The 72,089-nt window shown below is 38.7% G+C and overlaps 1 long non-coding RNA gene across 1 annotated transcript; it reads right to left on the minus strand.

Annotated features, from left to right (window-relative positions):
- Positions 1 to 13,792: 13,792 nt before the first annotated feature.
- Positions 13,793 to 29,929, minus strand: LOC105493818 (uncharacterized). The gene is made up of 3 exons (XR_011608517.1): positions 28,909 to 29,929; positions 27,908 to 28,051; positions 13,793 to 13,878 (listed from the first exon to the last, which is right to left on the minus strand). It is a non-coding gene; the product is annotated as an uncharacterized lncRNA (long non-coding RNA).
- Between the last annotated feature and the right edge of the window lie 42,160 nt (positions 29,930 to 72,089).

Genomic DNA, 72,089 nt, shown 5'->3' on the forward strand with positions numbered 1-72,089 from the left:
TCAGTGTTCCCTGTGATTCACCTTATCTGAGGGTTGGAAGAAGGAGAAGAGGAAATGGCTTCTTTTCCCACTTGCTTTCCAGCACAATATACCTCTCCTGCCCCTTCTCCCTACCCCAACTCAATCTGACCACCTTCCTCTGGAGGGGTCTCTTTCATACATTATTTTTTGGGCAGCAACACTGGGCAAGGCACTTTACCACCTGGGAGGGAATTTCAGGGTCTTAGCTTTCCAGAATTGGAGTGGAAGGCCATGCTGCTGGTGAACTCAGCTCAAGTTCAATGCTTCCTACTGCACACACTCACTTATTCTATAAAATAATACTTGTAAAGTGTGAGACAATCCCTTCCTGCCATGGCCTGTCACTGCAAGCCCCATCATTATGTTAGACTTTCTGCCAGGCCTTCTCTGGCAGTCTCCTGGTTTGGGGACTCTGAGGTTCTCTCTCTTTTCAGACAGTTTGTTTCATTTCCACCTTCTAGCCTCAAGTTAAACTATTGTTTTATGAGAAGTGTTAAAGCAGAGAAAGGAAGGGGGGAAGTCAGGGCTGGTCTTGCTCTTTGGGTCCAAAGAGAAGCCTGGTTCTTTCCTGTTATCTATCTTCTCCCTCCAGCCATAACCTAGGTCTTTTTAGAGGATGTCCTTTTTCCTGTCTCTGGATTAAACAAACTGGGATTGTCTCTGACTTTTGGTCCTGAGGGCTTTATCTGTAGCTCTGCCTTTATTCTCTTTGATCTCATCCCTCTTCCTGACTCAGTTTTTCTCCCTTTCACATCCCATCCCCAGTCCCCAAACTTGATTTTCCTGACTCTACCTTTTCATGTTCCCTGATCGCTCAGGTTATCGTCCCAGGAACTAAACCATCACCATCTTTTCTACAAATAACTTTGGCACTACCTGCTCACATCTGACACAGCTATAGGTCCTGGCCTCTTCCTTCATTTTAGACAATGCTATTTTCCTTGAACAGTCTTGTTCACAGCTTCACAACGTACAGCTGCATTTCAAAGCAATAGTTATTGGTTCCCACTAAGCCAGCAAAATACTTAAGACTACACTTTTCTTCTATTTTAACAAAACATTTTTAACCAATCATAACTACTTTTTTCGGGTCTTAGTGCATTCTTTCCCAGAGAGAACACTGAAAAATATACACAGCAAATCAGAAATATTCCTGCAAATATGTGTATATGAAATAATTTGGTGTAATATTACAGTTGATATGTTTCTAAGAACAAGTTTTTCTCCTTTCCTCTCTTCAGTGTCATAAAACCTTAAAACACCATCAAAAACCTCCATAATCTATTGGGAAATTGCTCCTCACATATTCCTGGTTTTATTTACCATACACATGGGCAAGTCCATTAAAAGGAAAATTTATGTTGTTCAGTGTCAAAAGCCAAAAGGAAAAAATGTATTTCAGAATGAAAAAGAAGCAAGCAACTACAAAATCAAAAAATTCTGGAAAAACTTCAAGGAATGATGTAGTAGGACAGGCAAGAGATAGTTGAGGCAGAAAAAACTGATTTTTTGTAGATGGATTTCTTAAGCCAGAGAAACTCTGCTAACATCAGTTCCCACATGCACCATAAAACCCAAACTACAATTTAAAGCTACTCTGAGGAAATTTAGGTACCAAAAAGTGAAGTATTTCATTGACTCATAGAGTTTCAGAGCTGTAAGGGACTTGAAAGATCAGTTATCCAAACCATTAGACTGCAAAAAGATAGACTGTATAAAGTTAGTGCTGGTACTGGATAATGGAATGATAGCTAACATTAATCACAGAAAATTTAAAAACTTATATGTGCTTTCCATACATTATCTTATTTCACCTTACAATAGCTCTAGGAGGTCAGTATTACTACTATACCTATTTTTCAGATGAGGAAATTGAGACCTAGATGGATCAAGTAATGCATTCAAGTTTTCACAGGTAGAAAGCAGCAGGGCTGATGTACCTATGGTGACAGCCTGACTGCAGAGACCTCTTAGTTACCAAACTATATAATCATCACAAGAATTTGGTCAATTCAAACCTCTGGTTAAACCTCTCAGGTAATGAAAACAGATACATTTAGGAAGGACTTTTTTGGCTTTCTGGCTGGATGGTTCCTGTATAAGTTAGAATAATCTAGTTTGTGCTATATTAACAAACAATCCCCAAATCTCTGTGACTTATAACAGAGGTTTATTTATTTCTCACTCATGGTACTTTGGGTTGGTAGTGAGTTTGGCTTCATGTTATCCTCACTTAGGACTCACACTTGCAGACCTGCACCCTCTGGAATGTTGGTCACCATGGCTGGAGGAAAGGAAGATGATGTCTCCTCTACTGACCCTAAAGGCTTCTACCTGAATTGACATACATCAATTCTGCTCACATTTCATTGGCCAAAGCAAGTTACATGGCCACACCTAATTTCAAGGATTTGGGGAATTGTGGTCTAATATGAGGATCACTTGCTAATACATTATATGGCTTGAGAATACTGCAGGAAGAGAAAGTCTGGAAATATTGATAAATAGTTCTAATGACTGCTTTAGTACCAAATTCACAAAATTGTCCTGTGAGCTCACTTGACTCTAGTGGTGCTGACTAGCCCTGATATAGTTTGGATATTGTCCCCACCCAAATCTCATATTCAAATGTAATCCCCAATGTTGGAGGTGGGGCTTGTTGGGAGGTGATTGGCTCATAGGGGTGAATTTCTCATGAATGGTTTAGTAACATCCCCTTGGTATTGTCCTCGCAATAGTGGGTGGGTTCTCATGAGATCTGGGTCATTTAAAAGTGTGTAGCACCTTTCCTCTCTTTCTCTTGTTCCTGCTTTCACCGTGTGCCATGATTGGAAGCTTCTTGAAGCCTCCTAAGAAGCAGATGCCACTATGCAGCCTGCAGTTCCTGTACAGCCTGCAGAACTGTGAGCCAATCAAACTTATTGTTTTGTAAATTACCCTGTCTCATTATTTCTTTATAGCAATGTAAGAATGGTATAATACAAGCTCTAACTCTGTAATGTGAATTTGTTTGTGTACTTTGGATTTGTTTACTTAATGAACAAGCCTAATTCCAAATTATTTGCTACCTCTGTGTTTCTTTTTAACCACTGAATAAACTTTCCTTCAAGTACAAAATTACATAGGCAACATTTCAGACAAAATTAATAAAAGGAAGACTTACATAAAAATCCCATATTCCAACTCATAAGCAGAAAAATTGAGATTCTTTGACATGAGATAGCATATGCAGAAATTCCTAGCATATTGCCTGGCACAGAACAAGCACTCAATAATTGTTAGCTTCCTTAAACATTTCAGACTCCAATTAATCTTTCTCCAAGAGACACATCTATCTCAATAACTGCCAACGATTGTTGAAGTCTAGCAACACTTCTGGCTCTAATACTGATTACCAGACACATGACATACTATGAAATTATAAAGACAAAAATGAATGACCTTGGAGGGGGTTGTCCCAAACCTCTTCCCCAAAGAGAATATGTTGAAGAGAAGTTAGTTCTCCGAGCCAGTTATTTTCACATGAGTTGAACTTTCTAGACCATGGCTCTTTCTAATTAACTAGAACAGTTTTCAAACACTTTTGACACATGCTGGTCCTCATTGCCACTCTCTTTGTCATGCAATGACACATTTGTACAGAATACTGGAGGTAAAGGCAGGTGAAGGGCAATAAAGTTTCTTTTCTTAAGAAGAAAAAGCAAAACCACAATTGGCATAATGGAATTTTCCTGTTAATTGCAGGAAAGATAGACTTGGGTGTCCAAAGGCAAAATGCAGGAAACCCCACACAAAAGTGAACCTTGGTAATCAGAATTGTAGATCTTGGGGGAAACCCATGGTATGAGAGCAATTCCCTTTGAGAATTTAGAAAACAAACAAGGGCAGTGCCAATCGCATAATTCTGCTCATTCCTTTTCTGATTAAAACCAGGATCAAAGGAATGCCAGTCTGCTAGAAAAAAAGAGTGGATATTTTTTACTGGCCTCACCCATGATGAAGACACTTTGATGATGGAAGATCTCCCTGACTTTATTCTACCTTACTTGACCCCAGATATGAATACCTACAAGTGAAACCTTGCTTCTTCATTTTGCAATATGAAGAAATGCTTGCTGGGGGAACTTTCTAGCCGGATACCCTTGAATGCACTTCCTGATGAAGTGGGAGATGCGCCAGCTGCCACTACAGATGCTGAAAGAACTAGGAACAAGTGAAGCTGATTGTAATAATATGTTGCACAAGACTGAAGGAGCTATGGTGATGGAGAGCCCCAGTACAGTGTGGAGGTACCATCCAGTTAAACAAAGGCCAAAGCAAAATTTGGCCCATTCCTCTAACACAACTATGAGGATTACTTGCTAATATATTACATGACATGAGAGCGCTGCTAAGTATCTCTTAAAAAGAAAAAGAAATAGTAGCATCAGGGAGAAACTGAAAGGTTTTTGTTCCTAGGAATTATAATTGACAATTTAAGTAGATTGTATAGGCTGTGATTTCAGAGACACGGAGAAGGCTCTCAGCCAGGAAATACATCATTTTACTACTTGCAAATGCTATCATTTCCATCAGTAGAGATATATTTCTTTAAGTCCTGTCCTGTTGTTAAAATAAAAGTTTAGAGCTTAGTAAATCAGCGTCAAATCATTTATACCTGAATATGAATTAATTCGTATGTTACCATCCTAACCCAGAGATTTGTTGACATATCCCAATAGCAAAATGGGGGAGAAAGAAAAATAAAAGTGTTTCATGTTTGAGGGAGATGTTACAGCATACAGGAACAGATTACTTTAGACTTCAAAAGCAGAGGGATGGGAGTGAGGTTTCTGGGGATATAATACAAAGAAGAAGACAGATAGTGAAGGCAAAGGTAAAGTTAAATTTTATTCCTTCATTTTAATGTTTTTGTTTGTTCAATAAATTGATTGATTGATTGAGCCATTTGCAAAACACTGGATTTGTTAAGGCTAAGAGATACTAACATTTTAGGCCAAATATGAAGACTTAAAAATTAGTATTTTTTTTTCACTACTTGTAACTGTCTTTTCACTGCCTAGAATACCACCGGGCACATGTCAGATAATAAATCTTTTTTTCATGACTGAATAAATGAATGAATGAATACAACTAAAGCTTTAAAAGCAAATAAACAGTGTTTCCTTCAAAGTTATCACCTGGGAGATTGTGTACTTTTTCCAGTCATCTCTTTATTGCTCAAAACATATCCAGACACTCTTCTATGAATGACCAAGGCAAGTGACAAAGTCAATTTAAAATAATCAGTGGTACTGACATGGTTTGACTGTATCCCCACCCAAAACTCATCTTGAATTGTAGTTCTCATAATCTCCACATGTCATGGGAGGAATCCAGTGGGAGGTATTGAATCATGGGGGCAGTTTCCCCCATGGTATTCTCACGATGGTGATTAAGTTCTCATGATATCTGATGGTTTTATAAGGAGTTTCCCCTTTTCTGTCACTCTCATTCTTCTCCTTCCTGCTCCATGTGAAGAAGGACATGTTTGCTTCCCCTTCCGCCATGATTATAAGTTTCCTGAGGCCTTCCCACCCCTATGGAACTGTGAGTCAATTAAATCTCTTCATTATAAATTATCCTGTCCTGGGTATGTCCTTATAGCTGCAGGAGAACAGCCTAACATAGCAAATTGGTACTACAGAGAGTGGGGCACTGCTGTAAAGATATCCCAAAATGTGGAAGTGATTTTGGAACTGGGTAACAGGAAGAAATTGGAATCAGTTAGAGGGCTCAGAAAAAGACAGGAAAATGTGGGAAAGTTTGGAACTTCGTGGAGACTTGAAGGGCTCAGAAGACAGAAAGATGATGTGGAAAAGTTTGGAACTTCCTAGAGACTTGTTAAATGGCTTTGACCAAAATGCTGATAGTGATAAGGACAATGAAGTCCAGGATGAAGTTGTCTCAGATAGAGACGAGAAATTTCTTGGGTGCTGGAACAAAGGTGACTCTTGCTATGCTTTAGCAAAGAGACTGCTCTAGAGATATGTGGAAATTTGAACTTGAAAGCAATGGCTTAGGGTATCAAGTGGAAGAAAGTTCTAAGTGGCAAAGCATTCGAGAGGAAGCAGAGCATAAAAGTCTGAAAAATTTGCAGGTTGACAATGCTATAGAAAAGAAAACCCCATTTTCTAGGGAGAAATTCAAGTCTGCTTCAGAAATTTGCCTAAGTAACAAGTAGCAGAATGTTAACCACCAAGACAATGGGGAAAATGTCTCCAGGACATGTCAGAGACCTTCATGGCAGCCTCTTCCATCACAGGCCTGGAGACCTAGGAGGGAAAAATGCTTTAGTGAACCAGGCCTAGGGCACTCCTGTTCTGTGCACCCTCAGGACATGGTGCCCTGCATCCCCGCTGCTTCAGCTCCAGCCATGGCTAAAAGGGGTCAATGTACAGCTCGAGTCACTACTTCAGAGGGTGTAAGCCCCAAGCCCTGGCAGCTTCTACATGGTCTTGGCCCTGTGGATGGGCAGAAGATAAGAATGGAGTTTTGGGAACCTACGCCCACATTTCAGAGGGTGTATGGAAATGCCTGAATGTCCAGGCAGAAGTTTGCTACAGGGGTGCAGCCCTCATGGAGGACCTCTGCTAGGGCAGTGTGGAAGGGAAATGTAGGGCTGGAGCCCTCACACAGAGTCCCCACTGGGGCACTGCCTAGTGGAGCTGTGAAAAGAGGGCCACTGTTCTCTAGACCCCAGAATGGTAGATCCACTGACAGCTTGCACTGTGCACCTGGAAAAGCCAAAGGCACTCAATGCCAACCCATGAAATCATCCAGGAAGGGGGCTGTACCCTGCAAAGCCACAGGGGAAGAGCTCTTCAAGGCCATGGGAGTTCATCTCTTGCATCAGCATGACCTGGATGTGAGATGTGGAGTCAAAGGAAATCATTTTGGAACTTTAAGTCTTAATGGCTGCCCTATTGGATTTCAGAATTGCATGGGGCCTGTGGCCCCTTTGTTTTGGTCAATTTCTCCCATTTGGAATGGGTATATTTGCCAATACCTGTAGCCCTATGGTATCTAGGAAGTAACTAACTTGCTTTTGATTTTGCAGCCTCATAGGTAGAAGGGACTTGCCTTGTCCCAGATGAGCCTTTGGACTTGGACTTTTGAGTTAATGCTGGAATGAGGTAAGACTTTGGGGGACTGTTGGAAGGGCATTGAATTGTAGTTCCCATAATTCCCACATGCCATGGGAGGGACCCCGTGGGAGGAAACTGAATCATGGGGGAGGTTTCCCCCATGCTATTCTCATTATAGTGAGTGAGTTCTTATAAGTATGAGATTTAATGGTTTTATAAAGTGTTTCCCACTTTGCATGGCTCTCATTCTTCTCTTTCCTGCTGCCATGTGAAGAAGGACATGTTTGCTTCCCCTTCTGCCATGACTGTACGTTTCCTGAGGCCTCCCTAACCCTGCAACTGTGAGTCAATTAAACGTTTGTCCTTTATGAATTACCCAGTCTCAAGTATATCCTTGTAGCAGCAGGAGAATGGACTAATATGGGTACCAAGTCATATTCTTCTGGTGACATATTTTTTTTAATTTTTCTAGTCATCACAAGTCCAATAACAGGTGAACTTTCAAGCAAGTCCTATTTTTTAATAAAAAATGAGATATAATTTTATGAAAAAGAAGGCTAACTTTCTTGTGTGGCATGACCAAATCTAAAAGAGAATTCCAATCACTCTAAGAAAGCTCTAAGAAATTGTTGGGCCAATTGGCTAGCTCTCCCAAGAGGCTACCTTGAAAGATAATTCTTATTTAAATATCTAAATTTTGGGTTATTTGCTATTAAATAACAAATGAACAAAAACATACTGTATTCAAATCCTACTCTACGTTTCCTTCTATTATTCATTAAGTACATCATTTTAAAAAGATAAGATTTTACAAGTATATACTCCAGTAGGGCAGGGCAATGATGTGTACTTTGTTTGCATCACCTCATCTCCTCACTCAGCCAAGATGTAGCTTAGGTAATAAATACTACATGTATACAGTAAGGACTCCTACACATAGATCTCCAACTCTGACCTAGTCCCTGAACTCTAGATTTATATTTTCAACTGTCTACTAAACTCCCACTTGGATGTGTAATACTTATCTCAAACTCAACAAATCTAAACAAAATTTTGCATGCTGTAGTCTTCCCCATCTCAGTTAATGGTTCCACCATTCCCCAGTTGCTTAAGCCAGAAATCTAGGAATCAGTTTTGATTCCATTCATTCCTTTAATCCCCAGACCCAATCTATTAGAAACTCTTGTGGGTTCTAGCTCCAAAATATTTCTAACCTCTCTACCACTCCCATCCTAATCCAAGCCGAGGATAACTGGGCCAGTACCATAGCTTCCTAAATGACCCTTTCTACTTTCATTCTTGCCTATAAATCTTATCTCCTCAACCAAAATGATCTTTCAAAAATATCAGCCTTAGGCAATGTAAACCCTCTAAGACATTCCATTACATAAAAATCTAACCTTATTGCCATGTGGGCACAGCCCTCTGACCTGGCCTCAGCCTCCTCCTCTTCCAACAACCCTACTGCTTACTTGCTCTGCTCCAGTCCCTCTGCACTGTTCACTGTTCGCAGAACCACTGAGCTTACCATGGACTCAGCCCCTTACACTTTGCCTCCCTTTTGCCTAAAATTCCCTTCCCCCAAACCTTCACAAGTCTGATTCCTTCTCATCACCAGGACTCTGTTCAAATGCTATCTTCTATCTAAAATTTCCACACTCTAGCCACTCTCTATTCCCCAACCCTGCTTTATGTTACTCATAGAACCAATCATATCTGAAATTGTTATTTTGTTGTTTGTTTACTGTCTGTCTCCCCTACTTCTCAAACATCAGTGCCACAAAGTAGGAATTTTGCTTAGCTTGTTCACTGCTAGAGTTTGGAACATCACTTGGCACACAGCAGGCACAAGATAAATATTTGTTGAATGAATGATTAAATCAGTATTCAATAAACCATATAAATTGCATGATAGTTTTATTAGCCAGAGTTCTCCAGAGAAATAGAACCAATAGAAGATAGATAGATGACAGATAGATAGATAGATAGATAGATAGATAGATAGATAGATAGATAGACAGATAGATAGGTGATAGATAGATAGATAGATAGATAGATAGATACATACATACATACATACATACATACATACATACATACATAGACAGATAGATAGGATATTTATTGCAGGCATTGGCTTATGAAATTACAGAGGCTAAGAAGTCCCATGATATGCCATCTACAAGTGGGAGACCCCGGAAAGCCAGTGGCAGAAGTCAATCCAAGCATGAAGGCCTGAGATCAGAAGAACTGATGGTATAACTCCAAGTCCAAGGCCATAAACCTGAGAACCTTGTGGTGAGTGGGGGCATTGTTGTAAGTCTTGAAGTCCAAAAGCCCAAAAAACAAGAACTCTAAGGCCCAAGGGCAGGAGGAGATGGACATCCCAGCTCAAGAAAAGAGAGTAAATTCAACCTTGCCCCACCTTTTTGTTCTCTTTGGCTCTCAATGGATTAGATGATGCTCACCCACACTGGCGAGAGTGCATCTTCTTTTCTCAGTCTGCTGATTCAAATGCTAGTATCTTCCAGAAATACCCTCACAGGCACACCCAGGACAAATGTTCTACCAGCTATCTGGGCATTGCTTAGGCCAGTCAAGTTGACACATAAAATTAACCAACAAAGTAGCTCTAACAAAGATTTATAACCAGATTACACTCTTCTGAAGCTAAAGAACTGCTAATGAAGATAGCAGTCATCAGTTACTGTGATGGTTAATATTGAGTGTCAACTTGATTGGATTGAAAAATGTGAAGTATTGTTTCTGGGTGTGTCTGTGAGGGTGTTGCCAAAAGAGATTAACATTTGAGTCAGTGGACTAAGAAAGGCAGACCCACCCTCAATCTGGGTGGACACCATCTAATCAGCTGCCAGCATGGCTAGGATAAAAGCAGAGAGAGGAATGTGGAAGGACTAGACTGGCTGAGTCTTCTGGCCTCCATCTTTCCCCTGTGCTGGATGCTTCCTGCCCTCGAACATCAGACTCCCAAGTTCTTCAGCTTTTGGACTCTTGGACTTATATCAGTGATTTGCCAGGGGCTCTTGGGCCTTTGGCCACAGACTGAAGGCTGCACTCTCAGCTTCCCTACTTCTAAAGTTTTGGGACTTGGAATGGCTTCCTGGCTCTTCAGCTTGCAGACAGCCTATTGTGGGACCTCACCTTATGCTCATGTGAGTCAATACTCCTTAATAAACTCCCTTTCATATATTAACCTATCCTATTAGTTCTGTCCCTTTAGAAAACCCTGGCTAATACAGTTACAAGACAAACCATTGGATTTAAAACAAATGTGTCCACACAGGCCTGGCTAGGTTACTAGTTGTGAACCTATATTAAGTGTTAGCCAGTAAAGTGATATTAACAGGATATCACACTAGCCTCAGGATCTTTGAGTACTGGATAAAATGCCTCCTTGGGCAGGTGGAAGATGACCAAAATAAAAGAATGTACATATATTATCCTGGTCAGTCCTCACAAGGTGCAGAAAATGACCAATGCTGGCATTGATTGGCTGTCCTTCTTTGCTCTCTCTCCTTTTAAGAGTGTGGAGTCTATTGGAAAAGAAGCATTAAATGAATTCACAGCATTATCTTATCAAATCCCCATAATTATTTTAAGTATGTGGCATAATCTGTGCACAGCCAGTGATTAAGCCATGCCACAATTAAAACAATACCATGAAATAATTACAAAAGAGCTAGACAGACTGTGCTATCTCTCTGCTTGGTGTCCAAATGTTACACAGAAGAATGTAATTCTACTCTGCAGAGACCATTAAAATCTTCCAACATATTTTTAAATCCCTGGCTGTCTGAGGGTGAGTGAGGTCAGGGAAGGCTGGGTGACAACAAAGAGTGGGGAAGAATATTGAATGAAGCTTGGGCTATTTAGATAAGCCTTTCATCACGAGAGGGAAAATAACTAAAAATAATTCTTGAGAAAATACATTTTTTCTCTTTATAAAAAACTGTCTAATCAGAAATCCAGATAGCTTGGCTGGGCTACAGGACCTATCTGGAAGACAGAAAGACCTGGCTAATATTTCTCCATTTAGACTGAAGCTACAATTATTCTCCTAGTCAGAGAAGACGAGGGAAAGAAGAAAGAATCCAAAGGCTAATGTTGAATTCATCATTTTATACAGTTATCCACACAAGCCCAATGGCATGAATAAACAGTTTATGTGTATGCATCCCTATGTTAGCAATACTTTTGCAGGTTGCTTTCATTGATACTGTAATTGTTTTTATTTCCAACTAATGACAAGAGAGGTAGCCCATAAATACAGGTTAAACCACAAATGAAGATATCTGGCATAAAAAATTTTGCCCCAAATAAGTGGAAAACAGCTATGAAATAAGTAATTCCAACTGATTCTTTTATTTGAGACCAAGGCTACCTGGACAAAACCATACAAATGGAATCACCCTGTGGCATTATACGAGGGAATGAGAGAATTTGATTTGGTGGGAGGTAAGTATCAGGGCTTACCTTAGTTCAGCTGGTCCTAAACCAATAGCATTTGCATTGCTTGGGGACTTCCTAGAAATGCAATTTCTGGAATCTGAATCTAAACCTACTGACTCAGGAACTCTAGGGGCAGGGGCTCAGCAATAATGTGTCTTAAGAAGCCTTCCAGGTGATTCTGATGCCCACTCAAGCTGGAGAGCCACTCATTGCCTTTAAGTCTCTTCATCACTCTTTGACAGAGAATTATAAGGATCCAACCATGCCATTACCTGGGTGTTCCAGGCTTCTCCTTTGGCTCTAATCCCAGCCTTCCCATATGCTAGGTGTGTGAGTAGAAAGAGAAATAAACTGCCGGCTAAACTCCTCTCTACCCGTGAGGGGAAGGTTATAGGTAGACCCATCTGCAAAACCAAATTAGAGAAGGAGAGCTAGAATGTCATGTATTTTCTCTGCATAGAGTAATGCTATTAAGAATAAAGTAATTTACGGTAGCATTATACATTGAATCTTAGATCTAAAGAGTAAGAGATCTTGAGTTCTTTGATTCCTAGTTGAATGTTCTTCAGTCCCTGACACTATGCTTTGACTGTATTGGCATTCTGTAAATTTTGGTTTAAATAAATAAAGTACAAATTACCCTACCTATGGGAGACAGTTACTTTCAGTTCTGTTTTCTCTCTACTGTCTTCACCTGGCCACGTATATCATCCTTAAAAAAAAAAAAAAAAAAAAAAAGAAGAAGAAGAAGAAGAATGGCCATTTCCCAGGTTCCCTGACTTAAAAGTCAGACTTCACTGGAAAGGCATGAACTTTATTCACTCATACTTCTGTTCCTTCAACCAATGCTAACTGTGCATCTGTCATATGTCAGGCACTGGGTTAAAAACTGGAGAAAAAACTCAGGTATGGCATTGCCCTACACCTGGGAGCATACAGTGTGCTATAAGGGAACACATATGAGTAATTAACGAAATAAGGTCTTCTAGTTGCTATGATCATAGTGAGCACATGATATGGCATGCATACAAGATGGTATGTTCGAGTCTACTTCTAAGAGTGTGGAGGGGTGTCTGGTAGCCTTGTGTCTGAATATATTCCATAGATACTTCTATGCCAACTTGGACTAAGTCAATTCTGTGAGGATTCAGAGCTTGTTCTATGACCTGAGATTCGTAATGACTGGTATTTGTCAGTTTGGAATCAGTCAAGGACAGGAGAATTTGAAAAAAATGAAACCTTTCCTTAGACAGAGTCATCTGAACATTTTCACCACATACTACTTTTGCGGGACTGTCTACCGAATCTGTGTGTCAGCTCACTTGTGCCTCCTTGACAACTGAAGTCAAGGCCGAATGCTTGGCAAAAATAGTTCAAGCAGCATGCCACCCACTCCCCTCTCTGCTGCCACAGTGATTCTAGACTCTGTGCAAATCCACCCTAAGCAACTAGGGACCATAACTAAGGAAATTGATTTCCTTAAAAAGCAAATGGAATGGAGTTGCCAAAAGAGTTTCTAGGAGGATATGCATGGAATTTGGGATTTTTGATTTGTGTTTCTACAAACCCTGAGCAAGCTGCCCTACTAAAATTACCATTAAGTTGAATTTATGACAAAGTAATGGTGCATTTCTCTCGTTAAAGACAGATCTTCTCTATCTGTCTGGGCTCGAGTGTGACCTGCGTGGGAAAACAATAAATCACCAGCCCTGCGCTGCTTTTTTGTGTGCCTTGGGACTGGAGGGGGATGCCAAAACAGTTAAGGTCAGCTTTGTGATTTGTGTCTCAGGAGGGCAGAAAAATCAGTTTGAGGATTTGCTAAAGGATCAACAAAATAATTGATAACCACTGCACTGGCATGATTCTGAGGTTGGAATGCCTTTGAAACAGTTCCCAAATGGCACCAGGGATTAGGAAAGATTCTTGAACAGAGAATGAGTTATGTGACCTGGGATGTACTTTAACTATGCCTTTGACCTGGGTGTCGTCGTGAAGAACACTTGGCCTCCATGACCTCATCGTCTGTCAAGTAGGTAGAATAATGGTTGCAACCCAGATGGAACACACAAAACATCCAGAGACACCCTCCAAAAGCTGGCAGTTATTTCTGGGGGCTTCCACAGCTTTTTTATTAAAATCAGAGAAACAAAAAGAGATGAAAATAACACCTAATTTTAATCCTTAATTTCAAATTATGGGATATTGACTGCTGATGTTTTTGCTTGAATTTTTCAATGCTGCTTGTCCTTCAAATTTCTCCCTAGAATAAACAATAATAGTAAATGTAATATTTTATATTTACTAAGTGTTTAAACCCCTGGGGCAGGTACTCTACTAAGCCCTTTACCTGCATCTCCTATAATCCTCACCACCACCACTTCAGGTGGGGATTTTAGTTCCATTCTGCAGGTTAGAAAACTTGGGTTTATGGAAGCCAACCCACTGATAATGTTGAAACTCAAACCCAATCTAGACTGTTTCTGGAGTTTGCACTTATAAGCACTAAGAGAGGAAATAACAGAGATGATGAAGGAAATTCTACCTGTTCTTAAATTTCTAGATCAAAATTTTCAAATGTTAGATACAAATTCTTAATATTAGGAGGTTTAATAATTGGTTGGTTGGAAATTTCTCTTTTACCGGTACATACAGAGGTGCATTCAACACCTGTTTCTTTCTCTGCCACTGACAATTAACCATATCCTTCTATTTCATATTCAGAATATTTAAAGCAGAAGAATTTTCAAGATAAACTCTCTGCTTGAACTTCATTCAGCAGTCTCACTCCCTTCTTTGGCAAGTTTTATACTGTGCATAGTCTCTGATTATATCATAATATAAATTATATTATCAAGGAGTTAATTATACATTCTTCAAAACCTTATTCCCTTTAAGAACTTATAATTTATTCCAACCATTTCTGAGATAAATTATTACCAATCTCATGACTCCATATCCTCTGGGAAATTCATACGTAAAAGGCTTTCTATACAAATACAAAATATATCCAGACTTCTTTGCATTCTAGTTTTGGGGGTCTGTATTTTCTCTCTCTCCTCGCATTGTTGTGAACTGTTTTTCCACATGCTGTCAGTGTGGCCTCACTGGTTATAATCTATCTTGCTTTATAAATAATTGTCTACACAAGTACCTGAAGGCAGATCCATGTTTCTACTATGAAGTAAAGTGCACAAGCTTTGTAATACATATTTTATATTCAGTTTATCATACCTGTGAGGTCACAACAATTTGCCCGATGGTTATATTTGACCAAAGGCATAAGTTGAATATGAATATAAGTTGGATTTTTTGCAAGTTGTACATACATATATAGACATAGAAATAGACCAGTGTATGATGATGTGGGATATATAAATATCACACATGGGTGTTTTAGCTTAGACTCTTTGTAGACCAGGCATAATACTGAGAGAAACCATGAGTCTCTAAATTGGTGGCTGTTCTGAAAAATGTGCATATCCCAGAATTCAAGCTTAAACATTACTTACTACAATGTTTGCTTATACTGCAATAATTTATACACAAAAGTCACTTAATAAAAGCTAACTAAAGAAAATCTTACACAAAGGCATTCAATGACAAACCATTGAATGGTTTGCTAATATCTTTTTCTTCCCAGATCCACCTATGCTGCTCTTTGAACTTAAGTGTGTAAAATATTTCACATGTTAAGATTTTTTCCTCTTTAAGAACATACCAAATATTAATAGAATTAAAATATAAATCAGACTGCCAGAAAATATTTGAAATTATGTATCTAATAAAGAACTTTTATGCAGAATATATTTTTTTAAACTTTCAAAAATCAGTAATAATTTTTAAGAACTAGAAAAAATATTTGGACAGACATTTCACCAAAAAAGATATACAGATGGCAAATGTATTAGTTCATTTTCACACTGCTATAAAGAACTACTGGATACTGGGTAATTTATCAAGAAAATAAGTTTAATTGACTCACAGTTCCATGGGCTTAACAGGAAGCATAACTGGGAGGCCTCAGGAAACTTACAATCATGGTAGAAGGTGAAGGGGAAGCAAGGCACACCTTCCCATGGTGAAGCAGGAGAGAGTGAGTGAGGGGGAACTGCCACACATTTTTAAACCATCATATCTCATGAGAACTCACTATCACAAGAACAGCAAGGGGGAAGTCTACTGCCATGATTCAATCACTTTACATCAGGCCCCTCCCCCAATACATGGAGATTACAATTTGAGATGAAATTTCAGTGGGGATACAGAGCCAAACCATATCAGCCAATAAGCAGATGAAAAGATTTTTTAACACCATTAGTTACTACAAAAATGTACATTTAAGACACAACGAGATAACACTACATGCTTATTAGAATTTCTAAACTTTAAAAACTGACCATACAAAATGTTGGTGAGAATATGGAGAAACCAGAATTCTCACAGACTACCAGTCAGAGAGTAAAGTGGTTCCATGACTTTTGAAAAGTGTGGCCATGTCTTAATAAATTAAACATGTAATTACCATATGATCCAACCATTCCACTCATAGGTATTTGTTTACCCAAGAAAAATAAAATCATGTGTCTATATAAGTATTTATATATGAATGTTCACAGTAGCTTCAGTAGCTTTATCCCTAATAGCCCCAAACTGCAAGCAACCCACATGTCCATCAGCAGGTAAATGGAAAAACAGATTGTGGCATATCCATATAATGAAATACTGCTCAGCAACTTAAAAACATGAACTACCGGTACATGAAACAACATGTCTGTATCTCAAATCAATTATGCTGAGTGAAAGAAGTCAGACAAAAAAGAACACATACTCTAGAATTCCATTTATATAAAATTCTGGAAAGTACAAACTAATCTATAGGGACACACAGCAGCTCAATAGTTGCCTAGAAGCTGGGGTGAGAAAAGGCAAAGGGAAGAACACAAGGAAATTTGTGGAGATGATGGATATGTTTACTGTTTTGATTATGGTAATGGTCATGGGTGTATAAGTATGTCAAAAATTCTCAGATTGTACACTTTAGATCTTTCAGTTTATTGCTTGTCAATTATACCTCAATAAAGCTATAGCAAAGAGGAAAAAAAAAACATACCAAACAAAGGAAAGGGAATAAAAGTGTTTGCAGAATCAAAATTTAGATACAAAAGAACTTGAGCAGATCAAACCATCTACTTATCTACTTTATGGATGAAGCAATTGAGGCCTAGACAATGGTTATTCACTAGGTAGACTAATTAGGAACACCAAAAGAAGAAAAATTAACAAATTTGACATTTGGTAATTCAAGAAAAGCATCAAGTAGTCACCTTGGTAAAAAATCAGAATTTTGTTGTATTTGCTTTCATTACATCTGGGGTCATAACATCATATGTTCAATGTGTAGGGCTTCTAAGTATCTTAATCCCATTGTGTTCCTAGTAATGTCAAATGGCTTGTTTGAGCTCACACAGTTGGTGACACAGCAACAATTTTTGTCTCTAGAGTCTCATCTCAGACTCTACAGATTCACAGAGCTGGAAGAGAAGTCCATACCTGAAGAATCAGCAGTCAGATGACCTGATGATCCCCAACTGGAAAGAAAAAAGAATTATGCAATCCAACCTATGGGCATCTCACTTACCAAAAGCACCCCTGCAGAAATTACCTCTTTGTTAAGCTGTGCAAACTTCCACTGGTCAAAGAAGCTCAGCCCCAATCCCTGCTTCAGCTTGGGATTTGTCTGCTACAGATTCCTGCCAAATAGGAGCCAGGTACAAGTGGGGAAGTCCCCAAGAGGGAGTAAACACAAGAGAAATCTATAGACTGTCTCCAAAGGAATGATTCACCAGCTAACAGGAAAAATGGTACTGAGAAGCATCTGATAGTCTCTTCTCACGAATAGATTAGTAGGTGTCCAGGTTTCTATTGCAGTATATCAAGCCACCCGAAAACTTTGTAATTTAAACAGCAATAATTATTTAAGAATTTGCAATTTAGGCAGGTCTCAGCAGAGACAGCTTATCTCTGCTCCATGTGGCCTAACTGAGGTTGGATGACCCACCTCCAAAATGGCTTACTTTCATGAATGGTAAGTTGATGCTGCCTATTGGTTCCTCTCCATGAGGTGGCCTAGGCTTCCTCACAGCATAGAGGCTAGGTTCTAACAGCAAATATCCGAAGAGATAGGAAGTGGAAATAGCCAGTTTCTTGGGATATAGTTCTGGATCTTACCAGATCAAGTGCCAGTTTCCAGACCTGTATCTTAAGAGACTGCCACAGCAACACTTCTGCCATGTACTATTGGTCAAGTAGTAAAAACCCAGATTTAAGGGAAAAGGACATAGACCACACCCAACCTCTACAAAGAAGTTTCCAAGAATTCAGGGGCAATATTTTAGAGTCATTACATCAAAATGCCACATACTCACTACAGTTAAAAAGTACCTGGAGGCTGGATATGGAGTTTGAGGCCTGTAATCCAAGAACTTTAGGAGGCCAAAAGTGAGAAGATCACTTGAGCCCAGGAGTGCAAGACCAGCCTGGACAGCATGGTGAGATCTGGTCTCTACAAAAAAATTAAAATAGCCGGGTATGGTGGCGTGCCTGTAGTCCCAGCTACTCGGAAGCCTAAGGTGGGAGGATTGCTTGAGCCCAGGAGATCAAGGCTGCAGTAAGCTGTGATCGTGCCACTATACTCCAGCCTAGGTGAGACCCTGTCTCAAGAAAAAAAAAAAAAAAAAAAATAGTACCTGGACACTTTTGTTGGTTTCTCTTTAAACCTTTGCTCTCTGATAAGAGAGTAAAGGACTGTGTATTCACCTTGACCACAATTCCAGTATTGTAAACAAGACCATTCTCTGCTGGCTTGTGTGTGATCTGGCATCCACTTTGTTTTCACACATTATAAATAGAAATGGTAACACTGCATTTTTAAATCCACCTAAAAGCTCTCTGTAGACAAGGATCTTATCATGTTACAGTGCCCCAAACTTAGTAGGTACTTACTGATATTGCAAATTGACGTAATAAACCAAGTTGGCCCTATACAACTGTCAGATTTTTTGGTAAATATCCATCACCTCAATATTTGGTAATATGATAAAAGAGAAATGGAAGCTATGACTTCTTCCCTTACCTCACCATTAGGTAGTAAGTGTAATAAAGGAAATCTTAGACAATATTCTGCTACATAGAAATATCTATTAGCCAGCTAGCTTCAAAATAGTCATAGAAACTATTGCCCTGGCTTGAGGAAGTCAGTCTCTGATATCTATCTTTTAGGCACTCCAACAAGTTTTACAGTAATAATCTAATAGAAGAATCAGCAAAGCTTGTAATTGGATCAGGTAATAGAGTCTTGATTAAATAGGGAGGCATAGAACCAAAGTTCTAGACCCAGGGGATACTCTGAAGATGTAGGGCTTCTGGGCTTGATGGCTCCTTCAATACTGTTCCTTCAAGGACAAAGATGCCTGTGTAATCCTTTCTCAGCCAGGCATATCTTGGACACCATTTACTTATCTCCCCAAATTATGCTCAACATCCCTTACCCTCATCAATGAACCTTCTGGTGCAGATTTAAATAGCAGCATCTGTATTCCTGCATTAGGTGACCTCACACTGGGAGCCTGAAACCAGCCATGGTGAGAGTATTGATGTGACAGAAATCAGCAAATGTTACAAATCAGGACTCTACTCCTCCCCAGAGTTAGTTGTTAAACATTTTTTATTACTGTACTGTAACTAACTGCCCCTAAAGTATTGATTAAAGTTAATTTGTTTACATTATTTATGTTGGAGTATTCAAAAGTAACTAATAACATAATATGTAAATATTAATTGCTTATTTTAATCATTATATACAGTTCTATATTTAAATAAATTAGTAGGGATGTATAAGTGTGTGGGGATGTGTGTGTGTGTGTGTGTGTGTGCATGTGTGCACCCTAAGTGAGGAGTTGTCTAATCTTTCCAGCTCAGTATATTCCATGAAGTTTTCAGTGACATCATATTGAATAGAATAGAATAGCATTTGTCCAGCAGGACTGAATTAGATGACAGTGTAAGAGCTTTTATATGATTAGCCAATTATGGTTAAGACTGATAATAGAATGACACACTAATCCAATTTTAATTGTATTTTCACTGAAAATTCTGATCTTCTCTTAATCTGAGGCACAGTTCATAATTTTATGTGCAGCATGATAAGAAAGACCAGAATTCAAGTTTCAACTTTGGCGTATCTTACCTGTGCGACCTCACACTAGTCATTTCTGAGCTTCAATTTTCTCATGTGTAAAATGGGGGTGATAAAAATGAGATTAAAATGAGATTATCCATGTGAAAGCACTTGCAATTTGTATAATGCTGCAACATACTGATAATTTATTATGAAATAGCCTCACGAAGAACTAGTTTCTAACATGTTAATAGATCAGGGGCTGGGCATAGTGGCTCACATTTGTAATCCCAGCACTTTGGGAGACCAAGGTAGGAGGATTGCTTGAGCCCAGGAGTTCAAGACCAGCATAGGCAACATACCGAGACTCCATCTCTACAAATATACAACATTTAGATGGGCATGATAGCATGTGCCTGTAGTCCTAGTAATGCAGGAGGCTGAGGTGGGAGGATCGCTTGAGCCTGAAAGTTGAGGCTGCAGTGAGCCATGATTGCACCACTGCCCTCCAGCCTGAGTGACAGAGTAAGACCTTGTCTCAAAAAAAAAAAAAAAAAAAAAAAAAGGCCAGGAATGCCTATTCTTCTTTCTTTAATGAGAAATAATAATTTTACATTTTAAAAAGAATTTCTCCGTCAATATCAAGAGTATTAAAATTAACTTTTCTGGATTCTCTATGATTGCAAACAAAGCCTGATAAAACTGACATCAGTTACATACACTTTGACACATTAAACGTCATCAACCTTCTGGGATGTATACAGGATGTTCTAGCTGAGGCTCACTGCCTCAGAACTAGCTCAGGTCCTGCAGTTTATTGCCTGTCACCAGTCTATATTTGCAGTGTTTCCCCCAGTGAACTAGATCTTCACATTTTTCTTTCCATTTACTTCTTTATTACAAAACACTCTCCTCTCCCTACCGCATCCACACTCATGCATATGAAGAAAAAAATGGCCCTGAAGTGTCTGTCCTTTAATCTAATTTTCATTTTCAGTAAACACTGCTCCACCTTACTCCACTTAATAGGCGCTGGAACTTTATTTGTAGTATTCCATTTAGCTCTCTTCAAAATATTCTCTTTTAAAATGTAAGAAAACAAATTGAGCTTCAGAAAGTTTAGAGACTTGCTCAAGGCTCACAAAGTTCACAATTAGTATAACCAGAAACCATTCTCATTTTTCCTTGCTAAGAATCCCTCATAAGCCTTACAAGTGAAATCACAGACTCTCAGAAATCAGTCTATTTTAAAAGTCTATACCACATAATAGTTTAATCCTGAATCTTCTATTTTCCGTTAGAATAATGAGCAGTTGTATTAAAACTGTATGTCTGACACTAAAATGTAAACTTGCTAAAAGCATGCTTTTTTCTCTTTGAACTCCTACTGAGTGTCCCAATGCTTGGCAAAGGGAGGTATTTAATGAATGTTTGTTCTTTAATGAAAGAATGATTCCAGTGGCCATGCATTCTGCCCAACTGAACACCTTCAGTGACAGAAAAGGCACTATTGCCAGAGGAAGCCATCACATTCAAGACCTCCTAATGTCAAATTACTTGTCTAAAAAGAAAAGAAAGAAAGGAAGGGAGAAGGGAAGAAAGGAAAAAAGTAAACATAAACAAATAGAGGGTTCACAGTGGCTCATGTCTGTAATCCAGCACTTTGGGAGGCTGAGGTCAGAGGATCACTTGAGCCCAGGATTTTGAGACGAGCCTGAGGAAACATAGCAAGACCTCATCTCTACTAAAGATTTTGAAAAAAAGTAATTAGGCATGGTGGTACACACCTGTAGTCCCAGCTACTTGGGAGGCTGTGATGGGAGGATCATTTGAGCCCAGGAGTTTGAGACTCCCATGAGCTATGATTGTGCCACCACACTCCAGCCTGGGTAACACAGCAAGACCTTGTCTAAAAATTAAAAATATATATAAAAATAGAGGCTTCCCAGGAATAGATTTAACTGCTTGAAGCAGACTGTTTTCAAATGAGATGCAGTGGCCAGGAAACCAAGCAAAGACAGACATCCTGCCTCCTTTACTCCCTCCAAAACAAACCACATTGCACTCTATAACAAAGGAACATTTTTTCAATAAGATCTAAAAGATTCAGAACACTACACTGTTGTTAGTAAATGGAGAGCTTTCGTTCAATAGTCAGTTCACAAAAATAACTCAAAGTTAACTATGGAAACTGTGTCAGTTTTGAAAGTGATAAAATAATAATGCACCTATGCCATAAAAAATAACCAAAAAGAAGATTATTTAAAGTTTAGAATTCTTTTTGGATTAACATTTTATACTTTTGAAATTTCAGAGTTCTGGGATATGTTCACAGCTGCTCTGATTCTTCAAACTTGTATAAGTTAAAAGTGCCTCTCTTTCCTCAACAGATGAATGAGTGAGTGAAGAAGAAAGTATCCCCAAATGAAGTTGTGGAAATACGCAGGGCTAGATCATTCATGGCCTTGCAGGTCATGGTGAGGAGTTGAGACTGAGTTGCGTTTAGAAAGGTAATGGGGAAACATTGAATGATTTTGAGCAGGGATTTGACAAGCTCAAATTTTACTTATATTTTTAGAATACGGTAAGATTTATGTTTTAACTTTCACTGCCAGGTGGATGATATAGTCTACAAGGACAAAAGTAAAAGCTGTGAGACCCTCTGGTTGACAAAGAAGTCCAGACAACAGATGATGACAGCTTGGATCACACTAGTCACAGCAATAATGGAAATAAGTAAATGGATTTTATATTTAATTTGGAAACAGAATCAATAATTATAGTGGTTACTGTTGTATTGGCTGTATGAGGTAAAGAAGAGAAAATCAAGAAAACACTTCAGTTTCTGGCTTAACCAATTAGGTGCACAGTGGTACAACTTACAGAGATAGGCTTAGGGTAGAACAGGCAATGGTTGGGGCAAATCAAAAGTTACATTATGTATATGTTAAGTTTCAGACATCACTTGGTCCTCTAGGTATACATTTGTTGATTTGACTATCTGTTAAATCAATGAATATAGTTCTACTTTCACTTAGGATACAGAAACTGCAAAAGAATGTCACTATCACCAAAACAGGAAAAGTTGGTAATCTACACTCTTAAATAATCTACACTGCCTTCAGGACAAAAAAAAAAAGCCTGAAAATCTACAAAATAGTTTTCGAGTTCATCAGTGAGCTGAGGCTAATCAGTTGAACAAAATTTCTAAGGGTGAAAGGCTCCTTATAGGTAACATAGGACACTCAAATGTTTCACCTTTTAGGGAGAATAGGAGGGAAGGGAGGCCGTTATTGGAGTCAGTAAGATGAAAACAGTTGAAATGTAGCACATTCTTAAAGGACAAGTGTGGACTAGTGTGAAAGTGTACAATCTTCGGGTGCCATAGGCACAGGGAAGCCTGCACCCACTCATGGGGCTCTTGATGGGTCTCATTTGAATATTCACCAGAAAGATTGATGGCAGGTAGGAAGCTGGAGAAAATGCCTCTTGGTGGCACAGGTGTACAGGGCCTGCTAAGGTTTGAGAGAAGAGCAGGAGTGTCTATGGGATTTCATCTCTCAATGGGCTCTGCATGAGTACAGTATGGTGAGCAGCTGCTACTCCCCACAGCCCAGAATGTTCTCAGATAGGAAGTAAAATCTGTCACTGTTGAGATAATAGAAAGAACATGTTCACATCCCAGACATGACAATGCTTTTACATGAAGTAAAATGAATTTGCCACTGAGGGAGGGACATGAAACCCTGTCATGTCCCTATTTCCAGGCAAAGGTAGGCTACTTCTGGGAAAGTGGTAGAAAACTTTCTCATGCCAAGGATCCTGCACTAATACAAAGAAGAGGCCTGTTATTGCTGGGGGGCGGAGGCAGAGTTCACTTGTTCAGCAGGGAGGGAAGTACAGGAAACCTACCTGCACTTTAAACCATGGACTGAAAAGGAGGCAAAGGCTTGTCATGGGAGAGACATGAGGGTATTCAAAACAACTGACATCAGGCTCAGGAGCACAGGACCTGCCTGAAACTAAAGCTGGAACAGGAGAAGTGAAAGCCTCCAACTCCAGCATGAGTCTTGCACAGAATAACAAGCAACAGAAGTCTCTAGGCTAGGGTAAGGACAAGAACATGGAAAGAAATCCCCCCAGTGGCAAAGTCATACATTAATTGCTGAAAGGTGAGAGTGAAGAAATATTTAGAAAATTCCTCTAGCACTTCAGACCTCACACTAAGGACAAGGTAGCACTCATCTACTATAGGAGAAATTTGAAGCCTAGGGTTCACTGAATATAGCAATATATCAACAAGACAACAGATAACTTAAACCCAGCTCATGTACGTATCAGAGAGCCTTAACTGCCCAAAGACTCACGATCTAACAGAAGAAGCAGCATGCCTACTGCTGGGTATAAATATTATTTAGCTCAGTTTCTAATGTTATTTTGTACACATTATCTGGTATGTAAACAAAATTGCTACATACACAAAAAGCAAGAACATAACAACCCATTGTCAAGAGATTAAACAAACTCAGAATTTGGTCCAGATGTTGAAACTAACAGACAGGAACTTTAAAATAATTATAATTAATACGTTAAAGGATCTAGTGGAAAAAATATAATACATACTTAAAGAGATAAAGATTTCAACAGAAAGATGTATTCATTTCCTAGGGGTACCATAACAAATTACACAAACTGGGTGGCTTAAAATAAGAGAAAATTATTCTCTCAGTTCTAGAAGCCTCAAGTCTGAAATCAAGGTGTCAACAGGGCCACACTACTTCTGGAGGTGCAAAAGGGAAAATCCTTGCTTTTTGCAGCTTCTGGGGGCAGTGAGCATTCCTTGGCTTCCTGGCCTTGTGGCCATAGCACTCCAATCTCGGCCTCTATCTTCACATTGCCATCTCCTCTGTCTGTCTGTGTCTTAACCTCTTCCGTATATTACAAACACACTTATCGTTGAATTTAGGAATGACGCAAGTAATCCAGGATGATCTACTCTCAAGAACCTGAACTTCATTCATCTGCAAATACCCGTTTTCCAAGTAAGATAGCATTCACAGGTTCCAGGGATTTGGACATAGATATATCTTTTGAGAGGTTACCATTCAACCTACTAAACGTGGAAATCCTGAGAATGAGATGGTGTCATCAGCACAATAATGGGACATCCCATTATCACTAAAGATGTCCATGTCCTACTCCTCTGAACCTGTGACTATATTACCTTACATGGCAAAAGAGACTTTACAAATGTTACTAAGTTAAGGATCATGATATGAGAATATTATCCAGGATTATCCTGATAGGCTCAATGTAATCACAAGGACTGTGAAAGAGGGAGCCAAGAGAGACAGAGTAATTTGGAGATGATTTGCAGTTTGGCTTTAAAGATGGAGAAAGAGGTCGTGAGGTCAGGAATTCAGTTGGTCTCTAGAAGCTGGAAAAGGCAAGGAAATAGATACTCCTCTAGAGTCTCCTAAAGGAATGCAGCCTTACTGATACCTTGATTTTAGCCAAGTCTGAGACCCATTTCAGAATTCCAAATTCCAGAACTTCAGTATAATAAAGTTGTGTCGTTTTAAGCTAGTAGCATTGTGGTAATTTGTTACAGCAGCAATAGGAAACCAATACCGATGGAAATTCTAGGGTTTATTATTATCATTATTATTCCTTTGACAAGTTTATCTGTGGACTAAACACAATGAGGAAATAATTGATGAACTTGAAGACAGGAACTATTGAAAATTAAATGCATGGGAAAAAAGAACAGATCATCCAAAAATTAGGGAATAAACCCAAACAATCTAATATACATGGACTTGTATCTCCAGAATAAGAAGACAGCAAGAACCAAAGAAATATTTGAAGAGGTAATGGTCAAGAATTGTCTGAAATAAATTTAAGGCAAAAACAGAAACAAAAAGCAAAAGAAAACAAAACAAAAAACCAAAACAACAACAACAAAAAAACAGACCAAAGAATCCCAGAAAACTCTAAGCAATATAAACAAAAATGTTAAAAACATAGCTACGAAAATTGTAGTCAAACTGCTGAAATTCAAGTTCAAAGAGAAAAATTGTGATGTAGAAAAAGAAAAAGGAAACATTACATAGGGAGGAAGATAAGAATCATACCAGACTTCTTTTTAGAAACTATGCAGTTCAGAAGATGATGTAACATCTTCAAAGTAATAAAACAAGCACAATGATAAACTGATAATGATATATCCAGCAAAAAATAGCTTTCAAAATAAAGATAAAATAAAAACTTTCTCCGACCAACTAAAGCTTAGGGAATTCATTGCCAGCAGACCTGCAACTAACATATTGAAAGAAGTTCTTTAGGCACAAGAAATATGATACCAGATAGAAAATCACATCTGTGTGAAAGAAAGAAGAGCATAGAAATGATAAAAATTAGGTTAAGTATAAAAGACATTTTAAATTTTGAATTCCTTTAAAATATAATTGTCTAAAGCTATAATAGTAACAATATATTACGGGGTTGATAATACACATAGAAGTAAAAACTATAACAAAAATAGCACTAAGGTTGGAAGAAAGGAAATAGAAGTATATGTGGTAAAGCTACTACACTCCAAATGTAAAGTGATATATTTGGAAGTAAACTGTGATAAGTTAAAGATGTTTAAATCCTAGAGAAACCAATAATAAGCCAATTTTGAAAATAAATACAATAATAAAAAATATTCAGTTCAAAAGTAGGCACTAAAAGAGGAAAGGAAAAACAAAGAACCAATGGGACAAGTAGAAAACATTTAGCAAGATGGTATACTTAAACCCAAACATATCAATACTTACATTAAATACATCTGGAATTAGCACTCCAACTAAAGCCTAACATTGCCAGGTTGGATAAACAAGTAAAACTCAATTATATGTTGTCTACAATAAATCTACTTAAAACATAAAGACAAAGGAAAAAGTTAAAGAATGGAAAAAGTATACTATTAATTAAAGGAAGCTGCAGTGCTTATATTAATATTAGCTAAATTAGTATTCAGAATAAGGTATATTAACATCAATATTACATAATGATAAAAGGTTCAATTCATTAAAAAGACATAACAATGCTACATGTCTATGCACCCAATAAAACTCCAAATACATAAAGCAAAATCTATAGAACTGAAAGGAGAAATAGACAAATACACAATTACAGTTGGAGACTTCACACCTCTGTTACTAATTAACAGGACAAGTAGACACACAAAAAAAATAGTTGACGAGTGATAGAAGATCTGAATAACACTACAAACTTAATTGACTGTTTTAGTGTGCTTGGGCTGCCATAACAAAATGCCAACCAAAGGCTACATGTCTTAAATTACAGAATTTTTTTCCTCACATTTGTGGAGGTTGTAAGTATGAGATCAGGTACCGGTATGTTTGATTTCTGGTGAGGGTTATCTTTCTAGCTTTTAGATGGCCACTTTCTCTCTGTGTTCTCACCTAGAGTAGAGTTGGTGAGTGGGGAGCAGAGAGAAAGAGAGAGAGAGAGAGAGAGAGAGAATCTTCCCCTTAGAAGTACAACAATCCCATCATGAGGATTCCCATCCTCATGACTTCACCTAACCGTAATTACTGTGCAAAGGCCCCATCTTCAAACCACATTACATTGGTAGTTAGGATTTTAACACATGACATTCAGTGAGGACAGAAACATTCAGTCCATAATATTCCACCCCTGGCCTCCCAAAATTTATATTCTTATTGTATGCAAAGTACATTTATTCCATCCCAACAGCCTCAAAAGTCTGAACTTATGCCAGCATCAACTCTAAAGTCCATAGTCTTATCGAAATATCATTTGAACCAGGTATGAGTGAGACTCAAGGTACAATTCATCCTGAAGCAAAATTCCTCTCCAGATTCAGCCCTGAATCTGTGAAACCAAACAAGTCATGTGCTTCTAAAATGGTGAGACAGCCATAGGAAAGACATTCCTATTATAAGAGAGAAAAACAGGAAAGAAAAGGGCGATGAGTCCCAAACAAATCTAAAACCTAGCAAGATACATTCCATCAGATTTTAAGGCTCAAGAATAATTATTTGACTTGATTTTCTATCTTCCAGACCCACTGGGGTCCTACCTTCGAAACCCATGGGAGCAGAGATCCTGCATTCATGGCTCTTCCAGGCAGTGACCTTGTCCCCAAGGTTCTTCAAGGTGTCCTGATCCCACAGCACAACAAAGTGGTCCTGGCCTCACAGCTTCAAGAAAGAAGGCATCTGACCTATTGAAAACAAGATGGTGGCTCTGTTAATTTCTGAATTACCTTTAGGGTCATTTTCCCTCTTATTGAAGGATAGCACATGTTCACAGCCAAAAAACTCCTTCATCTTTTCCCCCCCAAATCCCAATGAGTCTAATAACCTTCCTTCATTTTGTCCTGTCTGCATCTCCTTCAGTTTAAACTGGCAGTGCTTCTGCTTATATAATCTCATAAGCTCTTCACTGAATGACAGTCCAGGCACACCCTTGGTGTTCTCTTCTGAATATTTTTCATTTTTTTGCAATATACATAGGCTGAAACTCTTCCAAATCTTCAAATTCTGGTTCCTTTTTGCTTAACAATTCCTTCTTCAATTTATCCTTCAACAATCCCTTCTTCCACTGTCTCTTAACAGATTTTAGTATAAGCAGTTAGGTGGGACCAAGCCACTTCTTAAACATTTGCTTAGAAATATCCTCAACTAAATATCCAATGTCATCATTTGCCAGATCTACCTTCCACAAACACTAGAACCCAAACATAATTCAGCTAAATTCTTTTCCATGTTATAACAAAGATCGTCTTTCTTCCAGTTTCCAAAAATATGTTTCTCATTTCATCTGAGAGCTCATCAGAATTGCTCTTAACATCCATATTTCTAGCATACACCTCAAAATACTTCCAGCCTCTATTCATTACCCAATTCCAGAGCCACTTCCACATGTTCAGGCATTTGTTACAACAGTACTACAAACACTTTTTGGTACCAAAGTATGTATTGGTATGAATTATCCAGAGAAACAGAACCAATAGAAGATAAAGATATAGATGAAGATATAAATGTAGATATATATATTTATCAGAAGAAATTGACTCACATGGTTATGGAAGCTAGAAATTTTCAGCATCTACAGTCATCAAGCAGGAGGACCATGAAAGCCACTGAGATACTTCTTTTCTGAGTCCAGCAGGTAAGGACCAGGAGAGCCAATGGTGTAAGTTTCAGTCTGAGTTCAAAGATCTGAGAACCTGTAGATCCAATGATGTAAGTTCTAGCACAAGTTCTAGGGCAAAGCCAGGGAATATCAATGTCCCAGCTGGAAGACAGTCAAGCAAAGAGTGACTTCTATTTTATTCTTCTTTTTGTTCTATGCAGGCCTTCAATGGATTGGATGAAGCCCAGCCATACTGGGGAAGGCAATCTACTGTACTCAGTCTACACAATGACTCCCTTCTTTTCCTGTCGATTCAGAGGAATGTCCAAAGTGTCCAGGTGGCACTCTTATCTTGCAGTTCAATGGAATCATTGTTGTGTCTCCTGGTGGAACCATTTCTCCATTTGGAACTAAGACTTCTAGGCCAGCAGAGAATAGGGACATAGAAACAAGAAAAAATTTTGCTAGTGGGTCACTAGGGGTAATTGCGAATGGTGCAACTCTCACTTCCACCCATTGATACCTGTATATCATACAGAACTATCTGTAAACTAGATCTGAGTAATCTTTTCTCCTATAAATTGATCATAAGTGCTATAGCTTGAGTGTACCCTCAGAATTAATGTGTTAGAAATTTGGTTTCTGATGCAACAGTGTTGGGAGGTAGGAACTTTAAAAAATCATTGTGGCTGGGTGCAGTGCCTCATGCCTATAATCCCAGCACTTCAGGAGGTCAAGGAGGAAAGACTGCTTGACTGCAGGAGTTTGAGATCAGCCTGGGCTAAGTGGCAAAACCCCATCTCTACAAGAAATAAAAAATTAGCCAGGCATGGTGGTGCATACCTGTAGTTCCAGCTACTCAGGAGGCTGAGGTGGGAGAATTGTTTGGGCCCAAGAAGTTGAGGTTGCAGTGAGCCAAGATCACACCACTGCACTCCAGCCTGGGTGATAGGGTCAGACCTTGTCTCAGAAAGAAGAAAGAAGGAAGAAGAAGGAAGAAGAAGAAGAAGGAAGAAGAAGAAAGAAGGAAGAAGAAGGAAGAAGAAGAAAGAAGAAGAAAGAAGAAGAAGAAAGAAGAAGAAAGAAAGAAGGAAGAAGGAAGAAGAAGAAGGAGGATGAGGAGGAGGAGAAGGAGAAGAGAAGAAGAAGAGAAGAAGAGAAGAAGAAGAAAGAAGAAGAAAGAAGAAAGAAGAAGCAGAAGCAGAAGCAGCAGCAGCAGCAGCAGCAGCAGCAGCAGAAGCAGAAGAAGCAGAAGCAGAAGCAGAAGAAGCAGAAGCAGAAGCAGAAGCAGCAGAAGCAGAAGCAGCAGAAGCAGAAGCAGCAGAAGCAGCAGAAGCAGCAGAAGCAGCAGAAGCAGAAGCAGAAGCAGAAGCAGAAGCAGAAGCAGAAGAAGCAGAAGCAGAAGCAGAAGAAGCAGAAGCAGAAGCAGAAGCAGAAGCAGAAGCAGAAGCAGAAGCAGAAGCAGAAGCAGAAGCAGAAGCAGAAGCAGAAGAAGAAGAAGAAGAAGAAGAAGAAGAAGAAGAAGAAGAAGAAGAAGAAGAAGAAGAAGAAGAAGAAGAAGAAGAAGAAGAAGAAGAAGAAGTCGTCATTGGGTCATTAAATGGGATTAATGTCACTCTTGAAGGACCAGGTTAATTCTCTGGGGAATGAGTTCTCACTGTCATGGAACTTGATTCATAACATAAGATTGGGCTGGGGGTATTAGGAACTGACGTCACTCCTCATGTTTTGCTCATTTCACACACAGCCACTTCTCCTTCCACTTCTCCATCATGTTATAATGCAGTATGAAAAACCCTCACCAGAAGCTGCCACCATGCTTTTGAACCTTCCAGCCTCTAAGACTGTAAGCCAAATAAACTTCTACTCTTTATAAATTACCCAGTCCATGTGATTCAGATATAGCAACAGAAAATGGACTAAGATGATAGGGAGCTCCTCATGAGGCCATAAGTGCAGACTGAGGGAGGGAAGGCAGTGTAACAGGAGTTTAAACCATTGGCATTTAGGCCACTTCTTTGTACCTTTGGTGCCTTCTCAGGTCCTATCACATATATACCACTTCCATTTGAAGTGGTATATCCCCAACCTGATGGCTTGGTGAGTCAGAAAACGCCATGATGGGCAGCTCAGGTTGCATGGTAACTTTGTGGCCCATGATTAAGCATTCAGTCTCTACTAAGGCCTTGTAGCAGGCCATCAGTTGTTTCTTAAAAAAGCAGTAGTTATGTGCAGAGGATGGCAGAGCTTTATTCTAAAATCCTAAAGGACTATGCCTAAATTTACTTATAGGGCCCTGGCAGAGGCTCCAAATAGCTTCCCTACCTGCCACTGACATTTTAAGCACCATTGGATCTGTTGTATCATATGATGCAAGAGCCAAAGCAGCTTGCACAGCAGCCTGGACCTGTTGTAGAGCCTTCCCCTGCTCTGGGCTCCAGTTAAAACTAGCAACTTTTCAGGTTACTTGGAAAATGGTCTGGAGTAACATACCCAAATGAGGAACATGTTGCCTCCAAAATCCAAAGAGGCCCATTAGGCATTGTTCTTATTTTTTTGGCAGCAGTAGGGGGCGAGGGGGTTGTGACCCTTACACATTTTACTGAGATAGAAAGTCTTTCCATTTTTGTCTGACTTATTTCCAACCTTCTGACATGCAAATGAGTTAAGTCTAGAGTAGTTGCTACTTCTTGCTCACTACTTCCAATCAGCATAATGTCACTGATATGACAAATCAGTATAATATCCTTTAGAAGAGAAAGGTGATCAAGATCCCTGTGAACTAAATTATCGTGTAAGGCTGGAGAGTTGATCTACTTCTGAGGTAGAATAGTGAAGGTATATTACTGGCCTTGCCAGCTGAAGGCAAACTGCTTCTGATGGTTTTTATTGACTGGTATGAAGGAAAAGGATTTACCAGATCAATAGCTGCATAGCAGGTACCAGGGTATGTGTTAGTTTGCTCAAGCAATGAAAAGCAGCAATTGGAATCACCACCTGGTTAAGCTTACATAACTGTCATTCTCCAAGATCCATCTGTTTTAGCACAGGCCAACTAAGAGAGTTGAGTGGGGAGTAGTAATCATCACCCCTGCATCTTTCAAGTCCTTGATGTCAGCATTAATCTCTGCAATCCCTCCAAAAATGCAGCATTTCTTTTGGTTTACAGGTTTCCTCTGTAGAGGCAGTTTTAGTGGCTGCTCCCTCTTGGCCTTTCCCACTACAGTAGTCTTTACTGTGCAGGTAAGGGAACCAATGAGGGGATTCCACCAGCTGCTGAATGTATCTATTGCAATTATGCATTCTAGAACTGGGGAAATAATCACAGGGTGTGTTCAGGTACCCATTGGGCCCATTGTGAGATAAACTGGAGCCAAAGCTCCACTAATTACCTGACCTCTATAAGCCCCTACTCTGACTGGTAGACCACAGTGATGTGTTGAGTCTCTTGGTATTGCTGTCAGTTCAGAGCCAGTGTTCAGTAATCTCTGAAAGTTCAAATTATTTGTTTTTTTTCCCCAATGCACAGTACCATTAAAAAGGCATAAATCTCTTTGTGGAATTCTGGGAGGAATATTAACAGTGTAAATATTTGTCCACGTACAGGGGTCCTTCCCCAAGGGAATCCAGCCTTCCCTTCATTCAGGGTGTTCTGAGTCCATAAAGTGGTTCGTGTCGGGAAGTGATTGAGGGGCCATAATTCTGTTTTCATGATAAACCATTTCCCCTCCTCCATGACGCCAGGTTTCACTGGGCTCATTAACACCATTTCCTTCCCTTGTCCCTACAGGTCCAAGAGTACTAATAGCTCCCTGATGTTGCTAGTCCCTGGGTGCCTCACCATCCTTTGTTGGTTTTCTTAGCATGGCCCTGACATAGTCTCCTCACAAATCAGTTCTACTCTTCAGAATATGCTGTGTTTCTTGCCAGAACCCCTTGACTGATCCACCTTACTTGCTTGTGTTTTAAAGTCTATTTCTGCTTTCCCATCCCTCTTCTCTACCTCTCAGGCAATTAATCTGGAGCCTTAATTGATGACAGTCTAATGATATTTCTGCTTCCTTTTGGCTTGGATTATTTATCTTGCAGGAATTAAAAGAATTAAAAGGCAAAGAATAAGCTATTGCATCTGGTGCTTCCTACAATAATAATAAAAAAAGCAATGCCTAATGGGGCTCTTTGGATTTTGGAGGCAACATATTCCTCATTTGGGTATGTTACTGCAGCCCATTTGCCAAGTAACTCATCCTACCAAACCTATTATACAGTTAGCTTTGCTACAGAGCTTTCTCTGACTTTTCCCTCCACTCCCAAGCAGGTTTAAACATTTCCTTCTCTTTGCTAGCAGTTATTACATATTCCTTTATCATAACACTTATCACATCATTCTGTGACAGTTTCTATACACTTCTCTCCACTAGACTATAATTCCTGTGGGACTGTGTCCTGTTTATCTTTCTACCCCTACCCCAGCATCTAACACATGCCTAGTCTATAGTAGTTACTTAGTAAACTTATGATGAATGAGTTAGAGAGGGAAGCTAGATTTCTCTACAATCCAGGTACACTTTAAAGGTAATTCCACTATTAATCAACAAGTCTATAAATTGCCAGTGTTAGATGCCAAAAGAAGTTTTCTCCAATGTTAGTTGGAAACACACATGCATTTGAAACTTTCCAGTCCTTTTGGCTCATCCATATTCCTTAACAATACCTTAGTTGAACCCTCCACCCAGCATAGGACCACAGAAACATACATTTACAGAGTTTAAGTACAAGAATCTCCTATACACACATGGACATTGTCATACTCCCCAGCCTAGGTAAATCAAAGGGAAGCATTATTTTCTCCAGCTTCTCCAACCTGGAAACATAAGCAGAGGCAGTGAAATTCCATACCTTATATGATTTATCCTCTCTTGCCCATTTTCTATAAACTAACTTTGGAATCTTAAGGTTTTAAGATAGATGCTAAATACTAAACACCTCTATGAAAATGCTATTTAAAAGAGTTTTGCAAGGTTACACTCTGGGAGGCTTCGGTTTATGTGCCTTTAGCTTCCACAAAACCTATGTCAATCTGCTGTTTTCTACTCCATATGGTCTGGAAAATAACTCCTCCCTTTTCCACTGCAGGAAGCTAACTCTACAGCAGAAGCAGTGAGTCACAAGGACAAGAACCAAATTATATAGACGACCCCATCACAACAACTCAAGCTGGTGTAAACATTCTCACATGGCATGGGAATGAGACATAATGCAGTGCTCCCTCTCCCCAGACCTGAGTCACATTCCTCTATGGATTAAATGCAATAGCAGTCAGGTTTTAATTGCATTCCTTGGAGCAATGTCATTTATTTTACCTGTTGTTTACCATTAAGTTTATGTCCTAGAAGATGTTGATAAAACTACAAAAAGGAAAGTATCCTTTTGCTATGGTTTGAATAGCAAACCGAAACTTGTGTTGAAATTTAATCCCAAATATGGCAGTGAGTTAGTCCATTCTCATGCTGCTAATAAGGACATACCCAAGACTGGGTAATTTATAAAGGAAAGATGTTTAATTGACTCACAGTTCAGCATGGCTGTGGAGGCCTCAGAAAACTTACAATCATGGTGGAAGGGGAAGCAAATACGTCATTCTTCACATGGTAGCAAGAGTGAGAAGTGCAGAGAAAAGGAGGGGAAAGTCCCTTAGAAAACCACCAGATCTCATGAAAACTCACTTACTATCATGAGAATAGCATGGAGGTAACTGCCCCCATGATTCAATTACCTCCCACCAAGTCCTTCCCATGACACATGGGGACTATGGGATACCTGAGAACTTTGACATGTTTCTGACATGTCCTGAAGACAGTTGCCACATTGCCTTGGTGATTAACATTTGGCTTCTCATCACGCATGCAAATTTCTGCAGCCGGCTTGAATTTCTCCCCAGAAAATGGGTTTTTCTTTTCTGTCACATCATCAGGCTGCAAATTTTCCAAACTTTTATGCTCTGCTTCCTCTTGAACACTTTGCCACTTAGAAATTGCTTCTGTCAGATTCCCTAAATCATCTATCTCAAGTTTAAAGTTCCACAGATCTCTAGGGCAGGGGCAAAATGCCACCAGTCTCTTTGCATAGCAAGAGTGACCTTTACTCCAGTTTCCAACAAGTTCCTCATCTCCATCTGAGACCACCTCAGCCTGGACTTTATTGGCCATATCACTATCAGCATTTTAGTCAAAGCCATTTGACAAGTCTCTAGGAAGTTCCAAACTTTCCCACTTCTTCCTGTCTTCTTAGCCCTCCAAGTGTCTAGGAGTTTCCAAACTTTCCCACATTTTCCTGTCTTCTGAGCCCTCCAGATGGTTTCAACTCCTTCCTGTTACCCAGTTCCAAAGTTGCTTCCACATTTTCAGGTATCTTTACAGCAGCGCCCCACTCTCTGTGGTACCAATTCATTGTATTAGTCCCTTCTCCCACCTCTATAAGGACATATCTGAGACTGGGTAAGTTATAAAGGAAAGGAGTTTAATTGACTCACAGTTCCATGGGGCTGGGGAGGCCTCAGGAAACTTAACAATCACGCAATCATGGTGGAAGGGGAAGCAAACACACCCTTCTTTACATGGCAGCAGGAGATGTGCAGAGAGAAGTGGGGGAAAACCCCTTCTAAAACCATCAGATCTCATTAGAACTCACTCAGTATCATGAGAACAGCATGGAGGTAACTGCTGCCATGATTCAATTACCTCCCATGGGGTTCGTTCCATGACACGCAGCGATTATGGGAACTACAATTCAATATGAGATTTAGGTGGGGACACAGCCAAAACCATATCAGGCAGTATTGAGAAGTGAGGCATTTAAGAAGAGATTGGATCATGAGGGTTCTTCCCTCATGAATGACTTAGTCTATTCACAGATTAATGAATTAATGGGTTATCATTGGAAGGGAACTGTGGCTATATAGGAAAAAGAAGAAAAACCTAAGCTAACATGTTAGCCCACTCAGCCCCCTTGCCATGTGATGCTCTGCACTGCCTCAGGACTCTGCAGCATCCCCACTAGCAAGAAGGCTCTTACCAGATGCAGCTGCTGAACTCTGGACTTCTCATCTTCCATAACTGTAGGAAATAAGTTGCTTTTCTTTATAAATTAGCCGGTTTCAAGTATTCTGTTATAGCAAGAGAAAACAAACTGAGGCACCTTTCCTATTGCCAACCACTCCCTTTTAGCTTGTTATACTCTAGCCACCCTGAACTGGTTAGTGAGGAATTATTTAAAGCTCTCAAATGTGACATTGGTCTCCTTTGCATATACAGATGGCTTATGCCAAGAAAATTCTAAACCAGAAGGTGACTAGAAACTGGTTTAGAGAAATGCAGTAATAGTCAAATTTAAATTATCCTCAAGGGGGAGTAGAATAGGGGATATCTTGATAGTATGACAGACAGCACTGGAATTAAACTGAATGCAATGAATTGAGTGAAGAGGGATGATAAAGTATGAGAAACCCTGCTCAACACCTTCCTTTTAGTATCCTATCTCATTTAATCCATTTAATCATTTAATAATTTAATCTATGGCTGGTAGGTATGATTAACCTCGTTTTACAAATAAGGAAACTGGGACTCAAAAGGGCAAGTAAGGGACTGAAGCTTTACTGTACTTCAACTAAACGAACCCTTGAGTTAATAGGATTGGTGATGGGGATGGGAGGGTTTCTGCTCCAAACAAATTAATCCTCTCATTGCTTTCATCATCCTGCCCCACCCAAACATGTATTCTACTTTTTCATTTCTGTGCCTTTGCTTCTTTCCTCCCTGAAATGTCCTTCCCACTGCCCTCTCTGCTAATCTAGACCTCAGATCCCAGCTCCAATTCCATTTCTTCTGAGAAGCCTTATCAGATTTTTCTGTGCACAGAGACTGTACCCTTGCTCAACTTCCATGGCCTTTTTTTCTATGCTTTGCTCACATGACACTTGTCATATTTTAACTATTTGTCATATTTTAGTTATTTTTCCAAGTGTGTGTCTTTTCTTTCCAACTAGCTTATAAGCAGACCAAGACCAGGTACAGTACTTGATCTTGATTTTACCAGCCCGTGGTGTTTCCTATCATTCTTTCTTTCTTTCTTTCTTTTTTTTTTCAGAGCAGGAGTGAAAGTTTGTTTAAAAGCTTTAGAACTGAAAGGAAAGAAAGGAAAGTACAACTTGGAGGAGGGCCAAGTGGACAACTTGAGAAACCAAGTGCACTTCTTGAGAAACCAAGTGGACCTCACCTTTTTTTTTTTTTTTTTTTTTTTTTTGGAGACAGAATCTCACTCTGTCACCGAGGCATGGAATGGTACAATCGCAGCTCACTGCAGCCTCTGCCTCCTGGATTCCAGTGATTCTCACGCCTGTCTCCCGGGTAGCTGGGACTACAGGCATCTGGCTAGTTTTTGTATTTTTAGTAGAGATGGGGTTTCCATGTTGCTCAAGCTGGTCTCAAACTCCTGGGCTCAGGTGATCTACCCACCTCAGCCTCCCAAAGTGCTGGGATTACAGGCATGAGCCACATGCCCGGCCTGCCCCATTATTCTTAAAGATAATTCTGAGTACCAAGTATAATACCAACATATAACACACATTTAGGGAAAAAGGAGTGAACAGTTTATAGAAGAAACATTTCAAAACATTTCAGAACACGTCTATAGAAGAAACATTTCAAAACATGCAGAAATGTTAGATGGTGTGGGAAGATCAATAAATGTCTTGTATATGTATATGTCCTATGGTTCTGAAGTACTGCTAGGTTCTCGTTTGCCATAGAAAAAGTAAATCTATTTACTAAAATTATTAACTAAATAAAATAAAGAAATAACTAAATTCTTCTATAAGAGTTTTCAATAGCAACAGCTGAAACAAACAAACAAAAAGGACAACTCATCATAACCTGAGTTAACTGGAGTATCCTATTTTGTACATAAGTTTCCCTTACATGGCTTCATTTTTCCTTGAAAGAGAATGTACCTTTCTAAAAAAGAGTTGAGAATCAAAGGGCATTTGCCTGAGACTCACAAGCCACTTGGATGGCCCTGTATTCCAACCACAAGCCATAGAGTGATAGAGTTGAGGAAAGTAGTCAGAAACACTCAAATTCTCAACTGAGTGAGAAAAATAAACTTAAAGAAAACCCAGGCCAAACAAGCAGCTTCACTGAATGACCTACTCCTTTAAGGGAATTGCCCATTCTTTAGAATTGTGAATCCTTTTTCTTTCTTTCCTTTGTCATGTTACATGATTCAGTCTTCTAGCTCGCAAGAAAAACATCTGACTTACTTATGTTCAATAAATTCCCATGAAAAGGATGAAAACTGGAAATGTTTTCAACCTGAGAAGCATTAAAAAAATCAAAAGCATCCGTCAAAGCATTCTGAACCAAATGAAGGCATTTAGCACCATCTTGGCAACTTAAGCCATATGCCCTACCCTGTCTACCCAGCAAGGGCCATCTAAGAAACCACAGGAAGCTCATCCCAGCCTCCTTCAGCAACATTCCTCAGTCTCAGAACAGTCCCAACCCAGGCTAGGATATCCCAGACACAGACCTCAGAATGTAACCTACATATTTTCTTCTGTATTAGGTTATTTTCACTATCAAACCCTCTTTTATGAAAAATTTAGGGCTGAAAAATAGAGAAGAAAAACAATCACCTATAATTATGCTTTTTAAGCTAGCAAAAGATTAATACAAGTCTGGACAGATTTCTCCCTTGAACCTTCCCCTACCTCCCAGCCATTCTCATCTCATCAAATGGTATTACCATCCACCAATGAGGCTAGACAGGCTGCATATATTTAGCAGTCAGCCTATATTTCTCTCTCTATATCCAATTAACCAGAATTTTTCTAATAGCTTTCACATTTATATTTATAACATCTCCACTTCATTACATATTTAATGAGGTTAACATTTTAAAAATATAAACCAATGTTCTTTTTTGTTGTTCTTTAACTATTATAGCCCCCAGAGAATCACCCCTATGGCAAGGAGAGGATTATGACTAAGAGGAAGTGCCAACAAGGCAGAAAAACACACAAAGCTTACTTGTCTAGCCTCCATGGCAAGCTTGTCCAACCCGTGGCCTACCAGCCACATGTAGCCCAGGACAGCTTTGAATGAGGCCCAATACAAATTTGTAAACTTTCTTAAAACATTATGAGAGTTTATTGCAATTTTTTGTAAAGTTCATCAGCTATTGTTAGTGTTCGTGTATTTTATGTGTGGCCCAAGACAATTCTTCTTCCAATGTGGCCTAGGGAAGCCAAAAGATTGGACACCCCTATTCTAGGGAATTGTGAAGATAATTCCCTTCACAATAAGAACTTACTAATAATTACACTTGTTCAATGAGTTGTCTTGATACATAGTGAGTTTCTTACTGGTGGAAATGTTCTAGCACAGGTTGGATGATCTCTTGGTGGGATATTATCAGGAGATATCCCTGAAAGTCATTCTGGGTCCTGAAATTCTTTGAAGATTTCCAGAAATCTCTAGTCAACCTGAAATTTCTATTCAAGATCTCTTAGTTAAGTAGCAGCAGAGTGAGTAAGAGCACAGAGTCTAGAACCAGATTCCTGGGTTGAATCCTGGCGTTTTCAATTACTACCTGTATAATCTTGAGAAAATTACTTCTCTGTGCTTCCTTTTTGCAACCCATAAGGAAGAGAAACAGGGAAAGCATGTAATATAAGAAAAAACAAACCTCTGAGGTTGTAAGCCATCAAGATTGGAAAATATTTTGTCACAGCAGCAGTACCCAGCCTATCCTGACTGTTATTCTGGGTTATACCACACTCAGAAAGCCCTGATAAGCAGACTGATGCTATCTCCAGCATCACCTAGAGGCATTCCAAGCTGACAATCTCTCTCTCTGCTTTTCTCTATCTCTTACAGAGGTGTCACAATGCTCAAATCACTCATGAGAAGTTAGAATAGGTATGGCTCCATGTTTGGAACGAACCAAGAGTATATTTTTCAAGATGTATGTGAATCTTAGGTTATAACTTGAGGTTCAAGCCTCACCATTCCCAGTTATTCTCTGTGCCTCATCAACTCACATCTCCCTGCCTTCTGTCCCCTCCCAACCACTACCAATCATCAGTAGGAAATGTACCTGTGCAAACCATGTCTAGCCTTCCTTTCACCTGTCCTCACTTCTGTTCTTACTTCCCATCAGAGATCTAGATTTAATAATTCTTGCTTTTTTCTTATCACATAGACAACATTTTAGAAAATGTGACCAGTATCTCCTACAAAAGAAGCCTGATTTTAATCATTGTTTTCTACCAATGATCAGAAAATATACTTCTTGTGGCCTCCATAATATCACTGTAACATCTCTTATCCTACAAATTGTCTTGTCAAAAGCAGGACATGGTGTGTCCTAAAATTTAAGCTTCCAGTGTAAACAGTTACATTTTCATTGAGATGAATAGGTTTGCCCTTTCCACTGTTGCAAATAAACTGAAAACAGCACACTACTCCCTGGCTCACCATCATTAACTTTTAACAGACAATCCACCTCCTATTAGCAATGATTGAAGGAGCCATGCAAAGATTGAACAATGAGACAGGCTTTGCAGCAATCCCTCAAGGGCAAGGAGACTTGGCAGACAAAGTACCTAATTCCAAGGGTAAGAGAGGCTAAATTATTCTTTCAGGTTCTTCTTGGCTTTTGGGGTTCTATGGTTCTGTGATAATGTAACAAAGCTATTCTAAAGCCACTTAAGTCAAGTTAAGAGATTTTTTAGTTTAAAATTCTACACTTACTGGAACTGTTAGAATTTAGGGCCCACAAAATAAAAAAATAAAAAAACAAACTCCAATGCCCTTGTATGTCAGAGGATAATTAAATATATTTGCTCATAGGAAGAGAGAGAAAGAAAGTTTTTCATTTAAAACCAAAGCACAAACATAATTGATTCAAAGTAAATTGAATGATCTTTAGAAAAAATTATTTCTTAAAAATAGTAAACATTTAGTGGCACTTACTATGTGGCATTCTTCTAAGTCTTATAACCACTCTGTGAGGTTGATAGACCCATTTTACGGATTGCAAAAAGGAAACACAGAGAAGTAATTTTCTCAAGATTATACAGGTAGTAATTGAAAACGCCAGGATTCAACCCAGGAATCTGGTTCTAGACTCTGTGCTCTTACTCACTCTGCTGCTACTTAACTAAGAGATCTTGAATAGAAATTTCAGGTTGACTAGAGATTTCTGGAAATCTTCGAAGAATTTCAGGACCCAGAATGACTTTCAGGGATATCTCCCGATATTATCCCACCAAGAGATCATCCAACCTGTGCTAGAACATTTCCACCAGTAGGAAACTCACTGTGTGTCAAGACAACTCATTGAACAAATGTAATTATTAGTAAGCTCTTGATTCTTTTACAATAAAATCTATTTTTGTTATGATAAAATATAGTTTCTTGTTGCATCATCTATTAATTTTGATTCTATTCTTTTGAGTATATAGTATAAATCTAAGCTCTCATTCTCATGCCTTCCCTTCAAATATATGAAGAATCATATATCACATATAGTTTCAAGAATCATTACCAGCCTCATCACTGTCCTCTAAACATAATCTAGTTTGTCTGCATCACTCTTAAAGTGGGGTGCATATAATTGAACAAAGTACTAAAGCATGGTCTGATCAAGGCTAGATATGACAATACCTTCAATTTCCTTAACTCCAAGTTTCTTAACAATATTATGTATAAGAGACACTAACCCTTTTGAGTGAGTCATATCACATCAGCAATTCGTATCGAACAACCACTTACTGAACTATATGTAAAATATGGTATAGTTCCAAAAGAGTATAGAAGACATATGTACAGTGTAAAGAATAGAACAGAAATCAACATCTGTGTATTCATGACTCAACTTTAGAAATATAACATTAAAGTGGTAGAAGCCTCCACATACATCTCCCTCTTTGAGGCTCTCCTCCCATTCCCCAAAGTAAGCATTAGATGGTATTTTGTGTTCATTTCCATGTGTTTTTCATTATGGTTTTACCAAACATGTGTCCTTAAACAATAAATTGCTTGATTTTACTTTAAAAAGTTTTATAAATGGAGCCATAATGTGTTTATTATTGTTGCACTCATGTTATTGAGAGTCATCCTTTAAGTTCATTTTATACTTTTCACTGCCAAGAGGAATCTATCCAAATTTTTCCCATAGGGTGAATAAAATTTTACATTTATCTCTGTTACATAGAATATACACATCTTTCATCTCAGAAAACATCTTACTGAATAAGAAAAACCTTAAATTGGTATGGGGGTACTGCCCATACTGTAACCCCTGGATTGCCCTACAGGATCCCTTCAAACACAGAAGCCCCAAGTCTTAAAGGAATTGCTTGAAAAGTAACTATGCTTCCATGATTTAAACTACATACTGAACAAAATGGTCTCTAATTAAAAATTCAAAAGTCAGGTGCTTAATAAATTTAAAGCTGATTTTGATTAAGCTCAAAGGCAAATTATAATTTTATATTATTTGCCACAGGTGTAAGGTATGCACATTTAGTTTTTTTGAGCAAATAGATTTCTTTAATTAACATTTTCAAGTGATCTTAGCACAGAAAGTCATTATGCCACTTGAAAATAAGGAATTTTTAATTATTATGGAGGATATTTTTAGTTATCCTCCATAATAATTAAAGAACTATAATTCTTGGTAAATATAGAGGCAACACTAAATTCCTAGAATCAGATAATGTGGAAACTCTGAAAATCCATTTAATTCTCTCTCTCTCTTTGTCTCGCTGTTTCTCTCTTCTCTCTCTCTCTCTCACATACACATACACACACACACACACACACACACACACACACATAGAAACATAATAAATTACAGCAAATTATGGTAAAGGACTATAATCCTTGGTAAATATGGAGGCAACACTAAATTCCTAGAATCAGATAACATGGAAACTCAAACTCCATGTTTAATTATATCTGTCTCTCTCTGTATCTTTCTCTTCTCCCCTACTGCCACACACACAAACACACGCTCCTGAAACTCATAAATAGATGAAACAATACCCCGAGGTACCCTTTAAAAATCAGAACTGCTAGTCTGCAGGAAAAGAGCTTAATTTCCTCTCTTTTCCCCTTCTAATCTTCTAGCAGAGGTGCCAAATAGCAGCAGAAACATCAAAAGGCAAATGAAAAAGAGGACAGAGGAGAAAAGATCCTGGTTCATGCCTGTCATTTTCCATGCAATCTTTTATCACACATTGACTAGGCATAATGGGGAGGTGTCAATAAGTAATGACCTTAGGACAGTAGAGGGGACCACTTACCTATCATTTTAGATCAAGAAGCCCCTGTTATCCAATAATGGGAGAATAAACACTGATAAACACACCTCACTACCATATTTATTTAAAAGTAAAGCTAATATACAGCAGGGGGAATGTTCAAAAACCACTATCCTGTCCTATTAAGAATAACATGTCTACCATCCCTATTAATTTTTTCAACTAATAGATATGTACAACATATTCAATTTGAATGAAAAGCCAACAAATCATCTAGAGACATTCTTATTTTCCATGAATGTTTTGACGAAACCTGATGGTTTAGGTATGTAGAAAAATACATTAGTCGGGATAGGCAACTGCAATAACAAACCACCCCTAAAAACCTTACTGGCTTGTACCAAAAATAGTTTACTGTGGCTCACACTACTTTCCACGGCTCCTATCAACTGTTGGGTCAACAAGCTCTCTTTCTCAGTTATTCAGGACGATGAAGGCTCTACCATATGGCTTTCTTGGTCAACAGAGAAAAGTAAAAGATAGCTGGAGTCATTTGTGTGGACTCTTCTAAGATTCATATCAGAGTCAATATATGTCATTTCAAACCCATAGACCACAGCTAACCACATGACTCAACCCAACTGCAAGAATTCTAGGAAATTTGGGGGAACATTACTGTCTTTGCCATAAAACAGTATCCAAATCCAGAATTTATGATGGTAGAAAGTTAGCAACCTCTCATTTTTTTCACCTCCTTTCTCTACCAGAGAAACATTCATGAAAACCCAATAAGAAAGGCAATTTTCAATAGCCCAGGAAACTAGCAGTGTTCATCAATGTTTTATCTGAATGCAATAACAAATTCTACTAGTCAAAAAGCAGACAAAACCTGTAAACAATCTGTGGAGGCATGTGGACAAAAATCCATTAGAATAAATTCATCCATTTAGTCCGGGTTTTTGCCTTTAAAGTTTGCCTTGGCTGGCCTTGGTTGATTCAGAGTTGCTGCCAAAAGCAGCCTGGGATATTTCATTACCTCCTCAATCAGCTACTCGTACCAGTCTCTGCAGTTCAATTTAACTGTGAGTACAGATAGATGGGAAGAGCTTTAGAGGCTTGACATTTCCTCTTAGTGAGAAAGCTAGTGGGATAAGAAAATTTCTTGTTAGGTAATCAGAATTCATATGAAATAACAGACTGGAAAACACTATAAAATAGGTAAGGAGCTATGTGTATCAACCAGTCTCCCAGCTTATGATAGGAGGTTCCTAGCAGCAAGTGATGGGAAGCTGGCACAAATCAAAAAGAACCCAGCAACCTTTTGTAACTGATATTGTCCTAATGAGTAGTTTGGGATATAAGCAATGGCCTCTGAGTAATTGTTTTAAAAGAGGTACTGAATGAAGGAAGAGAGTGGAACAATATCAGCCATCTTAGAAAACAGCTGTGATGCAACACTAAGCTCTATTTGCCCAGATTAGCAGGAACCTTTACTATCTGTTCCCTAGAGATCCCCGTTCCTGAGTCTAAAAACCCTCCAGGATCCTAACTCATCTTATAGAACAGTCTTGCCTACTTCTCCTCGATTATGATATCAGAAATTAGATGCATTTCCTTGAGGAGAGAAGATCTACTATAGTTTCTGAAATCTGGTTGACAGGTGGGGGCTTCCTTCTTCTCTCCAGACCCTACTCATGGAACAGAGGGTGTACCTTGGTGCCACTGAAAATACTGGGACCTCAGTTGCCCTTTCCCTGGCTTATGGGGTAAGCTTGTGATAAAAGAAAAACGTCAGCCAAATTAAACTTAAAGGAGTTTAATTGAGGAATGAATGATTTATGAATCGGGCAGCCCCCAGAATCACAGCAGATTCACAGACTCCAGGGGTGCCTCCTGGTCAGAAAAAATTTATAGACAAAAATGTTAAAGTGACATACAGGAATCAGAAGTGAGGTACAGAAACAGCGAGATTGGTCACAGCTCCACGTTTGCCTTATTTGAACACAGTTTGAACACTCAGCTGTTTATGAATGGTTGAAGTATGGCCGCTGGGATTGGCCAACACTTAGCTATTGTTATGAGTGCATACTATTAGTTAAATTTTCAATTTTGTCTGACTATCAAGCTAGGTTACAGTTCATTCACAAGGACTCAAATATAGAAATATGGAATCCTTCTCAGGTCATATTTAGTTGGCTTTAACAATTCTCCACTTTTGGTCATTTTCTCAATTTTGAGAGATTGACCAAAACCTTAGTCATTGATATTACTATCATTGTCGCAAATGTACTTATATGGTTTCAAAACCCACTGGGAAACAGTGAAACAGTGGGTTTTGCAAAGAGAGAATAAGGACTGAGTAGAGGGTACCTCCTTATGCTAGAACAACCCGTTTCCATTTTAGTTTGGTTGGTTTGATAGGACCTAGTGCATGAGCTCAGTCCAAAATAATGGCCTTCCATAATTTTGTTTAAAAAAATTTCCCCTTTTTGGCCAGGTTCTCACTTAGGTGAGAGTGTGACCAAAACTTAGGGCCTTAGCAGCACTCTCGCTTACCATCATTTTGGGCTTCTGTTCTCAGCACGTCATTCATAGGTTACAATGTCCTCAGGGTTGCACATTTCTTTCAACTTTTGTCATTCCAGTTGAAGAAAGACCATTTGACATTCTAGAGATGGCTACATGCAAACATTTAAAACCTTTGAGAGAATACAGGGCACCAGGGGAGACTATTATTATGACTATTGGGAGGATGATACCAAGAGTTTGGAGCACACTTCTTACCCATAACCCAAACCACCTAAAATTAAATAGATTAAATAATGAGCTAGATGAAGACACTACTCACTTGACTAAGTGGCCTTCTTATTAATCCCCTACAACTGAATTTTTATAATTTATGTTCGATGTATGTCTCCATAGGCCACAAGTGTCAGCAGCAGCACAGGTACTTTTCTGTTCAGCCAATTCTATTGTTTAGCATAACTTTCACAAGAGAATTTAAAGTCTGTTGTGTAACAACGTCCTTTAAAGTAGAATTTGCTGTAGGGCCTATTATGAGGGAGCCATTTCTAATTATTGCCTCTTTTATTCTAAACCATGGAAAAAGGACCTAACAAATGATGTGCTTCTAGAAGGGTGAAGTCCTCCTGGCCATGTTGTCTTTAATCCATGATGTGGGTTAAGAGGAGTTTTGACTGATTATGAGGCAACGTATATACCACTAAAGTTTCTCACCTACCTTGGGCCTTCATCTTTTATCTATTAAAGTATAAGTTTATTTATGTATAAGTCTGGCTTGCTGCAAAATCCTTCACAAATAAAATTATACCCTACAAGTGCACATTATAGACCCCCTTTTCATTTCTATTGCTCATAGAGGCATAAACAAGGTAAAAACATTCAAAGATAAGAGTCTCATGATAGTAGAAGTTTTGATCTGTGATCTTGGGAAAAGCTGTTCACATCAAGGATGCCATCTTTTTCTGGGGAGAAACTTTCCTGGTTTGTTTTACCTTAAGAGTTCGAATGGGTGTACAGTTCCAGGAGTTTGGAGGGACCCTTCTCAGTTGTGAGATTATAAACCCAAGGTTCAAGGCTCCAAAGTTTTACTGTAGAGTGGATGGCAAGGACAGTCTTTCTCTGATGTTTTCAGAAGATATAGTCTTCGGGTTCTATATTGTAAAGGTCTTTATCTGGTGAAAATACATGGTAGCACAATAATTTACTGTTACAACATCAGCCCTCTTGCATGGGAAAGCTTTTATACAACCAGAAAACATGCACTGAAAATGATAATTGAGTGAAATCTCTTTATAAATGTTTAAATGACACATTAGGTAGCCAAATGTACCTGAAGCTTTGACTGTCTTCCCAGGAATATGAAACCAAACATTGGTTTTAAAATATTTCCACAATTTATAAGTCACCACATCAATATATTCTATGTGGATTATTTTATCTTTTCTGTGATAAGTCATGGAATGTAGAACCTTTAATAACAACAGCTTTAAGCACTTGGGAAGGACAAGGAGGTTGTCCTGGTTCTTCATGAGACGACACAACATTAAACTCATGTCCTCTTGAATACCAGTTGTTTCTTTAATTTAGATGCACAGCACGGATAAATAATGGGTTATCATAGATAGTTTGACTTAGACCAGGGAGTTCATTTAAATTGTATATTTAAACAATTTTAGTATTGGTTGATTTAGCATGATAATCTAGAGCTTGATTTTGAAAGCTTTGTTAAACACCAAAGGTTTAAAACATTGGATATTACAAAATAGAATCTTAGGTTACCATAAGTCATTCATTTAGCCAAAATGATAACTCAAAGATTTTTTAAAGGACAAAACATTCTGATAGAGAGGAGACTCAGCTTTCCAAACAAGAACAAATGAAGAGAGCATTAGGACAATTGACTGTCTCCTTTCTTTCCTTCCCTTCACTTTTCCCTTTTGTAGTTTTCTTAAAAGGTAAACTAAAACCTTTTATCTTTTAATATTACATAAAAATCCTTTTTAAAAGAGAAAAACAAATTTTATGTTTCCATTAGTGTATGTTTAATGTTAAAGCTAGTTTTTAATGACCTTTTATAAATCTATTGTTTTAATTAGCTTGACCATAAGGTAAAATTTTTATGAACCTTTTATAACCCTTTACAACTTTTTTTCTCAGAGCAGAACAATGTTCTAAGAAAACTCTGTTGTTTTTCTATTCCAGTGTCCAATTTATAGAAAAAAAAAAAACCTGAATAGAATCTCTTGTAATTCATTTTTATAAACCATTCACAACTTGTTCTAACTTTAGCTTTTTTAATTCAAAATAAACCTTTAACCCTCTAATCTAGACAAAAATTTACATTTCCATACTTTCTTATAATCTCTTACAAAACCCATTTTATTCCCTTTACACACCTTGTATGTAAACTTATTTCTTCAGTAGTTAAGGTTATTAAAAGTTATTTGAAAGTTATTACATTGCTATTAAAATGTTAACTCTTAGCAACTTTTACTTTTGGTGAAAACCTGGGTAAGTAAGGGATTTTAATTACATACTAGGTGTGGAGCCTACAACCCAGACAGAAATGCAGAAAAGATCTGATTCTTTCCAGGGTCTAACTCCATGTGTCCCGGCCTTACCTAGCTGTAGAGCAGGCAAGCTGTACAGTTAAGAATCACAGTGGCATGTTAGGAAGCATTTAGGAAGCCTAATCACCTTTAAATTATAATACATTTCTGGCATAATTTCTTTTCATAAATTATTTCATGACTTACACACACTATGTATGACATGTTTAGACTTTCTGACTTGCCCTAAACATCCCTCTTTTTAAACAACCAGTCATTTTACTTTAGGACAATAATTTACCAAACAACATCATTTCCTATGTAAAATCTCTTTCTTTATAACTTTCTTTGCATAGCTAGGGGGCATGAGTAATTCCATATATCCCCAGGCCTTATTTAGAATTTAATGTCTTCAAAATAAATTGAACAATTTTCAAAAATCAAAGCAGTTTATGACCTTAAAGCATTTAGCAAACCTAATATCTGACCTGCATAATTTAGACAAAATGTCTTTATTTTATCAATAATCTTTAAAGCTGTTATTTCCCAACAATTACTAAAGTTACATGAACTAAAAGGCCTTACAGTTTTTATTTTGCTTTCAAAATATTTTATTTAAGCACTTGTTTCTGTTTAAGCCAATTAATTGGAACTTTTATATAAACATTACACACAACACATATATAATTACACAAACAGACAGACATAAGAAGATTACCACAGTAGTTGTAAGATTTTTCATTTTCCAGTTTTTAAGTTTCTTAATTGGTTATTGGCTTTAGGGTGGAGCCCTAGGAAGAACAGGGCCAGGAAATGGGTTTCTGGTGCCTCCTGTTTTTGCCAAGGAATCCAGGCTCTTAGAGCTTGCATATCTGCTTTTAATTAAGCTGACTTTTAACTATAGCACCCTTTAATAATATCCTTTTAAATTTTCTTATTACCCAGTTTGGCCAATATTTCTGGATTTTGAACTTTACCAAAGGTAACCTCCCAGGTGCTCAGAGAAAGGAAAACTTAGGATAGTCCATAGTGGAGAAGAGACTAGACAAGGTTATGTAGATATTAAACCAAAAAGGACTTGCTTTCTAAGCAGGGAATTAAACCTGGACTTCTAGTGTGAAAGGCCAAAACCTTAGCTACTGAGCTACAGCACAGGGAAATCTCCATGGCCCTTCCCAGCAGGAGTCTAGAGTAGTTAATTTTGAGCCTGTAGAGGCTTTTAACTACTCAAGATAATTTTTAGAGCTAACTATGACATAAAACCTAAAATTCCTATTCCCTGGAAGGTGGAGACCAAGAGAAAGTACTGCCATGTGGTTACAAGGTCAAGCTCCCAAGGACATAAAACAAGATGGAGACCCCATCCAGGTTTTGTTTGTTTGTTTCAGGGACCTGCAGGAAAGTTTGTTATTGACCAGCCTGCTGGGCTGTCTTGAGCAGCGAGCTTACGGGGTTCTAAGCCCATGTTTTATCCTAAGGTACCCCTTGACGCAGAAAAACAAATTCATAGCACAAATGTATCAGTTTAAGACTAGCCTTAGAATTCTTTTTTGCATTAATCAAAACTTTACAGAAGGGATAAACAGCGATTTTTTGTTGTTGTTGTTGTTGTTGTTGTTGTTGTTTTGAGATGGAGTTCCACTCTTGTTGCTCAGGCTGGGGTGCAATGACGTGATCTCAGTTCACTGCAACCTCCACCTCCTGGGTTCAAGTTATTCTCCTGCCTCAGCCTCCTGAGTAGCTGGGATTACAGGCGCCTGCCCCCACACCCAGCTAATTTTTTGTATTTTTAGTAAAGATGGGGTTTCACCATTTTGGCCAGGCTAGTCTTAAACTCCTGACCTCAAGCGATTCGCCAGCCTCAGCCTCCCAAAGTGCTGAGATTACAGGTGTGAGCCACTGTGCCCGGCTTAAACAGTGATTTTTACCATTTAATCAATTGTCTGCAGAGAGAAGGAGAAGCCAGAAATCTGGTAAGAAATTCTTACTCTTTTGCCAGAATACCAGGTTTCTGGATTCCCTTTCCCTGAGTGGCCCTGGTGACCCAGCTTGCTGCACCATCACACTGGGAGACAAGCTGCATCATAAAGGAAAATTACCTTTTTTCGTTCTGGCCAGAGTAAAATACATGTGATAAAACAGACATTAGCCACTCTGCTTAGCACCCGATATCAAACTGGCAAGGCTTAAATTTGCCCTCAGATAGGCCCCATCATCTTTAATCCAACCTCTGACTAGGAGTTTCAATACATGATCTCTGGGCAAGATGGTTGCCCTGAGTAACAGAAAAGATAAAAAACAGAAAGGAGAGAGAGAAAAGGTTTGCCTGTGGCAGGGTGGGGAAGGCAAAATGCTCAGGAAGACCGGAGAAAGACCAATCCATTGCAGTGACACTGAGAAGTTCAGGCGGCTGCAGCTGCTGTTGTAAAGGGGTTTTTTTCCAGCAGTCCCATCAGCTCTCAAATTTTCCCTTTTCAGGGAGGAGAAAGCTCTCCAGGTCCCACATTCCTGTATATACCTAATTCTGTCACCCATAGTCATCAGCAAAGAGTGCAAGGCAGATTATTCCAAAGAAAATAGCAGTTGACATCCCGTAGTGCCAACCCCGTTCTTAGCCAAAGGGACTTTACTGAGAGCCCTCATTTTTAAATGTACTTCAATGCATTGTCGTACATTCGGAACATTCCACTGTAAGTTACCTTTAGTAAGATTTTGCCATTTCTGTAAGACTTCGCTGCCTCCCAGGCCTAAAGTATAAGCCAGAAGGAACTCAGTTTTCCAAAAATTAAGGATTCCATTTTTACCTAAAATATTGGCTTTACTCCCAGGTTCTCTTGATTAACTTACCCAATGATTTTTCCTACCGATGCATGCAAGAAAAATGAAACAAAAGAGTAGAACACAAAAATCCCTCTGAATTTTCAAAAGCCAAACTGTATAACCCCTGAAATATTACTGCTTACTACCAGTTCCTTTCTGACCCAGTCAGATGTAAAAGGCCTCTAACTGGATCCAAGCCAGTTAATTCCCGGATCAAATCCATTCCTGGACCCAGTCCAGTTTCTGTCACAACTCCAAACCTAGTTTGGATCAGAAATTTGCTCAAAGAAACTCAGAGAGTTCAAAACACAAATCCATGGAGCTCCAAAATCCAAGAGGGAGCTTACCCACAATCCCCAGCTGCTCTGAGAGATCAACGGACACAAGTGGGTCCTGCAGGTACCTTGCACGTTTACTCAGCACTCCCGGGGGTCACTATAAGCTCCACTTCAGATCCTGCTTCTGACGTCATCTGATAAAAGAAAAACTTCAGCTAAGTTAAATTGAAAGGAGTTTAATTGAGCAATGAACGATGAATGAATTGGGCATCCCCCAGAATCATAGCAGATACACAGAGACTCCGGGGGTGCCTTGTGGTCAGAACAAATTTATAAACAAAAAGTTAAAGTGATGTACGGGAATCAGAAGTGAAGTACAGAAACAGTGAGGTTGGTTACAGCTCCGCGTTTGCCTTGTTTGCACACTCACCAGTCTCAGCAATTGAAGAACACTTGCTTCAACAAGAACATGTTGAAGCATGACTGCTGGAATGGCCAACACTAAACTATTGTTTCGGTGTATACTATTAAGTTAGGTTTTCAGTTTTGTCTGGCTATTAAACTAGGTTACAGTTCGTCCACAAGAACTCAAATATAGAAGTTTGGATTCCTTCTCAGGCCATATTTAGTTTGCTTTAACAGGTGCCTGTATTTGTCTGTTCCACACTGCTAATAAAGACATACCCAGGACTGGGCAATTTATAAAGGAAAGAGGTTTAATGGACTCACAGTTCCACATGGCTGCCTCACAATCATGGTGGAAGGTGAATGAGGAGCAAGGTCACATCTTACATGGCAGCAGCTGAGAGAGAGCTTGTGCAGGGGAACTCCCATTTATAAAGCCATCAGATTTCATGAGATGTATTCACTACCACAAGAACAGAATGGGGTAAACTGCCCCAATGATTCAATTATCTCCACCTGGCTCTGTCCTTGACAGGTGGGGATTATTGCAATTCAAGGTGAGATTTGGGTGGGGACACAGCCAAACCATATCAGTGCCATACTAGCAGAGTCAAGCCGAGTTGAACTGGGACCACTTCACACACACACCAAAAGTTACTAGCACTTAAAGTAGGTATATCATTTAGAGAGAAGTCTGTCATTGTCCCTGTTCCAGGACCAGAACTGTGGCTCAGAGATTTTGCTCAAAGGTAGAGAAGAACAATGTATAACAGAGTACTTCAAATCTCTCCCCAAAGAAACTGACTTCATTTCCAACAAACCATGGACAATTTCAAGCCTACAGGTACTCTCAAAAACAGTGAAGGTTTGTGAAAAGCAATTGGGAAAAAACTGATAGAGATTCATTAGAGATATAGCCTAAATTGTAAGCTGGATGATTTGCTATAGAGAAACAGAAAGCAAGACATCTGGGAGGAGCCCTCTTAGGGTCAAAACAAATCTCAAAAACTGACCTCAGGAACAATTTTTTTAAAAAGAGCTCAAAGTTTTTGGGTCAGTTTCTAGAACAATCTATATTCCAGGGCATTGTTGAAAGCAATAGAGCCATCAGCCAGCAAGTAGTGGAGCATAATACCTGGGTGTGACCAGAGAAAAAGACAAAAGAGAGCTCTGCCAAATCTACTGTGTTCCCAGCTGACTGTGAGCATATCAAACTGCACCCCCTGAGAAATGCTTTGTAGACTTTATGCTTCAGGGGAAGAAAGAAATTTCACCAAAACAATCTAGTCAATCAACAAACAAGTAAATAAGCAAATAATAACAAGCCCCAGAAGACCAGTATCCAGAATTTTTACAATATACTACCTAAAATGTTTCATTTTTCAACAAAAAATTATGAGATATATAAAGAAGCAGGAAAGAATAAGCCATACACTGAAAAAAAATTGTAGACAACAGAAACTGCCTGGAAGACTTACCAGATGTCAGGTTTAACAGACATCAGATGTCAGATTGAACAAAGTTTTTAAAGTAGAGATTATAAATAATTTCAAATAATATTTTCAAATAAAAGGGGCCATGATTTAAAAAGTAAAGGAAGGTATGATTACAATGTCACACCAAAAGATACCTGAAAGAGAAAAAGCTAAAGCTAAAGACCAGAAGAAAATTTTGACTACATCAAGATAAAAATGAGTCATCATTTAGAATAAAACTCCAGGAAGATTAACAGCTGATGTCTCGGTAGAATTAATTGAGGCCAGAAGAACAATATATTCAGAATGATCCAAGAAAAGCAATTATTAACCAAGAATTCGATATCCACCAAAATAAGGTAAAATAATGACATGTCCTAATAAAAACAGAGGGAATGTGTTGCTAGCAGACCTACCTTATAAGAAGTACTAAAAGAAATTCATGCTACAAACAAGTGAACCCTGAGAGTAACTGGAATATATATGAAAAAAAGCAAAAAGAATGAGGAAAGGTAATTATCTACTTGTAAAAGTCAGGGCTTCTTTTCCTTTCTTCTTCTAAATGATTTTAAAAGTAATTGTATAAAGAAGTATATAATGCAATGTTGAGCCTATAACATAAAAATGTAATATTTGTCAATAGAACAAAGGAGGTGGGTGGGAGCAAAGCTGTATTGGATTAAGTAAATGACTTCAGATGGCAAGTTGTATCCACAGGAACAAACGAGGAGAACCAGAAATGATAGATTAAAAGGCTAACACAATAAAAGCTATAAATGTGTGTGTGTGTGTTGTGTGTGTGTATTTGTTCTCCTCAATATTCCTAAAAATACATAAAAACATGTAAATTTATAATTACAACAATGCATTGTTGTGTTTGTAATATTCAGATATTAGATGTAATAGATGTAATATGAATAAGAATAGTATCACAAAAATGGGAGGAAGGGAACAAAGGTATACAGAAGTAACATTTCTGTATCTCACTAGAATTAATTTAGTATAAATCTCAAACTGATTATTATAAGTCACAGTGTATATAGAAAAACCCTAGAGTAACCACTAATAACTTAAAAACATAGTGAAAAAAATTTAAAAAATTAAAATGATACATTATAAAATATTCACTTAATGCAAAAGAAAGTAGTAAAGCAGGAACAGAGGAACAAGAGAAACATGAGATATATAAAAAACAAAAATGGCAAACACAATTCCAACTATATCAATAACAGCATTAAAGGTGAATGGACTAAATAATCCAGTCAAAAGGCAGAGATTCTCAGACTAGACCAAAAACAAGAGCCAATATATGCTATCTATGGGAAACACACTTTAGATTCAAAGTACAAACAGACTTAAAGTAAAAAGATGAAAAAGAAATATCATGCAAACAGCAACCACAAGAAAGTTGGAATGGTTATACAATTACCTGACAAAATACGCCTTAAAACAAAAGATATTACTATAGATAAAAGAAGACATTTTTAAAAGTTCAATTAATCAGAAAGACACATCAATCATAAATATATATGCAACTAACAAAAGAGCACCAATACATATGAAGTATAAATTTATTTAAATGAAGAGAGAAATAGACAATTCAACAATAGTTGGGCACTTGAATACCCCATTTTCACTCATGGGTAGAAAACTAGGCATAAGAACCACAAGGATGTAGGAGACCTGAACATAAAAACAGACATAAACACCACCTACTGGCCTGGAAGTTGAATGGTGCAACACAACAGGAAATCTGCTGACTCAAGTGCACAGCGCTGGAGAATGAAATAAGCTTCCTGAGACCTCCATCACCCTGAGCCCACAGGAGGCAGTAAGTGAAGCTGCTCACATGCTTAGCACATCACTACTACAACCAGCATTTGAGAAAGCCACCATACAAAGGCTATTACCAAAGAATTTATACAGACTCTTTGCCACTGAAAACACCCAGAACCAAACCCAAAGGACACTACACCACATCATACATTACAGACACCTGCTCAATGGGGCAAAACAATCCTATCCGAAGGAAAGCAAAATAAAAAAATAAGAAGGAGAGATAGTTTATCCAGATAAGAAACAACCAGGGAAACAACTCTGAAAGTATGAAAAAACAGAATGTAACAACACCCCCAAAGGGGATTACTAACTCCTCAGCAACAAATCCTAACCAAAATGAAGTCTTCAAAATATCAGATAAATAATTCAAAATACTGATTTTAAAGAAGCTCAGTGAGATCCAAGAAAAAGCTGAAAACCAATACAAATAAATCAGAAAAGCAATTTAGGACATGAAAAGAGATAAATGTCATTGTAAAAAATATACACAAAACTTCTAGAAATAAAAAATTCAGTCAAGGAGTTACAAAATACATTGAAAGTGTTAACAATAGGCCAAGTGGAAGAAAGAATTTCAGAGCTGGAAGACACGTCTTTCAAATTAACTCAGACAGAATTTTTTTTAATGAACAAAGCCTTTGAGAAATACAAAAGTGTACAATCCTATGAGTTATAGGTACTCCAGAGGGAGAAGAAGAAAAAGCAAAAAGTATGAAAAACCTATTTGCAGAAATACTTCAAGAAAAGTTTCCTAGTTTTAGGAGAGATTTTGACATCCAGATACAAGAAGCTCAGAGAATTTCTGATGATACATTCCAAGAACTTCACCAAGACTATCCAAAGTCAATGTAAACAAAAAAATCCTGAATGGCAAGAGAGAAGTGTCTAATTGCATATATATATATATATATATATATATATATATATATATATGTAATATCAGACTAGTAGCTGACTTCTCAGCAGAAATCTTACAATCCAGAAGAGATTGGGGGTCTATTTTTAGCATCCTTAAAGAAAAATAAATGCCACACAAGAATTTCATATCCTGTCAAATTAAGCTTCATAAATCAAGGAGAAATAGGGAATTCATCACCACTAGACTAGTCCTCCAAGAAATGCTCAAAGGAGTTTTGTTGTTGTTGTTGTTGTTGTTTTAGTAGAGATGGTGTCTCACTATGTTGACCAGGCTGGTCTAAAACTCTTGGCCTCAAGCAGTCCTCCCCCTTAGCTTCCCAAAGTGCTGGGATTACAGGCATGAGCCACTGCCCAGCCTTAAAGGAGTTCTACACATGGAAATTAAACAACAACACTCACCATCATAAAAGGTCACATAAATACAAAGCTCACAGACCTTATAAAGCAATTACACAATTGAAATCCCAAGGCAATCAGCTAACACTATGACAGAAACAAAACCTCACATATCAATATTAACCTTGAATGTATGTGGTCTAAATGCTCCACTTAAAAGATACAGAGTGACAAACTGTATAGAAAAGGAAAACCCAAATATGTGCTGCCTACAAGGGACACACATACTGGCTAAAGATAGCTATAGACTCAAAGTAAAAGGGTGGAAAAAGATATATCATGCAAATGGAAAACAAAAGCAAGAGGGAGTAGTCATCCTCATATCAAAATAGACTTTAAACCAACAACAGTTTAAAAAAAGAAGTCATTATGAAATGATAAAGAAGTCAACACAACAGGAAGATTTAACTATCCTAAATATATCTGCACCCAACACTGGAGCACCGAGATTCATAAAATAAATACTACTAGACCTAAGAAAACATATTGATAGCAATATAATAAGAGTGGTGGACTTCAACACCCCACTGACATCACTAGATAGATCAACAAGGCAGAAAATCAACAAAGAAACTCTGGACTTAAACTGGGATGGAAACCAAATGAACCTAATAGAGATTCACAGAACATTTTATCTAACAGAATATACATTCTTCTCACCTCCACATGGAATATATTCCCAAATTGACTATATATTTGCCCATAAAGCAAGTATCGATAAACTCAGAAAATCAAAATAATAACAAGTATCTTCTCAGATCACAGTAGAATAAAATTATAAATCAATACCAAGAGGAACTCTCAAAACTACACACATACATGAAAGCAAAACAACTTGCTCCCAAATAACCTTTGGGTGAATAATAAATTAAGGCAGAAATTGAAAGACTTTTTGAAACACATAAAAATAGAGACACAACATACTAAAATCTCTGGTATACAACAAAAGCAGTGCTAAGAGGAACGTTTGTAACATTAAATGCCCTCATTAAAAAAAAAATAGAATAATCTCAAATTAACAACCTAATGTCGAACCTCAAGGAACTAAAAAAAATAATAATAATCCAAACCCAAAACTAGCAGCAAAAAAGAAATAACAAAGATCAAAGCAGAACTAAATGAGATTGAGTTTATTTTTAAAGGCACAATGAATCAATGAGACAAAAAGTTTTTTTAAAGGATAAACAAAATTCATAGATTGCTAGCTAGATTAACCAAGAACAAAGAGAGATTCAAATAATTATAATCAGAAATGAGAAAAGGGACATTAAAACTGATGCCACAGAAATACAAAAGATCCTCAGAGACTACTACAAATACCTCTGTGCACACAAACTAGAAAACCTAGAGGAAACTGATAAACTACTGGAAACCTACAACCGTCCAAGATTAAACCAGGAAGAAATAGAGATCCTGAACAGACCAATAATAAGTAATGAAATTGAATCAGTAATAAAAAAATCTTTCAACAAATAAAAGCCCAGGACCAGAGAGATTCATAGCCAAATTTTACCAGATACACAAAGAAGAGAGGCTATCAATCTTACTGAAAATATTCCAAAAACTCAAGGAGGAGGGATTCCTCTGTAACTCATTCAGTGAAACCAGTATCGCCCTGATACCAAACTCAGGCCAGTATACACACACACACAAAAGCAAACTACAGACCAATATCTCTGATGAGTATAGAGGCAAAAATTCTCAAGAAAAAACTAGCAAAGTGAATCCAACAGCACATCAGAAAAATAATTCATCATGATCAAATGGGTTTTATTCCAGAGATACAAGTACAGTTCAACATCTGCAAATCGAAAAGGGTGATTCATCACATATACAAAACTAAGAAGATAAACCATATGATTATCTCAATAGGTGCAAAAAAGGCATTCAATAAAATCCAAAATCCCTTCATGATAAAAACTCTCAACAAACTAGGCATCAAAAGAACATACCTGGCTGCTCTGCCTATGGAGTAGCCATTATGTTATTCCTCTAAGAAAATAAAATTAAATTAAATTAAAAAGCACCTAAAAATATAAGACCCACCTACAACAAACCCACAGTCAACATTATCCTAAATGGAAAAAAGTTGATTGCATTACCTCTAAGAACTGGAACAAGACAAGTATATCCAATCTCACCATTCCTATTCAACGTAGTACTAGGAGCACTACTCAGAGCAATCACGTAAAATAAAGAAACAAAAGGCATCCAAATTGGAAAAGAGGAAGTCAAATTATCTCTGCCCACTGATCACATGATCATATACCTAGAAAACCCTAAAGACTCCTCCAAAAAACCCCTAGACTTGACAAACAAATTTCAATATACAAAATAAACATACAAAAATCCACAGAATTTCTATACACCAATAACATTTAAGCTGAGAGCCAAATCAAGAACTCAATCTAATTTGCAATAGCCACACACAAACACACACACACATGCAGATATATAATACCTAGCAATTAATCTAATCAAGAAGGTGACCCAAAGGATTATAAATCATGCTGCTATAAAGACACATGCACACTTATGTTTATTGCAGCACTATTCACAATAGCAAAGACTTGGAATCAACCCAAATGTCCATCAGTGACAGACTGGATTAAGAAAATGTGGCACATATACACCATGGAATACTATGCAGCCATAAAAAAGGATGAGTTTGTGTCCTTTGTAGGGACATGGATGCAGCTGGAAACCATCACTCTCAGCAAACTATTGCAAGAACAGAAAACCAAACACCGCATGTTCTCACTCATACGTGGGAATTGAACAATGAGATCACTTGGACACAGGAAGGGGAACATCACACACTGGGGCCTATTGTGGGGAGGTGACAGGGGGAAGGGATAGCATTAGGAGATACACCTAATGTAAATGACGAGTTAATGGGTACAGCACACTAACATGGCACGTGTATACATATGTAACAAACCTGCACGTTGTGCACATGTACCCTAGAACTTAAAGTATAATAATAAAAAAAAATTAAAAAACAAAACAAAATGAAGAAACAATACATATGGATAGTCTCTTTTAAAAAGTTAGTTTAATCCAAAAAAAAAAGAAACTGCCAAACTGTTTTCCAGAATGGCTGTGCCATATTTCATAGCCACCAGCAATGTATAAGCACTCAGAGTTATCTACATCCTTGCCAGTATTTGATGTGGTCACTACTTGTGATTTAAGCCATTCTAATGGGTGTGTTTGGTACTTTACTGTTGTTTTAATTTGCATTTTCCTAATAGCTAATGATGTTAAATATGTTTTAATATGTTTATTTGCATCGGTATATTCTCTTCATTGAAATGTCTCTTCATGTCTTTTGTAATCATATTGTCTTCCTATTGTTGAGTTTGTTGTTGTTGCTGTCATTGTTGTTTGAGATGGAGTTTCACTCTTGTTGCCCAGGCTGGAGTGCAATGATGCAATCTTGGCTCACCACAACCTCCACCTCCCTGGTTCAAGTGATTCTCCTGCCTCAGCCTCCCGAGTAGCTGGGATTACAGGCCTGTACCACCACACCTGGCTAATTTTGTACTTTTAGTAGAGACAGGGTTTCTCCATGTTGGTCAGGCTGGTCTCAAACTCCCGACCTCAGGTGATCCACCTGCCTCAGCCTCCCAAAGTGTTGGGATTACAGGCTTGAGTCATCATGCCCACCCCTTACTGTTGAGTTTTGAGAGCATTTCAAATATTCTTCATATTATTCATTTGTCAAATATAAGATTTTCAAATATTTTCTCATAAAAAAAAAAGAAGGTAAAAGATCTCTACAAGGAAAACTACAAAATACTGTTGAAATAAATCATAGATAACACAAATGGGGAAACATCCCACACTCATGGATTGGAAGAATCAATATTGTTAAAATTATACTGCTCAAAGTAATCTACGCATTCAACTCCTATCGAATTACCAATGTCATATTCCACAGAACTAGAAAAAAAATTCTAAAGTTCACATGGAATCAAAAAAGAACCTGAGTAGCCAAAGAAATCCTAAGCAAAATGAACAAATCTGGAGGCATCACATTGCCTGACTTCAAATTATAGTACAAGCTACAGTGACTAAAACAGCATGACACTAGTATAAAAATAGACACATAAATCAATGGAATGGAATAGAGAACCTGGATATAAAGCCACACACTAACAATCAACTGATATTTGACAAAGTCAACAAAAATAAACAATGGTGAAAGGACACCCTATTCAATAAATAGTGCTGGGAAAATTGGCTAGTCATATGCAGAAGAATGAAACTGGACCTCTATCTCTCACCATATTCAAAAATTAACCCAAGATGGATTAAAGATTTAAATGTAAGACCTGAAACTATAAAAATCCTAGAAGAAAGCATAGAAAAAACTATTCTGAACATTGGCATAGGCAAATAATTTTATGATGAAGATCCCCAACGCAATTGTAACAAGAATGAAAATAGACAAATTGGACTTAATTAAACTAAAAAGCAAAAGAAATAATCAACAGAGTAAACAGACAACTCACTGAATGAGAGAAAATATTTGCAAATTATGCCTCTGACAAAGGACTAATATCCGAAATCTACAAGGAACATAAACAACTCAACAAGAAAAAAACAATCCCATTAAAAGTTGGGAGAATCATATGAATAGACATTTCTCAAAAGAAAAAATACAAGCAGCCAACAAACACATGAAAAAGTGCTTAACATCAGCAATCATCAGAGAATTGCAAATTAAAATCAGAATATCATCTTATACCAGTCAGAATGGCTACTATTAAAAGGTGGAAAAACAATAGATGGCATGGGAACATTTGTACGTTATTGGTGAGAATTTGAACTAGTTCAACCTCTATGGAAAACAGTATGGAGATTTCTCAAATAACTAAAAATAGAACTACCATTGGACCTGGCAATCCCACTACTGACTATCTGCCCAAATAAAAGGAAACAATCATCTCAAAAAGGCATCTGTACTTGTATGTTCATTGCAACATTATTCACAATAGCCAAGTCATGGAAGCAACCTAAGTGTCCATAAACAGTTGACTAGATAAAGAAAATGTGGCATATATACACAATGGGATACTACGTAGCCATAAAGAATGAAATTATGTCCTTTGCAGCAACATGGATGGTGCTGGAGGCCATTATACTAAGTGAACTAACTCAGAAACAGAAAATCAAATACCACATGTTCTCACTTATAATGGGGAGCTAAACAATGGATACACATGGACATAAAGATGGAAATAATAGACACTAGAGACTCCAAAAGAGAAGAGGTTGTGGAGGGGAGCAAGGGATAAAAAATTATCTATGAGGTACAGTGTTCACCATTTGGGTAACGGGGACGCTAGAAGCCCAGTCCCCACCAATACACAATATATCCGTGTAACAAACAAGCACACATACACCCTGTGGCTAAAATAAAATAAATAGATAAATAAAGAAAAAGAATTGGGAGTCCAGAATAAAATCATGTATCTTTAGTCAACTTATTTTTTACAAAGATGTCAAGACGATTCAACAATGAAAGAACAGATCTTTCAATAAATCATGCTAAAACAACTACATAGCCACATGCCAAAAAAAAAAAAAAAATGGGCCCTTACCTCACACCATATGTAATAATTAATCCAAGATGGATTAAGAATATACTTGTAACAGCTAAAAAAACGAAACTCTTGGAAGAAAATATAAAGGAAATATCTTCATGCCTTGGATTTTGAAATGGATATGACACCAAAAGCAGGAGCAAGAAATGAAAAATTAGGTAAGTTGGCTTTCATTAAAATTAAAAACTTTCGTGCAACAAAGGAACTATCAACAAGGTAAAAGAAAACCCATAAAATTAGAGGACATATTTGCAAATCATATGTCTGCTAAGGGCATAGTATGCAGAATATATAAGAACTCTTACAACTCAACCATACAACAATAAGAAGACAATTTTAAAACAAGCAATCTGAGGAAACATTTATCCACAGAAAATATACAAATGGCCAACAAACACAAGAAAAAATGCTTGACATCATTAGTCATGAGTTTCTTGGGGCTGCCATAACAAAATACCATGGAGTGGGTGGCAGAAAAACTTTTTTTCACAGTTCTGGAATCTAGAAGAACAAGATCAAGGTGTCAGCAGGTTTTTTCTTCTGAGGCCCTTCTCTTTGGCTTGCATATCTTTGTCTTCTTGCTATGTCTTCACATGGTCTTTCTTTTGTGCACATAGATCCCTGGTGTCTCTCTATTTGTCCTAATCTTCTCTTCTTAAAAGGATATCAGTCAGATTGGGCTAGGGCTCACCCTAACAGCCTCATTTTAACTTAATTACCTCTTCAAAAGGCCATACCTCCAAACACAGTCACATTCTGAAATACAGGAGATTAGGGATTCAACATATGAACCCAGGAAGTTTGGGGAAGATAATTCAGGTCATAACCATCATAATGGGAATGCATACCAAAACCTTGATGAGATATCACTTTACACCCAGTAGGATGCCTAGAATCAAAAAAGTCATATAACAATGTTGGAGAAGATATGGAGGAATGAGAATGCTCATATACTGCTGGTAGGGATGCAAAATGATGTAGCCTTTAGAAAACAATCTGAAAGTTCTTCAAACAGTTAAACATAGGGTTACCATATGACCCAGTAGTTTTACTTATTGGTATATACCCAAGAGGAATGAAATCATATGTCTACATAAAAACTTTTCCATCAGCTAATTAATGGATACATAAAAATGTGTTGTGTCTATATAGTGGGATAATATTCATCTATAAAACGAAATAATCCCAACTTTGGAAGGCCAAGGTGGGTAGATAGAAGGCCAAGGAGCTGCAGATCAGCCTGGGCAACATGAGGAAACTCCATTTCTACAAAAAATACAAAAAACAATTAGCTAGGTGGAGAGGTGCATGCCTATAGTCCCAGCTACTTGGGATGCTGAGGTAGGAGGATGGCTTGAGCCCAAGAGGTAGAGGTTGCAGTGAACTGAAATCATTCCACTGCACTCCAGCCTGGGAAACAGAACCAGACTGTCTCAAAACCAAAAACAGGAATAAAGTACTGTTAAATGCTACAATGTGGATGAACTTTGAAAACGTTACACTAAGTGAAATAAGCTGATCGCAAAGGCCTCATGTTATATGATTCCATCTATATGAAATGTCTAAAACTGGAAAATTTATAGAGACAGAAAGTAGACTAGTAGTTGCTTAGGGATATGGAAAATGGTGGACAGGGAGAAGATAGCTAAAATACATGGGTTATCTTTTGGTGGTGATTGAAAAGTTCTAAAATGACTGCAGATATGGTTATGCATACCTGTGAATATAATAAAAAAATTGAATTTTATACTCGGATAAATTTATGATACGTGAATTATACTCAATAAAGCTGTTAAATTTGAGATACATACATAGAAAGAAATACACAAATATCATATTACAGTGGGGTGTTAGTTCCCTGTAAGGATACTAGTCAGATTGGACTAGGGCTCTCCCTAACAGCCTCAGTGGGGCTGCTGTAAAAAAGTTTCAGAAATCTTGGTGTATTAAAACAACACAAAATTAATTTCTTACAGTTTTGGAGGAGTCTGGATCAGTTTCACTGGTATAAAATAAAGGTGCTGGCAGGGCCAAGTTCTTCCTGGAAGCCTTAGGATAGAATTTGTTCCCTTGCCTTTTCCAGTTTCTAGAGTCCACCAGTTCTCTTTGCTTTTGGCCCATTTCTCCATCTGCAAAATGCATCACTCCAATCTCTGCTTCAGTCAGCACACAGCCTTCTCTCTTATGAGAACTCTTGTGATTACTTTGGGCTCACCTGGATAACCAAGGCTAATTACCCCATCTCAAAATCCTTACCTTAGTCGCACCTGAAAAGTCCCTTTTAACAAACAAATTAACATTCACAGGTTCCAGGAGTTAGACATCTTTGAAGGGCTATTACTCAGTTCATCACAACTAGAAGGTAAATTGGAAATGAATGGACATTCATTGTAAATGCTGGATCTAGGAGTAAAAACTCTGAATAGACTAATAATCCTTGAAGAAACTGAGAATAAAGAATTGCTTTTTCCAAATCCTTTGGGTCTAGATGGTTCTACAGGAGAGGTCAGCATTTTTTGAAGATCTTTTCTGCATGCATTACAAAATGACTCTCTAAAAATTTTTTACCAAAGACTGTATAAGGTATTGTTAACTTTCTATCCACATATCTAATTTCCTACCGGATATCTGTTTTCTATAAAGACGCCTCACAAACACCTCAAACTCAACATAGTCAAGGCTGAATTCAACCTCTACCTCCACAGCTAGTTCTTTCATATGTGGTGTCTTATATATATATATTTAAAGTATATATATTTAAAAACCTATATGGCTTAAGCCAAGAAACAACTTATTAGTGCACATAAAAGAAAAGGTGCAGGGCGGGGACCAAGATGACTGACTAGAAACAGCTGTAGTCAGAGGCTACCACTGAGAAGAATGAAAACAGTGAGTGAATCCTGCACTGACAACTGACGTGTCCAGGTTCTCTCATTGGAACTGATTAGGTGATTGGTGTGACCTACACAGAGCAGGAAAAAGTAGCGTGGTATGATGGGCTACCTGGGAGCCACCCAGGGCAAGGAGAGCTCCCAGCTCCAGTCAAGGGAGGCAGTGACTGAGTGTGCTAACCTGCTCAGGAAACTATGCTTTTTCCACAGATCCGTGCAACCCACAGATCAGGAGATCCCCATCATGAGCCCATGCCACCAGGCTCTTGGGTCCCAAGCACAGAGCTGTGCAGATTCTCAGCAGCCACTCGGCTAGAGACTGCCTAAGACTACTGAGCTCCTGAGGGGAGGAGTGGACACCATCAATGCAGATGTCTGCTGCCTAAGATGACTAAGACAACTGAGCTCCCAGCAAGAGAGGTGGCAGCCATCACTGCAGCTCTAGTCTGCCTTTTTTCCCCTGCTGGACTCAGGAAGACTGGGAGGTTTGAACCCAGGGAAAATTCCCCACAGCACAGCACAGTGGCTGTGGCAGATTATGGCCAGACTGCCTCTTTAGACTGGACCCTGACCCATCCTTCCTCACTGGGCAGGGCCTCCCTACAGGAATTTTAGCAACTCCAGCCAGGGGTTTACAGACAGAACTCTGATCTCCCTGGAATGGAGCCTGTATTAGTCTGTTCTCATGCTGCTGATAAAAACATACCCAAGACTGGCAATTTACAAAAAAAAAAAAAAAAAAAAAAAAAAAGAGGTTTAAAGGACTTACATGGCTGGGGAGGCTTCAGAATCATGGCAGAAGGCAAGGAGGACCAAGCCACATCTTACATGAATGGCAGCAGGCAAAGAGAGCTTGTTCAGGGAAATTCCCATTTTTAAAACCATCAGATCTCATGAGACTTATTCACTGTCATGAGAACAGCATGGGGAAAGACTTGTCCCCATGATTCAGTTACCTCCCACTGGGTTCCTCCTACAACATATGGGTCCCTCCCACAACATAAGGGAATTCAGGATGAGATTTGGGTGGGGACACAACCAAACCATATCATTCTGCCCCAGGACCCTCCCAAATCACATGTCTTCCCATTTCAAAACCAATCATGCCTTCCCAACAGTCCCCCAAAGTCAAAGTCTTAACTCATTCCAGCATTAACTCAAAAGTCCACAGTCCTAGGCCGGGCGCGGTGGCTCAAGCCTGTAATCCCAGCACTTTGGGAGGCCGAGACGGGCGGACCACGAGGTCAGGAGATCGAGACCATCCTGGCTAACACGGTGAAACCCCGTCTCTACTAAAAAAATACAAAAAACTAGCCGGGCGAGGTGGCGGGCGCCTGTAGTCCCAGCTACTCGGGAGGCTGAGGCAGGAGAATGGCGCAAAACCCGGGAGGCGGAGCTTGCAGTGAGCTGAGATCTGGCCACTGCACTCCAGCCTGGGTGACAGAGCGAGACTCCATCTAAAAAAAAAAAAAAAAAAAAAAAAAAAAAAAAAAAAAAAGTCCACAGTCCAAAGTCTCATCTGAGAAAAGGCAAATGCCTTCTGCCTATCAGCCTGTAAAATCAAAAGCAAGTTAGTTACTTCCTAGATACAATGAGGGTACAGGCATTGGGTTAATAGGGCCATTCCAAATGGGAGAAATTGGCCAGAACAATGGGGCTACAAGCCCCATGCAAGTCCAAAATCCAGTGGGGCAGTCAAATTGTAAAGCTCCAAAATGATCTCCTTTGACTCCACGTCTCACATCCATGTCACACTGATGTAAGAGGTGGTTTCCCATGGTCTTGGGTGGCTTCACCCCAGTGGTTTTGCAGGGTACAGCTCCCAGCTGCCTTCATGGACTGGTATTGAGGGTCAGCAGCTTTTCCAGGCACACAGTACAAGCTGTCAGTGGATCTGCCATTCTGGGGTCTGGAGGATGGTGGCCCTCTTCTCACAGCTCCACTAGGCAGTGTCTCAGTAGGGACTCTGTATGGGGGCTCCAACCCACACATTTTCATTCCACACTGCCATAGCAGAGGTTATCCATGAGGACCCCACCCCTGCAGCAAACTTCTGCCTGGGCATCCAGGCATTTTCATACAACTTCTGAAATCTAGGCAGAGGTTCCCAAACCCTAACTGTTAACTTCTGTACAATCACAGGCTCAACACCACATAGAAGCTGCCAAGGCTTGGGGCTTGCACCCTCTAAAGCCATGGCCTGAGCTCTACATTGGCCCCATTCAGTCATGGCTGGAGCATCTGGAACACAGGGCACCCAGTCTCTAGGCTGCACACAGCATTGGGACCCTTGGCCTGGCCCATGAAATCATTTGTTCCTCCCAGGCCTCTGGGCCTGTGATGGGAGGGGCAGCCATGAAGACCTCTGACATGCCCTGGAGACATTTTCCCCACAGTCTTGGGTATTAATATTTGGCTCCTCATTACTTATGCAAATTTCTGCAGCCAGATTGAATTTCCCCTCAGGAAATTGGGTTTTCTTTTCAATCACATTGTCAGGCTGCAAATTTTCTGAACTGTTATGCTCTGCTTCCCTTATTAAACTGAATGACTTTCACGCATCTGAGTCACCTCTTGAATGCTTTGCTGCTTAGAAATTTCTTCTGCAGATACCCTAAATCTTCTCTCTCAAGTTCAAAGTTCCACAAATCTCTAGGGCAGGGGTAAAATGCTGCCAATCTCTTTGCTAAAACATAACAAGAGTCACTTTGCTCCAGTCCCAACAAGTTCCTCATCTCCATTTGAGACCACCTCAGCCTAGATTTCATTGTCCATATCATTATCATCATTTTTGTTGAAGCCATTCAACATGTCTTTAAGAAGTTCCAAACTTTCCCACATTTTGCTGTGTCCTTCTGAACCCTCCAAACTGTTCCAACCTCTGCCTGTTATGCAGTTCCAAAGTCGCTTCCACAGTTTCAGGTATCTTTTCAGTAGTGCCCCACACTACTAGTACTAATTTACTGCATTAGTCTGTTCTCATGCTGCTGATAAAGACATACTCCAAACTGGGCAATTTACAAACAAAAGAGGTTTAATGAACTTTCAGTTTCACATGACTGGGGAGGCCTCACAATCATGGCAGTAGGCAAAGAGGAGCAAGTCACATTTTACAAGGATGGCAGAAGGCAAAGAAAGACAGTTTGTTCAGGGAAACTCCCATTTTTAAAATGGTCAGCTCTCATGAGACTTATTCACTATCATGAGAAAGACTTAATCATAAGACTTATCCACAGCATGGGGAAAGACTTGCCCCCCCCATGATTCAGTTACCTCCCACGGGGTTCATTCCACAACACGTGGGAATTCAAGATAAGATTTGGGTGGGGACACAGCCAAACCATGTAAGAGCTCCTGTGGGAAGGGGAAACCATGGTCTCCACAGATCAGCAGACTTAGTCTTTCCCCTGCTGGCTCTGAGGAATCCAGGCAGTCTGGATGACTGGGATTCTCCCCCACCAGCACAGTGCACCCCCTCAGCCAAGGGGCAGCCAGAGTGCTTTACTAAGTGGGTCCCTGAACCCATGTCTCCTGACTGGGTGAGACCCCCCAACAGGGGTCGCCAGATACCTTATACAGGAGCGTTCCCACTGGCATCATGTGGGTGCCCCTCTGGGACAGATCTCCTAGAGGAAGGAGCAGGCAGCCATCTTTGCTGTTCTGCAACTTCCACTGGTGATACCTCCAGGTGTGGGAGGGACCCAAGTAAATAGGGTCTGGAGAGGACCCCCAGCAAATTGCAGTAGCCCTACAAAAGAGGGGCCTGACTCCCAAAAGAAAAACAAAAAGAAAGCAGCAACAACAACAGCATTAACAAAACAGTCCCCACAAAAACCCCATCCAAAGGTCAGCAGCCTCAAAGATCAAAGCTAGATAAACGCATGAAGATGAGAATCAATTTTTAAAAATGCTGAAATCTCAAAAAGTCAGAGTACCTCTTCTCCTCCAAATGATCGAAACACCTCTCCAGCAAGGACACAGAACTGGGCAGAGGCTGAGATGGATGAATTGACAGAAGAAGCCTTCAGAAGGTGGGTAATAATAAACTTTCCTGAGCCAAAGGAGTGTGTTCTAACCCAATGCAAGACGCTAAGAACCATGATAAAACATTACAGGAGCTGTTATCCAGAGTAACCATTCTAGAGAGGAACATAAATGACTTGATGAAGCTGAAGAACAACACAAGAACTTCACAATGCAACCACAAGTATTAATAGCCAAATGGACCAAGTAGAGGAAAGAATTTCAAAGCTTGAAGACAATTTTGCTTAAATAAGACAGGCAGACAAGATTGGAGAAAAAAGAATGAAAAGGAACAAACAAAACCTCCAAGAACTATGGGGTTATGTAAGAAGGCCAAACTGATTGGGGTACCTGAAAGAGACAGGGAGAATCGAATCAAGTTGGAAAACATACTTCAGGATATCATCCAGCAGAACTTCCCCAACCTAGCAAGACAGGCCAACATTCAAATTCAGGAAATCCAGAGAACTCCAGTAAGATACTCTATGAGAAGATCAACACCAAGACACATAATCATCAGAATCTCCAAGGTCATAATGAAGGAAAAAATGTTAAGGGCAGCCAGAGAGAAGGGTCAGGTCACCCACAAAGAGAACTCCATCAGACTAACAGTGGCCCTCTCAGCAGAAACCCTAAAAGCCAGAGGAGATAGGGGGCAATATTCAACATTCTTAAAGAAAATAATTTCCTACCCAGAATTTCATATCTGGGCAAACTAAGCTTCAAAAGCAAAGGAGAAATAAAATATTTTTCTGACAAGCAAATGCTGAGGGACTCTGTCACCACCAGTCCTGCCTTGCAAGAGCTCCTAAAGGAAGCACTAAATGTGGAAAGGAAAAACTGGTACCAGCCACTGCAAAAACACACTGAAGTACAAAGACCAATGATACTATGAAGCAACTATATCAGCAAGTCTACAAAATAACCAGCTAGCATCATGATGGCAGGATCAAATTTACATATAACAATATTAACCTTAAATGTAAATGGGTCAAATTCCCCAATTAAAATACACAGAATAGCAAGCTGGGTAAAGAGTCAAGACCCATCAGTGTGCTGTATTGAAAAGACCCATCTCATGTGCAAAGACACACATAGGCTCAAAATAAAGGGATGGAGGAAAATTTACCAAGCAAATGGAAAGCAGAAAAAAGCAGGGATTGCAATCCTAGTTTCTGACAAAACAGTCTTTAAACCAACAAATATCAAAAAGGACAAAGAAAAACATTACATAATGGTAAGGGGTTCAATTCAGCAAGAAGAGTTAACTATCCTAAATATATATGCACCCAATACAGGAGCACCCAGATTTATAACACAAGTTCTTAGAGACCTACAGAGAGACTTAGACTCCCATACAATAATAGTGGGAGTCTTTAACACCCCACTGTTAATATTAGACAGATTATTGAGACAGAAAGTTACCAAGGATATTCAGGACTTGAACTCAACTCTGGATCAAGTGGACCTGATAGATATCTACAGAAATCTCCACCCAAAAACAACAAATATACATTCTTCTCAGTGTCATATGGCACTTACTCTAAAATTGATCACATAACTGGGAGTAAAACACTCCTCAACAAATGCAAAAGAACTGACATAATAATGAACAGTTTCTCAGACGACAGCACAATCAAATTAGATTTCAAGATTAAGAAACTCACTGAAAACCACACAACTACGTGAAAATTGTACAACTTGCTCCTGAACGACTCCTGGGTAAATAATGAAATTAAGGCAGAAATCACGAAGTTATTTGAAACCAATGAGAACAAAAAGATACTGTACCAGAATCTCTGGGATTCAGCTATAAGAAGTATTAAGAGGGAAATTTATAGCACTAAATGCCTACATAAAAAACTACAAAGATCTCAAATCAACACTCTAACATCACAACCAAAAGTACTAGAGAACCAAGAGCAAACAAACCCCAAAGCTAGCAGAATAAAATAAATAACCAAGAACAGAAGGGGACAGAGACATGAAAAACCCTTCAAAAAAATCAATGAATCCAGGAGCTGTTTTTTATTTTTTTATTTTTTGAAAAAATTAATAAAATAGATAGACTGCTAGCTAGACTAATAAAGAAGAAAAGAGAGAAGAATTAAATAGACACAATGAAAAATGATAAGAGGGATATCACCACTGACCCCACAGTAATATGAACAACCATCAGCGAATACTGTAAACACCTCTATGCAAATAAACTAGAAAATTGAGAAGAAATTGATAAATTCCTGGACACATACACCCCCCCAAGACTGAACCAGGAAGAAGTTGAATCCCTGAATAGACCAATAACAAGTTCTGAAATTGAGGCAATAATAAATAGCCTACCAACCAAAAAAAGCCCAGAACCAGACAGATTTACAGCTGAATTCTACCAGAGGTACAAAGAGGAGTTGGTACCATTTCTTCTGAAACTGGAACTCTCACAGACTACCAGTGGGAAAGTGAAATGGTTCCACTGCTTTGGGAAGGAATGTGGCAGTTTCTTAAAATATCAGACATGCCATTATCCTCAGCAAACTAACACAGGAACAGAATACCAAACACCACATGTCCTCACTTATAAGTGAGAGCAGAACGATGAGAACACATGGACACAGGGAGGTGAACAACACACAATGGGGACTGTCGGGTGTGGGGGATTGGGGGAGGGAGAGCATCAGGGTAAACAGCTAATGCATGTGGGGCTTAATACCTAGGTGATGACTTGATAGGTGCAGCAAACCATCATGGCACATGTTTACCTGTGTACAAACCTGCACATCCTGCATGTGTATCTTGGAAATTAAAATTCAATTAAATTAAAAAAAAAAAGAAACAGTGCAAGGGAGAGGATGACATAGGCACGGCTACATTCAGTACTTAAAGGGCATTCTCAGGATTTTCTTCTCTCTTTCTCTCAGCTTTGCTTTCCACTGTGTTGGCTCCTTTCTTGCAGACATTCCTCTGGTGGGTTCAAGATAACTGCTTCAGCTCCAATTCACACTCCCAAGCCTTTTCCAACAAGTCCCACCAAAGCTGTCAGACTCACTCTAACTGTATCAAGCTTAGTTGCTG

This window comes from Macaca nemestrina, chromosome 10 (assembly GCF_043159975.1).
Source record: "Macaca nemestrina isolate mMacNem1 chromosome 10, mMacNem.hap1, whole genome shotgun sequence".
NCBI classification, from domain to species: Eukaryota; Metazoa; Chordata; class Mammalia; order Primates; family Cercopithecidae; genus Macaca; species Macaca nemestrina.